The sequence below is a fragment of the Lolium rigidum genome, chromosome 4, assembly GCF_022539505.1.
Source record: "Lolium rigidum isolate FL_2022 chromosome 4, APGP_CSIRO_Lrig_0.1, whole genome shotgun sequence".
In the NCBI taxonomy this organism is placed as follows: Eukaryota; Viridiplantae; Streptophyta; class Magnoliopsida; order Poales; family Poaceae; genus Lolium; species Lolium rigidum.
The window spans coordinates 212018835-212089199 of NC_061511.1; the positions used below are offsets into that span (position 1 = coordinate 212018835).

General features: G+C 45.7%; 2 protein-coding genes across 2 annotated transcripts; both read left to right on the forward strand.

Annotated features, from left to right (window-relative positions):
• Nucleotides 1–14057: 14057 nt before the first annotated feature.
• Nucleotides 14058–21117, forward strand: LOC124648189 (disease resistance protein RGA2-like). Its single transcript, XM_047187991.1, has 4 exons — nucleotides 14058–14357; nucleotides 14821–15957; nucleotides 17929–20448; nucleotides 20884–21117. The coding sequence occupies exons 1-4, from the start codon at nucleotides 14058–14060 to the stop codon at nucleotides 21115–21117; spliced, it is 4191 nt and encodes a 1396-aa protein (XP_047043947.1).
• A 10624-nt stretch (nucleotides 21118–31741) lies between these two features.
• Nucleotides 31742–60641, forward strand: LOC124648190 (putative disease resistance protein RGA4). Its single transcript, XM_047187992.1, has 4 exons — nucleotides 31742–32041; nucleotides 32628–33764; nucleotides 57820–60252; nucleotides 60630–60641. The coding sequence occupies exons 1-4, from the start codon at nucleotides 31742–31744 to the stop codon at nucleotides 60639–60641; spliced, it is 3882 nt and encodes a 1293-aa protein (XP_047043948.1).
• Nucleotides 60642–70365: the final 9724 nt, after the last annotated feature.

A 70365-nucleotide genomic window follows, 5' to 3' on the forward strand; every position in this document is an offset into this window, starting at 1 on the left:
TTGAGGAGTAGCATAATGAATTTTAAACAATTAGATACTAAACATGTTGCACAAGCATGGGAAAGAATGAAATCTTTGGTTAAAAATTGCCCAACCCATGGACTGACTACTTGGATGATCATCCAAACCTTTTATGCAGGACTGAATTTTTCTTCGCGGAATTTATTGGATTCAGACTGCTGGAGGTACCTTTATGTCCATCACTCTTGGCGAAGCAACAAAGCTTCTTGATAATATGATGATCAACTACTCCGAATGGCACACGGAAAGAGCTCCACAAGGTAAGAAGGTAAATTCTGTCGAAGAAACCTCTTCCTTGAGTGATAAGATTGATGCTATTATGTCTATGCTTGTGAATGATAGGACTAATATTGATCCTAATAATGTTCCGTTAGCTTCATTGGTTGCACAAGAAGAACATGTTGATGTAAACTTCATTAAAAATAATAATTTCAACAACAATGCTTACCGGAACAATTCTAGTAATAACTATATGCCATATCCTTATAATAATGGTAACGGTTATGCTAATTCTTATGGGAATTCTTACAATAATAATAGGAGTTCACCCCCTGGACTTGAAGCCATGCTTAAAGAATTTATTAGTACACAAACTGCTTTTAACAAATCTGTTGAAGAAAAGCTTGGGAAAATTGATATACTTGCTTCTAAAGTCGATAGTCTTGCTACTGATGTTGATCTTTTGAAATCGAAAGTTATGCCTAATGAAAATCATCATAATAAAATTGCTACTACAGCAAATGCCATCCAAGTTAGAATTAATGAGAATATAAGATTAATGGCTGAACTGCGTGCTAGGTGGGATAGAGAAGAAAATGAAAAACTAGCTAAAGAGAAGAATGTAGCTAAAGTTTGGACTATTACCACCACTTGTAATGCTAATGCTACACATGTTGCTGCACCTCCTACTATTAATAATAAAAGAATTGGTGTTAGCAATGTTTCCACTTCTAATGCAAAGCGCGAGAAACTGCCTGAAACTGCTAAAACTGCTGAAACTGCCTGTGATAAAGCTGCTGAAATTTTTTCCAACATTGGGGATGATGATCCCATTGCTTTAGATTATAATGGTTTGAATTTTGATGATTGCCACATCTCTGAAGTTATAAAGTTCTTGCAAAAACTTGCTAAAAGTCCTAATGCTAGTGCTATAAATTTGGCTTTCACGCAACATATTACAAATGCTCTCATAAAAGCTAGAGAAGAGAAACTAGAGCGCGAAGCCTCTATTCCTAAAAAGCTAGAGGATGGTTGGGAGCCCATCATTAAGATGAAGGTTAAAGATTTTGATTGTAATGCCTTATGTGATCTTGGTGCAAGTATTTCTGTTATGCCTAAGAAAATTTATAATATGCTTGACTTGCCACCGCTGAAAAATTGTTATTTGGATGTTAATCTTGCTGATCATTCTACAAAGAAACCTTTGGGGAAAGTTGATAATGTTCGCATTACCGTTAACAATAACCTTGTCCCCGTTGATTTTGTTGTCTTGGATATTGAATGCAATGCATCTTGTCCCATTATATTGGGAAGACCTTTTCTTCGAACTCGTTGGTGCTATCATTGATATGAAGGAAGGTAATATAAAATATCAATTTCCTCTCAAGAAAGGTATGGAACACTTCCCTAGAAAGAGAATGAAGTTACCTTTTGATTCTATTATGAGAACAAATTATGATGTTGACACTTCGTCTCTTCATAATACTTGATACACACTTTCTGCGCCTAGCTGAAAGGCGTTAAAGAAAAGCGCTTATGGGAGACAACCCATGGTTTTTACCTACAGTACTTTGTTTTTATTTTGTGTCTTGGAAGTTGTTTACTACTGTAGCAACCTCTCCTTATCTTAGTTTAGTGTTTTGTTGTGCCAAGTAAAGTCGTTGATAGAAAAGTTCATACTAGATTTGGATTACTACGCAGAAACAGATTTCTTTGCTGTCACGAATCTGGGCAAAATTCTCTGTAGGTAACTCAGAAAATTATGCCAATTTACGTGAGTGATCCTCAGATATGTACGCAACTTTCATTCAATTTGAGAATTTTCATTTGAGCAAGTCTGGTGCCTCGATAAAATTCGTCAATACGAACTATTCTGTTTTGACAGATTCTACCTTTTATTTCGCATTGCCTCTTTTGCTATGTTGGATGAATTTCTTTGATCCATTAATGTCCAGTAGCTTTATGCAATGTCCAGAAGTGTTAAGAATGATTGTGTCACCTCTGAACATGTTAATTTTTATTGTCGCTAACCCTCTAATGAGTTGTTCTAAGTTTGGTGTGGAGGAAGTTTTCAAGGATCAAGAGAGGAGTATGATGCAACATGATCAAGGAGAGTGAAAGCTCTAAGCTTGGGGATGCCCCGGTGGTTCACCCCTGCATATTCTAAGAAGACTCAAGCGTCTAAGCTTGGGGATGCCCAAGGCATCCCCTTCTTCATCGACAACATTATCAGGTTCCTCCCCTGAAACTATATTTTTATTCCATCACATCTTATGTGCTTTGCTTGGAGCGTCGGTTTGTTTTTGTTTTTTGAATAAAATGGATCCTAGCATTCACTTTATGGGAGAGAGACACGCTCCGCTGTAGCATATGGACAAGTATGTCCTTAGTTTCTACTCATAGTATTCATGGCGAAGTTTCTTCTTCGTTAAATTGTTATATGGTTGGAATTGGAAAATGATACATGTAGTAATTGCTATAAATGTCTTGGGTAATGTGATACTTGGCAATTGTTGTGCTCATGTTTAAGCTCTTGCATCATATGCTTTGCACCCATTAATGAAGAAATACATAGAGCATGCTAAAATTTGGTTTGCATATTTGGTTTCTCTAAGGTCTAGATAATTTCTAGTATTGAGTTTGAACAACAAGGAAGACGGTGTAGAGTCTTATAATGTTTTCAATATGTCTTTTATGTGAGTTTTGCTGCGCCGTTCATCCTTGTGTTTGTTTGAAATAAGCCTTGCTAGCCTAAACCTTGTATCGAGAGGGAATACTTCTCATGCATCCAAAATACTTGAGCCAACCACTATGCCATTTGTGTCCACCATACCTACCTACTACATGGTATTTTCCGCCATTCCAAAGTAAATTGCTTGAGTGCTACCTTTAAAATTCCATCATTCACTTTGCAATATATAGCTCATGGGACAAATAGCTTAAAAACTATTGTGGTATTGAATATGTAATTATGCACTTTATCTCTTATTAAGTTGCTTGTTGTGCGATAACCATGTTCACTCGGGGACGCCATCAACTACTCTTTGTTGAATTTCATGTGAGTTGCTATGCATGTTCGTCTTGTCCGAAGTAAGAGAGATCTACCACCTTATGGTTAAGCATGCATATTGTTAGAGAAGAACATTGGGCCGCTAACTAAAGCCATGATCCATGGTGGAAGTTTCAGTTTTGGACATATATCCTCAATCTCAAATGAGAAAATTATTAATTGTTGTTACATGCTTATGCATAAAAGAGGAGTCCATTATCTGTTGTCTATGTTCTCCCGGTATGGATGTCTAAGTTGAGAATAATCAATAGCGAGAAATCCAATGCGAGCTTTCTCCTTAGACCTTTGTACAGGCGGCATAGAGGTACCCCTTTGTGACACTTGGTTAAAACATGTGCATTGTGATGATCCGGTAGTCCAAGCTAATTAGGACAAGGTGCGGGCACTATTAGTATACTATGCATGAGGCTTGCAACTTGTAAGATATAATTTACATGATACATATGCTTTATTACTACCGTTGACAAAATTGTTTCATGTTTTCAAAATCAAAGCTCTAGCACAAATATAGCAATCGATGTTTTTCCTCTATGGAGGACCATTCTTTTACTTTCAATGTTGAGTCAGTTCACCTATTTCTCTCCACCTCAAGAAGCAAACACTTGTGTGAACTGTGCATCGATTCCTACATACTTGCTTATTGCACTTATTATATTACTCTATGTTGACAATATCCATGAGATATACATGTTATAAGTTGAAAGCAACCGTTGAAACTTAATCTTCCTTTGTGTTGCTTCAATGCCTTACTTTGAATTATTGCTTTATGAGTTAACTCTTATGCAAGACTTATTGATGCTTGTCTCGAAGTGCTATTCATGAAAAGTCTTTGCTATATGATTCACTTGTTTACTCATGTCATATACACTGTTTTGATCGCTGCATTCACTACATATGCTTTACAAATAGTATGATCAAGGTTATGATGGCATGTCACTCCAGAAATTATCTGTGTTATCGTTTTACCCTGCTCGGGACGAGCGGAACTAAGCTTGGGGATGCTGATACGTCTCCAACGTATCGATAATTTCTTATGTTCCATGCCACATTATTGATGTTATCTACATGTTTTATGCACACTTTATGTCATATTCGTGCATTTTCCGGAACTAACCTATTAACAAGATGCCGAAGTGCCGATTCTGTCGTTTTATGCTGTTTTTGGTTTCAGAAATCCTAGTAACGAAATATTCTCGGAATTGGACGAAATCAACGCCCAGGGTCCTATTTTGCCACGAAGCTTCCAGAAGTCCGAAGAGGAGACGAAGTGGGGCCACGAGGTGGCCACACCCTAGGGCGGCGCGGCCCCCCTGGCCGCGCGACCCTGTGGTGTGGGGCCCTCGTGCCGCCTCCTGACCTGCCCTTCCGCCTACTTAAAGCCTCCGTCGCGAAACCCCCAGTACCGAGAGCCACGATACGGAAAACCTTACAGAGACGCCGCCGCCGCCGATCCCATCTCGGGGGATCCAGGAGATCACCTCCGGCACCCTGCCGGAGAGGGGATTCATCTCCCGGAGGACTCTACGCCGCCATGGTCGCCTCCGGAGTGATGTGTGAGTAGTCTACCCCTGGACTATGGGTCCATAGCAGTAGCTAGATGGTTGTCTTCTCCCCATTGTGCTTCATTGTCGGATCTTGTGAGCTGCCTAACATGATCAAGATCATCTATCCGTAATTCTATATGTTGCATTTGTTGGGATCCGATGAATAGAGAATACTTGTTATGTTGATTATCAAAGTTATATCTATGTGTTGTTTATGATCTTGCATGCTCTCCGTTATTAGTAGATGCTCCGGCCAAGTTGATGCTAGTAACTCCAAGAGGGAGTATTTATGCTCGATAGTGGGTTCATGTCTCCGTGAATCTGGAGGGGTGACAAGAACCTCTAAGGTTATGGATGTGCTGTTGCCACTAGGGATAAAACATTGGTGCTATGTTCAAGGATGTAGTCACTAATTACATTACGCGCAATACTTAATGCAATTGTCTGTTGTTAGAAACTTAATACTGGAGGGGGTTCGGATGATAACCTGAAGGTGGACTTTTTAGGCATAGATGCATGCTGGATGGCGGTCTATGTACTTTGTCGTAATGCCCAATTAAATCTCACTATACTCATCATAATATGTATGTGCATGGTCATGCCCTCTTTATTTGTCAATTGCCCAACTGTAATTTGTTCACCCAACATGCTGTTTATCTTATGGGAGAGACACCTCTAGTGAACTGTGGACCCCGGTCCAATTCTCTATACTCGAAATACAATCTATCGCAATACTCGTTCTACTCGTTTTCTGCAAACAATCATCTTCCACACAATACGGTTAATCCTTTGTTACAGCAAGCCGGTGAGATTGACAACCTCATCTGTTTCGTTGGGGCAAAGTACTTTGGTTGTGTTGTGCAGGTTCCACGTTGGCGCCGGAATCCCCGGTGTTGCGCCGCACTACATCCCGCCGCCATCAACCTTCAACGTGCTTCTTGGCTCCTCCTGGTTCGATAAACCTTGGTTTCTTTCTGAGGGAAAACTTGCTGCTGTGCGCATCATACCTTCCTCTTGGGGTTCCCAACGAACGTGTGAGTTACACGCCATCAGCCAGTACATGGCAGTGGCCAGTACACGGCGGTGGCGGTGGCCAGTACACGGCGTTGGCGGTGGTGGCGGTGGCCAGTACATGGCGGTGGCGGTGGTGGCCAGTACATGGCGGTGGCGGTGGTGGCCAGTACATGGCGGTGGCGGTGGCGGCGGTGGCCAGTACACGGCGGTGGCGGCGGTGGCCAGTACATGGCGGTGGCGGTGGCGGCGGTGGCCAGTACATGGCGGCGACGGCGGTGGACACGTGTGGCACGGCGGTGGCCAGTACGTGGTTTTTTTATTTGAAATAAGGCGGGAACGAAATTTTTTAAAAAAATTGGCCTTTGGTCCTACAAACCGGGACTAAAGGCCTATTTTGCGCGCGCAGCGAAAATCGCAGCAAAAATAGGCCTTTAGTCCCGGTTTGTATTACAAACCGGGACCAAAGGGGGGCCTTTGGTCCCGGTTTGTAATACAAACCGGGACCAAAGGGTCCAGACTATATAAACAACACTTCGTCTCCGCGGAGATCAATCCCGCGGAGACGAAGCGCCGCACGCCGCCAGGCCGCCCAATCGCCGCGCGCGCCGTAGCCGTCGCCGTCGCCGTCCGCCGCGCCACCGCCCGCATCACCGCCCGCCGCCCGCGCGTCACCGCCCGCCGCGCGCGTCACAGCCACCGCGCGCGCGCGTCGCACACGCCGCCGGCGGCCGCGCCTCTTCTCTCCCGCGTGCGGCCGCGCGCCCTCGACCGCCGCCTCCTCCTCGACCGCGCCGCCACTCCGCTCTCCGGCGCCCTCCGGTGAGCGCCCTCCTCTCTCCCTCTCGTCCGGCCAACCGACGGCCCCGGCCGGCCGGCGGCCACCCTTTTTTTTATTTTTTTATTTCTTATCAAATTTGACATATTAGAAAATAGTGAAATTTATAGTTGTTAGTATATTGTTAGTATAGTTAATTCGAAAAAATGTTAGTATATAGTTAGTATAGTTAATAGTGAAATTTGACATATATTGTTAGTATATAGTTGTTAGTATAGTTAATTCGAAAAAAATGTTATATAGAAAATAGTGAAATTTATATATCCGACCGCCACCATCTCCGGTAGTGCGGGCACCGAGTCCGTGGCGGTGCCCCTGCCGGCGCCCTTGCCGGTGCCGAGTCCGTCGCGGTGCCCCTACCGGCGCCCGTGGCTGTGCCGAGTCCGTGGCGGTGCCGCCGCGACTAGTGCCGACGCCCCTGCCGGCGCCCCCAAAATAGAGTATATATGTAGTGCCGGCGCCCCCCAAACGGTAGTGCCGGCGCCCCTGCCGGCGCCCCCAAAATAAAGTATATAAGTAGTGAAGTTATTTTTTAATTTATGTTAACGTTGGTACATATATATATGATTTGTTTTCGTAGCTACGATGCCGCGACAGCTGCCGCGCCGTCGTCTGACTATTCTAGAGGAGATGCAGCAGATGGGGGAGGTCCGGGACTGGGCTCCGCCGGGGTGGCACTGGGAGGTCTTAGCTTCCGGGGCGCGCACCTTGGTGCGGAATCCGGGTCCCGTCGTCGACCCGGATATTCTCTGGTGGAGGTCTTATGGGCCACGGTCGTTTCAGAGGGAGCTGGCCCCGCCGGAGGAGGTAGCTCAGCGCATTGCAGCGGAGGACGAGCACGTTCGCCGTTACATGTATGCGTTAGACACCATGTATAGGACCGGATGGTCAGTTATGCAGGGATCTCATGTTAGCTATGCTCCCGTTGTTGTTCCGTGGCTTTGGGGGTTCACCCGGCGCGGCTCAGGACCCGGTCGGCGCGTTATAGGACCCGGTCGACGCGGTTGAGAGGTTGTAGTAGTAATTGATGTATTAGGGTTAAATAAACATGAACCCGATCTATGTATGCATGTAACTGCACTATCTGCTTTCAGCACTATATTATCGATCCTTACTTAAGAACTACATATGTAACTCCATTTTTAGTTTTCTGCATTATCCTTAATTTGATCATATGATGATTCCTATATATAGCTTGCAAGTCGTCGTAGAAAGCATGGTGGGACAGAGAGATGAAACTCAAGAAAATTTCATGGCTGACCTCATAGCCAACGGTACTCTGGATGATCGCGACGACGACGTTATTCCAGATGATGGCGGTGACGATGTCACCGCAACTTTTTTGAATGACTCCGGTGAGGGAGCGGAGAATATTGAGGAAGAAGATCCTAATGGCGCCGGTGAGGAAGAAGATCATCATAATGGCTCCGGAACCGTAGTTACCCAGGTATATAAATTAATTAAGCCGCTGTTGATCGACTAGATGCATTAACTAATTAAATTGTACTGACTATGAATTATTTCTTTTTTAGCCCTCCGGATCGAGCACTTCTTCTGTAAAGTCGAATAAGCGAGGCCCGGCCAAAAAGTTGGACGACGGTGTTAGGCACGACATCACCCATATCGCTAAGGATGGTAAACCGATTGCTCCAGAGAAAGGTGCAAAGTCATTTATAGCTCAATGCGGAGTGCTTGTTAGGGACCACGTCCCGATCACCGTTCGAGAATGGAACAAGCCGAAGGGACTAGTGTTGTCTGCAGAGGAAGAAGCTCAAGGTCTTTATATCGATGATGCAGCCAAAGACAGCATTCTGACCAAGCTCATGTCACATTTCAACATAGTACCAGAGGGGGATGCCGCTGAAAAGGCAAAGATGGAGCAGACCCTCCGCGACTTTGCCAAGAAGAAGATGGCCGAACTATTCAAGAACCACAAGAAAAGATTGCGCGGCTTTATCAAGAAAGACAAGACTCCGGACAGTGAGAAGGTAAAAAATCACTGGGACGAATTCGTGAAGTACAGCACGGAGTCAGAAGAATTTAAGAAAAGGTCGGAAACAAATAAGGCAAATGCTGCGTTGAAGTCTGTATCACCAAATTATGGGTCCGAGTGGATACGGGGCTAACCGTCCTAAGTGGCAGGCAGCTGAGGCGGAACCGACCAGGAAAGGGATCAGATTAGGGACACACGGTTGGATCGAACGGTGCAAGGAGTGGTTCTACGGGATTGGGGGAACGTTGCATCCAGAAACAGGGAAGTGCATCTATAAGAAAGCTCATCTGAAGGTTCCCATTGAAGCCCTGGAACAAGCACATAGGGACGTGGAGGAGGGGAGGTTTCAGCCCGAAAGAGAGAACGATGAGCTGACACGCGCCATTCGGAACAAAGAACACGGCGGACGAACACGAGGCATAGAAGGCTCCGTTCCGTGGAAGTATGGCTTTCCTGCGGAAAGAAAGAGATTTCCTGATAAAAGCCATGAGAGGAGAAAGGCAAGGGAAACAGACCGCATAGCGTCCTTAGAGGAGGGTTTTAGCACCATGAAAGCCCAATTAACCATGGTAACCCAAGTACTTACATCCCAGATGGCTCAGGGGCAGGCTGTAGATCCTGCATTGCTCAATGCTATCGTCCCGCTGCAATCTCAACAACACCGGAAAAGCAGCGTGGCTTCCACTCAGCAGGTGGATAATGATGATGATGACCAGGTGGTCGAGCCTCCTCGCTACCCCCCCATGGATGATCTCACTGAGAGCCGTCCTTGTGAGCTGCATGTTAAAGTTTTCAACCTATCCTTCAAGGCGGCGGTCGGCATCCTCTTACCTACAAGGTCTACCATTGCCGTCCGGTCCAAGACGACTTTGCTGTTGTGATGGTGGATGAAGTGTTGAGAGATTATGAGGGGTTGGTGCTTGAGCACCCTGCAGGTGAAGATGGGGAAATCAAAGAACTGGGAGAAGCCCGTAGAACCACCGTGCAATGGCGGAAGGAGAACATTGTGTTTCCAGGTGAGAAGCCACCAAGCAGGCCACCTCGTCCGCCTCCTCCGCCACCTGTGCAGACTCCTCCGCGTGATGATTCTCCTCTGCGCGATGATGATTCCCCTGTGCATGAGCAGTCTCCTCCTCGTGAAAATACTCCGCCGCCTCCTCCTCCTCATCAGGAGACTCCGCCGCCTCCACCTAAGCAAAAGAGGAAGCTAACCGCGGCACCTCCTACAGCTCCGAAGAGATCATCAACTCCGATGAGGGCATAGACTCCAGAGTTGTTACCACATGAGCAGATCGAAGAGCAAAGGCGTTTCTTGCGCCGAAGAAGATGTTCATTCCACCGCATACGATGAAGCACTTTGCCGAGACGAGAATGAAGAGACCCGAGCTGAGAGCTGATTATGACCGCTCTCTTGGACAGTCCTCTAGAGCGAGCAAAGCAAAAAAAGTCGCCCAGCTTGGACAGCGGGACATTCGGGCCATACCCCACTTCGTCGTGCAGCCCTATGATGATCCGGAGACGGCATCGATGATCGAACGGGAGGCTAGAGCTCAGGGAGCATCAGTTGAGTACGAAGATTACTATCCAACGGCTCAAGTGGTAAACAAGTATAGATACGGATCTGATCTCGTCAAACCTGGCGAGCTCGCGCGTCTAGGGACTCAGATGCGAAGGTTGCATGAATGGTACCTGAAAGCCTGTCGAAGAGGTGATCGCTACCTCACGGTGTATCTTAGAGATGAGCATTACTTCCGGGGGGACGAGGAGATAAACCTTGAGTTAGAAGAACTGTTTCAGTTATTCAATCAAGACGCCCTCGACAAAGCCGTCATCGGTTGCTACTGCTCGTAAGTGATTTATTTATGTAATTAAGTCTGTAGCTCAGCTCATTCATTTGCACTAACAATTATCCTCACTATATTCTTTGTGTACGATATACATTTAATTATGCAGAATGAAGAAGCTCGAATGCAAAAGAGGCAAGCTCCTCGAGCTGGGGTTCATTGACCCAGACACAGTTCATGAAGTTACGGTTCAACAGTACCCCAAGGACACAGAGGACAACATGGTAATGTTTTTAGTGAAGCAAGCAAACAAAGAGGATATATTCTTTCCCTACAACTTCAAGTGAGTGTTATATATAACATACATTATGCTTGTGCAGCTTCCACTTTATTCTCGTAATCATTGAGCTATGCTTGTGAAGATTCCACTTTATTCTCCTAATCATTGATCTTCACAAAGGAGTCGTAAATGTCATGGACTCGAAACGTAAAGAACATGCGGAATGGGCGGACATGGCTGCCATCCTCCAGAGGTAATTTCAATCAATTTCGTATTGGCATCTTCATCTGTTCTAATTCGACGATATCATCAACTAATCAATAACTCATTTACTCATTATTTTTTGCCGGGCAGGGCTTGGAAACGGTTCATCAATACTGTTCCGGGTAAATGGAAACCGGAGCTTACATTTCAAGATTACCCTGTAAGTAGTACTATATATATAGCTATGTCCGTGAAACTCTATATATGATATTTACTTTCAATACGATTCTTGATTATTAGTTTGATCGAACTATTTTTTCGTAAAGTGTATGAGGCAGGAACCCGGGAATAACTTATGTGGATACTACGTCTGCACCTTCATTCGTGACATGTCCTGTCCCAAGGGTGGGGATGCCCGTATACACCACACTCGTGTACGATAACAAATTTTCACAATTAATCTTAATTAGTACCATCTATTGTATTGAGTTCCATTCATATATATATATACTGATCTCCTTTTTTAAATATAGATGATACGCCTGCGGGACACTCTCATAACGGAGGATCAAATACGAGCAATTCAAGAGGAAATCGCGGGATTCTTTCTTACCGAGGTCATTGCCCGAGGTGGAGAGCACTATCGGGAGTTCGTAGCTATATGTTGAGCAACTTCGTAGAAGCTAATAGATTTAGTAAAGAGATCCGACTTTATATTGTAAATATGCATGCATTACGTGTACTGTTGACGATGTCTATATATATTCACGACGATATTTTGTGGTTTCTTGAATGATATATATGCATTGCTGAAACTCTGCCACGGCAGAGAAACGCCCTGTTTCTCTGCCGCGGCAGAGAAACGCTGCTCCAGCCTAAACCTGTGCCGCGGCAGAGAAATAGCAATTCTCTGCCGCGGCAGAGGACCTCCAGGCCCGGTTCGTACCACGAACCGGGACCAAAGGCCATCCACCGTGAGCGCCCTGGCCGCACCACGTGGCGCCGCCTTTAGGCCCGGTGCAACTTTGAACCGGGACTAAAGGGGGGACCCTTTAGTCCCGCCTAATTGGTCCCGGTTTGGAAACCGGGACTGAAGGCCCATACGAACCGGGCCTATAGCCCCGTTTTCCACTAGTGGGTAACACCCCTACTCATGCCTGATCGGTATGACAACAGTACAGTGGTGCTCGTAGAACTATGTCCGGCTGAAGGGAGGGTTAGAGGTAGACGAAGGGCTCTCCTCCCCTTAGAGGTTTCTGGTGTGGGGATGAAAGAATGAGCCGATCGCCCCCCTCCGGGGTGTTACTGGGCCTTATATATGGTCCCTCCGGTACACAGAGAGCCCTAGAGATGCCCCTAGTAAGGCCCCTAGGTGCTACGCTTCCGCTCCCACCGGGTCCGGCTGCTCCGCATCTTCCCAAGGCGCTGGGGCCCTGGGCGTCGCCTCCATCCCGTCCCCTGGTCGTTGTCGACAGTGACGTGACCGGTGGAGCGACAGGGCGTAGGGCTGTAGAGCGTGTCGTAGTCCTGCGCCGCCCCAGAAGCCCGGGTCATCATCACGCACGGCTGCGGCCCGATCCTGTAGAGCAGCAGTATCCCGCGTTAAGAGGGATGGGATGTGCCCGGAGACTTTTGCACCCGAAAGTGAGTCGAGATGGCTTCTATTGCAAGGCTTTGCCAACTTCTGAAGCCGGCCTGGGGAATGACGAAGCTGGGCGAGAGACAGGCTTAGTCGGCCAGGTGAAGCCGCAGCCGACCAAGGCCAAGGAGCAGTCGACTCTAGCCAAGACGGCCAAGACGAGGATGCAGCCGGCCACATTCAAGCAGGTCGGTCCTCAGCTAGCCCAACCAGCCCGCGCCTAGCTGATTCCCCATCCTTTGGCCTACCCGGGATCATCCCCTCGACATTACCCCCTGAAGCTGTCGAGGTCCTGCGATTGGAAGGGTCTGAGCAGTCCCCCCCCCCCCCTCCCCCCCAAGACTTGTCAATTTTTCATGTGTGTGGGATCTCCGTGATCCGGCTGAACAGCCTTTGCTATAGCCGGATGCGGTTATATAAAGTTGGCTATATCTAGATACTAAAATGTGTCCAATTACATCTAAATTTTAACAAAATTGAGACTTTTTTGTGAATGGAGGGAGTAGTACGTCTCAACAACTTGCATCATGGCACAACCAAGGCCTTGTCGTGCTACACATCCACTTCGAGGGTCAATTCCGTGTCTATGGACTATAGCCGCGGAGATGCACGATGGCACATTTTAACAGTAGAGATTACCCTCGCATCAACACCACCTTGTGCAAGACTCTAAAACAACACTGCAGTTGTGTGTATGGCTGTTTTTTTTGTTGGCTTGCACATGCATAAGTTTAGTTGGCAACCGTTAAGTTCGTCAGCACCACCTTGTGCAAGACTCTAAAACAACCAAAACCACCTTAATTCTTCAGAATTCAGAACGAACTCTGACACCTTAAATTACGTAGTTGTACGATGTAACATAAAAAAAAACCTCTTAATTTATTATTACAGTACGCGTTGTCGTTGAAATAAAGAGAACCAAGGTCCCAGAAAACAACCAAAAACACACTATCCTTTTTGAGAAAAATCAGACTCCCATCATTCTTGTTCGAGCCAATCGTGTCCGACTTGCGTGCCCATGGCCCATGCGAATAGGAAACGAGAAGAGTCCGCGCGGGGGCTTGATGATGCATAGTACTCCAGTTGGCTACTTGGCCTGCTTCTTGTGTAGGAAATTTCCTGGCTCTTTCCTCCTTCTCTCATTTCGCGATCTTGAATTGGCCCTCCCCACTCCAAGCCAATCAGCGTGTCAAATGGTGAGGGAAATTTCCTGGCTCTTTCCTCTTTTCTCTCATTTCGCTAACGTCCGGTTGTGCTGGTTCTCAATCGCGCTGCAGTCTTGTGGATGCCTTTCACACGGGTCCAAGCCAAACTGGACACGCCATGCGAAACTGAGCCTAGCATGCACCACATGGAAAGATAAATATCCACGCATAATTGATCCCACAAAATATCCCGCACCATAAATCCATTGTGGTCCCATCGCTCCCCAGTCTTGAGCGCGAGCAGCGGCCATGGCGGCGCTCGGCGGCTTGCTTGCCGCAGCCATCCTCAAGGTGGTCGGCGACCAGATTGCTTCTGCGATTGGAGGTCAGATCAAGCTGCAGAAGAACTTCGACGAGGACCTGAAAAAGATGAAAATGGCGCTGGAGTCTGTCGACGCCCTGCTCGAGGACGCCGGGAGGCGGTCGGTCACGGATAAATCTACACTTCTGTGGCTGAAGCGGCTCAAGGACGCGACGTACGCCATCTCAGACATGATTGATGAGTTCGAGGCCGACACTGAAGTAATCTCCCAGCCGTCTGCGCGGAAGGTATGTGTGCGGTATAGAAATCCCAGTTCATTGTACTTCCTGGTTACTCTTGAAACTAAAGACATGGTCATCACTTCTTTCTATAGAAAAACTCTCCTGACCATGTAGTTTTTGTGATTTATCTGTGTAATTTTGGTTTCTAAACTTGCTTGAGCTAATTAAATATCAAAGGTTTGTACTAGTACCCATGTATTTTGTGCAGTAAGTTAATTTATGTATCTTCACATGGCCTTATGTGTTTTAGGTTTCAGTTTTTAAGACTTTTCATTTCTGAATCTACTTTTCTTATATTTTTTTGTAACAGTAGCATATGTTATGTATATTTCAAAACTAAACAAAATTTGTTCTGATAGAAACAAGAGGGTGTGGCTCTTAATGTTTTAACCTAATCTCCTATTGGGCTGAATGCAGTTGTACACTGCTTGCCCTTTCACACAGTACTAACGAATAAACTCTCTTGCAGTTATCCTTCAAAAAATATTTGGCAATTATGATCCCTTGTATCACAGTCGTTCCCAAGGTCACAATGGCCAATAAGATGGAGAAGATGAGGGAGGATCTGGAGGTGATAACTGACCAACACAAAAAATTCAGATTAACAGAAGGCACTAGTGCCAATGAGCCGAAGGTCACCGACATACGGGAAACATCGTCAATCATGGAGACACAAATTGTTGGGAGGACTGAGGAGAAAGAGGAAATATTGTCTTCTTTATTTGATAGCATGACAGATGAGATCACAATCCTTCCTATATATGGCATTGGGGGCCTTGGCAAGACAACCTTGGCCAAAATGATTTACAATAATACTCAGTTCAAAGAATACTCTCAGGTGTGGGTCTATGTGTCCCAGACATTTGATCTGAAGAAAATTGGAAACTCTATCATATCACAACTATCAGAGAAAGGGAAGGAGAGTGACTACACTGGAATGGAGATGATACATAAATCACTTCAAAAGCTGCTCGCTGATAAGAAGATTCTGATTGTTTTAGATGACCTATGGGAGGGTGGGGAATTTCATCTGGAAAGTCTGCTGGACATGCTTAGGGTTGGGAAGGGTGGTAATGTGGTTGTTATTGTAACCACACGAGATGAGGACATTGCAAAGAAAATCTCTACCATCAAACCATACAAATTAGCACCATTGACTGATGACATCTGTTGGTCTATAATAAAGCAAAAGAGCGTATTTGAATCTAGAGATGATAAAGAAGAATTAGAGAAGATAGGGAAGGTCATTGCAATGAAGTGTGCTGGTGTGGCTTTAGCAGCTAAATCACTTGGACACACGCTGCAATCTATGAAGTTTAGTGAATGGAAATCAATTAGAGACAGTGATATATGGAATGTATCTTCTTTCAAAGATACATCTTCCTCACAAGTGCTTGCGTCTCTGAAGTTGAGCTATAGTGTCATGCCTTCATATTTGAAGCTCTGCTTTGCCTATTGTGCAATATTTCCAAAAGGTCACAAGATAATTAAAGATGATCTTATTCGCCAATGGGTTTCTCTTGGTTTCTCTACTTGGCAGCTTGGTGAGAGATACATTAGTCAGCTTTTGGGATTCTCTTTCCTTGAACATTCGAAGTCACCATCGGTGAGTTTATGCATACCCTATGTGATAGAACAATTTTGTTATTTTCTTTGAATCATTGTGATGCAACGAAAGCATATAGTACCAAAAGTAGTGATGGCTAGTAGCAAAAGGTAATGTTGTGGGGAATGTCCACCCTAAATTCTGAAATTAAACTGCACCCACATTTAACATATAAATTTCCATAGATAGTCTCCTCTCTCATAGAGCTGGGTCCATCAATCGTGAATCCATCAGTGGTTTGCCATGTGGAAATGTTACTACTAGAGGTACCACAAAAAATACTACTCCCTCCGATTCATATTAATTGTCACTAATATGGATCTATCTAGAACTAAAGTATGTTTAGATACATCCATAGTTAATATAGATCGGAGGGAGTATATTTATTATATATTACAAACATATAAATAATGTAGTAGTGGACAATATTTTCTCGGATGACCCTATTGATTTCCAAAAGTAAAAAGGAACAGATGTAGTGCTAACTTGGGCAATTTACGAGAAATCCTCACATTCCTTAGCAGTCAAAGCCTATTCCTGGTCGTGAAAAATACATACATTCCTTTGCAATGAAACAACTCTATTATTTTCACTTTTGTATGAATGATGCTTTTACTATCAAGCTGAAACATGACATTATACTGAAAACTGCATAACAAAAAGTTCAAAATTATAGTGCATGCCCTTCTGCAAATAAGAATCAATTTAGAATGTTGCAATTTTGTGGGATTAGTAATCCAATTCTATTGGTATATATGAATTCCAAATCCACATATTATATGCCACTAGGATTATTTATAATTTGAGACTACAATTGTACATGAAACCGACACCCACATACTGCCACTTACACACTAGTCCCACTTAGGCCTTGTTTGGATACAGTGTTTCAACACAACTGGTTTACCTTAATACCAGACAACCGTATAACTAACAAGTTCTCTTTTGTAAGCGGCATTTAAAACACGGAGAAGGAAAAATTGGTTTCCACAATCCAAGCAATTAAAGTTTTGGGAAATGAATATTCATTGTTCTTCTGAAAACGCGGTTATAGGAAACTAATTACAGCTACCCCAATTGTTTCTCAACAACATTTCCAAACAGGATTTTCCATCTGCTTATTCTTAATAACCGAGTAATTAGTAATACTGGTTTTCAGGAAATTATTACCGAAACGAGTTTTCCTAAAATCTAGCGCAAAAACTTTCTATCGAAACAAGCACTTGGTTTGCCCTGGAACAATATGTAGAGCTTAAGAAACCAATAGGGTCACCAGATCTGGTTTATTCCGCTCGGACCAGCGATCTGGTCTGGATTTAAACTATAGTCAAAACACAGTGGCTTGATCTAGTATAATATTACAAGGAAAAGTACAGTTCTGATTCATTAACTATTCCTGAATAATAAATCATATAATTTGATTCTTAACTGTCCAGACTATGTAGATTTTTCTTTCACGATGACGTAGCGAAGGTTTCTGCATACAAGCCTAACTAGCACTAGGAATCTGACATAGAAATCTTTGTGTTGCTTTTTTATGCCTTCACATTTTAAAAGAAATTCTGATTTATCATAGATGATTTTTCTCTAGTCTACATAAATTATTTATGAGTTTTCTAGACTTGTTTCAACGTATGATTACTTTCGTTCTATGGTTTCTTAGGATTTCTCAGAATTTTGGAACTATCTATTTTTTCAATGTGATGTTAATTGACTGCCATGCATTGAGAAACACCATCGCGTCATCCAAAACTGCTTTGCACTTGTCCGAGAAATGAATTATGTTTGCTGGCGACACTTAAGCACATACTTATCTAATTTTACAGTTTTGCAGTTTAGGGAAAAAATCTACACTTGCGAAACAGCAGAGAAGCACAAGTAGAAATTACTATTCAATAACGAATTTAATTCAAAAATTGTCTTAAAAATAAGAAACCCCAAAATCTGACTCTGTAAATGATTTTCTTGCAGACTATCAAACTGTATGATGAAGATATTACATTGTTGACCATGCATGATCTGGTACATGACTTAGCAAGATTAGTCATGGACGATGAGATTCTTGTCGTTGGCAAAGGCGGAAACACTGAGGGAAGCTGGTACCATTATGCATTGCTTGATGATTGTAGTAAGCCATTGGGCTTTGAGTCATCCAAAATAAGGGCACTCCGTTTTATGGACTGTGACAAAATTGAACTTCACCATGCTGCATTTTCATCTGCCAAGTCCTTGCGCGTCCTTGACTTAAGCGAGTGCATCATACATAAGTTGCCAGATTCTATTGGTGTATTGAAGCAGCTGAGGTATCTTAATGCTCCAAGAGTCCAAGATGCACTCATTCCGAATGATATCAGCGCGCTCTCAAAGTTAATGTACCTCAACCTTCATGGGTCTTCTAAAATCTTGGCTTTACCAGAATCCATTGGAAAAATTGAAGGTCTGGCATATCTTGATTTGTCCGGTTGTTCAGAAATTGCAAAGTTGCCAGAATCATTCGGGAGGCTAAAAGAATTAGTACATCTTGATTTGTCAAATTGCTCTTGTATTGGAGGTATATCGGAGTTCTTGGGCAGCCTCACAAAACTGAAATATTTGAACTTATCTCACTGCAAAAAAATTGGAGAGATGCCAGAAGCTCTGGGCGCCCTATCCGAACTAGAGTATTTGAACTTATCATTCAGCTCATATCTTGAAACTTGCCAAGAAGCAGAAGTTTTGGGCACCCGGAACAAACTTGAGTATCTGAACTTATCTTCAGGGAAGTGTGATCTTCGAAAGCTCCCCGAAGCTTTGGGAAGATTCATTCAACTCAAGTACTTAAGCTTGTCAGGTTGTGAGAGAATGTCAGAATTGCCGAGGTCATTTCCGAGTCTAAAAAATTTGGTGCATCTTGATCTATCATACTGTCGTAGTATTGATTGTCTAGATGAAGCTTTGGATGGTCTTTCCAATCTGCAACATTTGAATTTACAGGGTACATGTACCAAGTTGCTGCCACAAAATGTGACTAAACTCCGGTATTTGAATGTGTCTAGGCTGGTTACTAGGGATGGAGATACCTTGGACAGTCTCATCAACTATATATGCAGTAATCTTTCCAATCTGGAGCATTTGGACTTGTCTAGTAATGGTATGAGCAGTATACCTGAAAGTATTTGTAACCTGAGAAAACTGCATACATTGAACCTCGCATTTTGCTGGTATCTTGAAAAGATACCAGGTAGTTTAGGTACAATGGATAGTTTGAAGTTTGTTGATATAAATGGTTGTTTGGGAATCTCCAAAGCCCCTCAGCTTGGTAGCAGTGCAATATCGTTACCACACTTTGGGGTGCAGCATGGTGATGGCCACTCTAGTAGCAACCTCGTCCTGCTACAACACATAGATCCTGTGGAGCTCAACTTGACTGAACTTGAAAATGTGAAGTCCGTAGAAGAGGCACAACGTATAAATTTGACAAGGAAGAAAAATCTTGAGTACTTGAAACTAGAGTGGACTCCAGATGCTGAGAGGTTTGTGGATCACAAAATTTTGATGGAAAATCTGGTTCCACCGAGCACATTGAAGAAGTTGGAGATATGTGGTTACAACGGTGGCAGCTTTCCAGCCTGCTTTCCAGCCTGGCTAGTACTGGACCAACTGCCAAACCTAGAGCATCTGGTTCTCAGAGGCATGGCAAACCTGGAAGAGTGGACCACGTCACACTCCAGTGGTGAGCAGCACGTGCTTGCACAGTTGGAAATTCATGATTGCCCCATGTTAAGGATTAAACCGCTTCCACCTAAAGCTATAACGTGGGTGATATCAAAGAGTGATAACGTGTTGTCATCATGGGAAGAGTACTGTACTGGACCACACACCAAAGCCACCTCCTCTTTTTCTCCTGTAACTACTGAGCAGCTGACAGTTGAAAACAGCAAGGTACCTCTGCATCAGTGGAGGTTGCTTCAGCACTTCCCTGGCCTCAATGATTTGCATATTAAAAGCTCAGTTGATCTGACTGGCTCACCAGAGGTTATCCAACATCTCTCCTCTCTGGAAACTCTAAAGCTAGAAGACAAATACTTGGAAGAGCTGCCAAAATGGCTGAACGAGAACAACTGGCAACTCACAAAACTACAACTGCGGGGTTGCAGCAACATGGCATCACTGCCGCACTGGCTAGGAGAATTAACCTCCCTCGAACAACTTTTCTTGGTTGACTGTGATGTCTTGTGTTCTTTGCCAGAAAGCATACAGCAACTCACCCATCTCCAGATACTACTGATTGATGGCTGCTCTGAATTAAATCACTTGGGTGAAAGGGTATGTCTCCTGCCCAGCTCTCTGGTGACTCTTGAAATCTGGCATTGTACGGGTATCAAGTGTTTGCCTGAGGGCATGGAACAACTCACCAACCTCCAAACACTACGTATTTATGATTGCCCTGACCTAAAGCAGTGGTGCGAATTAGAGGAGAACATGATGAAGCTGGCTCACATAAAAACCAAGGTACGTGTCCTACCAAAGCTGGCTCTATGTAGTACTAATCTTATTTTATTTTTGCATACTCTTTCTCCTTTTCTTATATTCGAATTTACTCTGTCTTGCATTTATAACAGAGGGTTCTTTCATGCAGAAATGACTACATATTCATCTACTTTGCCTTGCAATTTTCCTTTTGTTAAACACCACTTTGCTTTGAAAAATAGAGCAGTAGAAAAAGGACGAATTATCTGGTTTCTAGAGTACATCTCTACTGATAATAGCCACTAACATTGTAAAGATTGACATAGTAACCTGGGAATTCCTTTGCAGCAAAGTACCGGCTAATCAAAGAACTGTCATTATTTACTTTGCAGGAAATTCTCTAGAGCCTGGTTGAGCTAGCCAGTGTATATCGCACATCAACGCTGTCACTGACGGCGCCCTCGCTGTCGCCGTCAGCCAGCTGCGACAGCTGCTGCACTAGGTCTGGAGATGCACGGCGTGCAGGCCAAGGCCACGCCAACGCGCAGGTTTAGTGCTTCGTCTGCTGCAGCCGGACCTCCCCAAAGTGTGGTAACGATATTGCAGCCGGACCTCTCTCGCCCCGCCGGCCGCAAGGAGAAGAGAGGCCGCCGGATCCACTCCTCCTCCGACGCCTCCGACGCCTGGTGCGTTACGGCCTCCTTTTACTGAAGTCCGATTTGGTGTGCGTAAATTTCAATGCTGCAGCGTGCACCAGGGAACTTGCTTGTAATGAATCTGTAGCTACTTGATATCAGATTAAACTCGAGAGACCACGTGTGGCGACGAGGTTTACATTATTTCAGTTATGCTCTGCAGCATGGAATCCTCAAACACCAAATTTGCCGGGAACCTCGAGGCTGCACATCATCAAGCATTATATATTCCTTTTCTACAGAACTATACATTGTCTCAATGCGCGCCCTGTAGCTCACATCCCCTGCTTTATGTACTGCCAATGTCGGCCTCGTAACGATGCTAATAGCTGGACCCGGCTTTGTTTTGGGCGACACCCGGGTCGATGATCCATCTCTTCTTCCCTGCACCGAAGCCCGGGTCCATGTGGTAAGCCGGTGGTGTCCCATCGATGCACACTGCATCCATCAATTTACAAATACGTTGCCGTTACATATATGTGGATACTAGCTGCAGCCGTACACGTGCAATATAGGCATATTTTGCTATGGTAATTCTACTCCCTTTGGCACACAGTAGAGGTACTTACTTATACGTGTGGTGTGTCCCAAATCTGATACGTACCTACTCCTCCCTCTAATAAATATTAGCAAATCTGATACGTGTCGTCGCTTTAATTCAAATTTAAACTAAAACCACGTTAAAAACTACAAAGAGGAGGAGTACATTTTAGCAACTCCATGGTAAAGCTGTACGTACGTGCGTGCAGGGAGGCGGCTGGTGCGACAGCGTGGCCGGATGCCTGTATCGCAAGGCGAGCCGCCTCGGGTCGTCAAATCTTATGGACAAGCATGTTTCAAAAGTAGCCGACCGGTTTTGATGCACAGTAGAAGCGTCGGAAGCCCTACGCCAACCCTTTGTACGTGGAGTGAATCGGGTGCGCCAGCGCCTCGTGACATGTCTGATTTCATCCATTTTTCTAGGTATGTCTTTATGGCTCGGTAGTTCAGACTGCTCGGTAGTACGATATAATAAGGTAGTGTGATAGCTCGGTAGTTCAGACTACTCGGATTATTTTTCGAGGTATGACTTTATGGCTTCTAACTGATTGGAGAAAGATGGTGGCTGGAACAGGACGAATCGAGCTGAGGAGTTGCCTGAGCAAGCGCCTAACTGAGATACCCGAGAAGTAGCTGGCCAACGTCACACGCCGGGACCTGCAGTGCTTCTATACTCTATGTTGCTACAGAGGAGGTGAACCTGAAAGGAGTTCCTCTGCTCCATGATGAGAACGTGCAGGGCTTGAAACTGACGAAGTAGATAGTGTTTGTTTTCCTTGTTCTCGTCGGTTTGTGTACACACACCGCGGCAAATGCAGGTCAACCCAAGTCCAGGCTAAAACTGCGAGATGCAGGTTAATCCAGGTTCTGCGGCATTTGCAGTTTAGTTCAGCGGCATGCAGGCTGTCACGGTGTTCTTGTGACTAAGTGTTCAGGGCATATATATGGAGCTCTTGTGTATCAATCTCAAAAGAATGTGTACTCAGAGATCCATTTTTATATAGATCGAAGCTGGGCAACGGAATAGGGCATCACGCGCAATTGCCCTGTTTCTCCTCACCGTCGCCGGGAAACAGGCGACGGCGGGGACACCCCGTTTTCGGCAGGGCGAGAGGCGAGGATGCACTCTCGGGGGTTGAAGGAGAAGAGAAGCCACCGAATCCTGGATCCAGGATCGTGCCGCTGAGGGCATGGCAGCGGCGGGAGAATCCTGCGACCAGCCCACCCAACGACGCGCCCACGCCATTGGAGAAGGAGAGCGGCCCTCGGCGCATGGCATGCGAGATGCCCTCGTACGCGCCCAGGTGGTCGCCGTCGTAGTCCGGCGGCGACGGCGTAAACCTCGATACGCCGGCGACGTAGCTGTCGTGGAACATGGCCGGTGACGCCGGCAAGAAGGTCGAAGGCGAGCCGAGTGTACCTTGGATTGGCCATGGACCGGGGAATAGGCCGACGCGCGGCTGGCTCATGCTCATGGCCATGGAGACCTGCCTCGCTTGTTCATACGCCGCCGCCGCCGCTGCCCTCTTCGCCGCCGCCGCCGTAGCCCTCTCCGCCCTACCGCGGGTTTCGGTCTGGTGCCGCTCCACGTCCGCCGCCCACTTTGCGTTTGACCAACCCGGCGGCCTCCCTTTTGGCGCCCGCGGCTTCCTCGCCTTCGGCGCGCCATCGTCGGCGATCATCTTCGGCGGCATGGTGGTGGAAGGGAAGAGGAGGAGCTGCAACTGTGGGGAATGGCGGTAGCTTTTCCCAAATTCGGCGGGGAAAATGGTGATATGCGGTGCATTTTGGAGGGAAAACGAAAAAAATGGAGGGAACGAGCCTTTCTGTGGCCGACACCTCGGGCCCGCTCGACGTTTCGCGCGTATTTGTTTCGTTCGAACTCCCCGAGCGCGCCCCGGGAGACCGGGGATGGTCTGGGCTCTCCGGATGGATTTAGACCCTTTTCCGGGGGAAAACGAGGAACCGGGATGTGGCTGGGCCGAATAACACCGTCCGGAGAGTGGAGGTGCTCTTATCGCTAAGCTTCCGAGCGGTGCTTGTTCTCAATCGCGTTGTCAGTCTTGCCGGTGACTTTCACACGGGACCAAAGCAAACTGACCCTAGCATGCACCACGAGGTGGGAAAGATAATACTGGAAGATTACTAGCTCAAGCAGAATTGAGCGCACAATTAAGATGAACTGCTTACTTGTGTGAAGGATATAACAAAACTAAACTAGGGCCTGCATATTGGTGTTTACGGTTTACCTAACACTTGCCGTGTGCTCCTAACTATTTGTGTGCACATACGCCATAATCGATCGGGACGTATTAGCTGAGCGGCGATAGAGGCCAACACTAGCCGCGCTAGTTGGCATTATCATGTGCAACTAGTAAAACTACCCCATTTTAATATTTTGTAGATACGTCGGCTGAATAAAGAAGTTGTAAGCGTTGTTTGCAAGCAAGCGTACGATTAATAAGATACCGCAGTTCGAGTTGAACTTATAATTTGTGAAAGGGTAGCTAGACTCCACCCTCTGTATCTAAAACAAATCTGTATCGCGCCTCTTCAAATGTATAACGAGCCACCAAATTGGCTTAGCTCTGTCAATATTTTGCGGACACGTCAGTTGAATGACTCTAGGTGGTTGTGTCATCTTGATGTGATGTTTGAGAAAATAAGACTCCATTTATCGAAAATCAGACGTGTTATGGTGGTTGGGGAGTACTACCTGGTACTACCGAGTACTACCACTGTGATTATTTCTGTCCGTCCGATGTGGCCAGTTGATTATGCAATTTTAATTAACGAACTAGGGGTATTACAGTAAGAGGCAACCGCCCACCTCGCACGACCGCATCGCGAGCTCCCCGATCTGAACCCCGGCCGCTCCCCATTCCCAACCTGTGCATCCTTCCTCACGACGGCGAAATTCCTGGCCGCTGCTGTCGAACCCCTGCCACCGAGCCCCTGCCGCCGAACCCCTGCGGCGATGGCACCGGAGCTTGCCGATCCCCTCTCTCCCTTCCCTTCTGCAGCAATCCTCTCCAGCGCGTGGCCCCGTGGACTGCGACAGCGGCGGGTTCGTCAGCAGCTCTGCGGGGACAGCTCCGGCGTCGTCGGAGGCGCGCATCGGTGTCGGAAATCCGAGCGCAGCCGCCACCGCTGCTCGCCGGACGCACATTTCTGCACCGCGCCCGCCTCGGACGCTCAACTTCTGGTATGATTAATGCCGTTGATTCTTGTTTTCGTGAAAATTTGTTCGCCTGTAGTACTCGTCTGTAGTACCCGTGCTTCAATTTGTTTAAGGCTCGTATACACTAGTCTGTAGTACCCGTGTTCGTATACACTAGCTTTAAACAAATTACGTATTACTAATATATGCATGTATCACAGATCTTCTGAGTAGTCTACTAAAAGCTCCATTGCTAAATCCCGGCTAATTGCACCTGAGATAACTACTGAATCCAAATTTTTGGCATGCGATATGGCTTCACACCGGAAGTACTCTAGTTTTTCTTGCCACATCTTGACAAACCTACAAAGAGCGGTGGCATCAGTATTTTGATGCAAGATAGTTTTCAGAGGATATGCAATGTAAGATCACTAAGAATGTAACTGAGAATATTCAGGAATATTCATTCATCTATGATTAAAGCATATAAGGATCTTGATCATTCGACAAGCCTTTTTTTTTAAGTATGACTTGTTCACCTTCTTAATCTTGTTATTGCATGAATTGCAATTGTACAACCCTTATGTAGATGTTTTCTGAACTTCAAAGATAGGAAAAAAAAAATATTTGGCCTGATTTGCGTTTACTTCTTATTTCTGTTTTCAGTTAACACAAATTGTTTTCTGAATGTTTATTTGACATGATCAAACTAGTAATTGTGCGAGGCCGAGGTGCATTGAAGGAAAGACTGAAACCAAACAAGCGGAAAAGATCTAATTCATAATGCGGCTATTACAGGGTGACTTTATTTTACAACTTTCACAGGGACTGGTGGTTCAAGGGCAATTTCAGACGCGGTGCTCTTGTAGCATGTGACAATTTGGAATTAGTCATGTTCTTCAATCTATAGCTATACTTATGTTATGTCGTTTCTCATATTGGTGGTATACGTGTAATTTTTAAGTTCGAATCGATCTGGAGCGCTGTTACATTTTATTTGCAGTCAACAGTTTCAGATATCTTCATTTAGATCAGAGATGTAATCTTTCTGCATTTGAAGAGCAGGCTGATCATACTGAAGAAGGTTTAACATTCAGAAATATCTGTTTCAGACAACTTTATCTACTAGCGATTTATCTTGATGATCATCTGACATAGCCCTTCCAATTCATAGATTGGGCCGAGATAAGAGAATGCAGCAGGCCAGCAGCGAGTTACACAACTGCTCTTTGGGAATAATATACCAGACTAACATCCTGCATTTTCAGAGTGATTTGTTAAAAGTAGTAGGGCGAGAGATTGGGATGAACAAGAACCGCAGGGCGCTCTTAATGTACAACGGCAGCAGGCGAAGCGGCAGCGGGTCGTTGGACGCAATAAACGCCGGTGCGGACGGCCACGCGGCCATGCACGACGAGACGCGTCCCTGCGTCGCTTGGGAAAACTGAGACGCCATTAACGTCGCTAATTGGCCAAAGGTAGGCGACGGGGTTTTAAGCTTCCGAGCCGCTGATGCGTCGGGCCCGTGTCTCTTCGCCTCGTTTTTCGTTGTGTTCGGTGTGCCCGGAGCGTCCCCTGTGGACGAGCTCGGGACGCCGGACACCGTATCGGGCCGAGCCGGACAAAAAGAGGCTTTGAGGGACGCGGCTGGACACGTTTTTTTGTTCGGTTTGGGGGACGTGTGACTGGAGATGCTCTAAGCATCTACCAAATGGCCTGCTGAATGGATCAGCTTCAGATCACACTGGCATGCTACCTGGCGATGTAAAACTGCTAGACACAAGCACTTGTGTGGTTTACGACTGGGTCTTATCGTATCAAGCAGATCAGGTATGAGAACACCACAAACCGATAGCAAGTCATACACCACAAGTTTTGTGTAGTAGAATCAATGTTTTGGCACAGCACAGGGAAGCCGCGAGCCCGCGATGCATGCTGGTACGAGATGCAGTCAGCCTCTTACAGAATGATCGTAGAGCTCGACTTGTCCTCCGCCATCTCATTTTAACAAAAAGCAAACATAGAAGAACTGAACACCCAATCTGAACTCACGCCTGTGGCGATGTGAGGGAGGGAAAGGAGAGGGGGGCGCGCAAGGCCCCGCCGGCCGCCGCCACTCTCAGGCGCCTTCCAGCTAGCTGCGCTGCACGAGGCCGCGCAGTCTGTTGGCCCCGCCGTCACTCCGTCCTGGGGCGCTTGGCCGCGGCGTCCTCGCTCGCTCAATCGGAGATCACGCCGGCGGCGCTCGTCCACGCCACCCTCGCTCACGCGAGCTCACACCGTGCACCCCTTGCGCAGTGTCAGCGCCGACAGCGTGGAGAAGAGGCGGAACGCGGAGGTGGACTCGTCGAGGACCACCAGGCTCGGGTTCACCAACAGCTCGTGCCCGATGCACACGAGCTTCCGCTCGCCGCCGGACACGCCGCACACGAACACGTTGCTAACGAAAAGGCCGAGCTCGGCGATTGAAGCCTTGGCGGTCACGAGCTTGGCCGAGTTGGGGGCAAAGGTGGGGAGCCGCAGCATGCCGTCCTAGGCGACGAATTCCGTGCGGATCTGCACGGCGTGGAATGAGGGGCGGACGCCGGCCAGCACGGTGCCGGAGTTGCGGCCGGACAGGGCTGCCGGAGAAGGGGAATTTTTGCACGGGCTGGGGATTTCCGTGGTGAGCGAGCACGAACGGGTGGCGTTGGGAGGCGAGATGGCGCGGGCGTCGGGGCGGTGACGCGGGGAGGCGGCAGGGCGGCCTCCTCCTCCATGGCGCGCGATGCGATGAAGGTCAAGTCAGATGAGGAATGCCATCCGAACTTTACTAAACTACCCTTCTATTAAATTAAAACAAACGAGAATTCCCAGTACTTTCCAGTACTTTCCGGTACTTAATTTCTAGTACTTTTCAGTACCACTGTTTTTTCCAACGTTGGATCAACTAGCTTGAACGGCTCCTAAATTCCCCAACCATAGTAAAGGTTGTAATAATTTAATTGTAGAGTTTTCTGCAAGCAATCCTTAACTAAATCAGTTTTCCTAGTCCTCGGTTGACCGAGAATTAGATTAGAGATTAGAGATTGTTCTGCCTACACTGTAGTTATATTGGCATTGTGATTTGTGTGTTATGTGAGTTGCCAATGAGTTGCAACTAAGTGTTTTTCGAATTGCAAATAGGTTGCAACTCTGGAAAATCGCCCATAACCGTCTGATTTGCCTCGTGATTCATTTTTCCTGGTAGTTGCAAGTAGATTGTAACTGAGCAAGAACTTTTTTTTTTCGAAAAAGGGAATACCCATAGATGCATATGGCCTCTTTATTACTTTAGAGAAAAATTATTCAGAGTATTACAAAAACATATCATGGATCACATAACGTCGCAACAAAGATGAGCCAAAAGAAAAAAAGCCAGGGACATGAAGAGCCTTTGCAACATCATGTCAGCCGCCTATCAGCACTCCAGCCGCACCGGCTATAGAAATCTTGTGCTACCGTCACCAACCGGTTGCACCCAGTATCCAAAGCCAGACGCTCTTCCGCCGGCTGTAGAAATCTTGTGCTACCGTCACCAACCGGTTGCACCCAGTATCCAAAGCCAGACGCTCTTCCGCCGGCTGTAGGAAGGACCACATATGGATCCAATGAGTGGGCAAAGTCATTCCGAACCTTCCATATTGCCCAAAGCATAGCACAAACTCCAACTCAAATATGGCCCTTTTCTTTCTTTTCTTTCTTTGGTACCCCGTTAAGCCAATTCCCAAACAAATTTGTAATATTTGTTGGAGGGGGCATATTAAAAGACACGAAAATGATTCTCCAGATCATCTTGGCAAAAGGACACGAAAAAAATAGATGTTGAATTGTTTCTTTTTAATCACAGAAAACACATTTGTCGCAACCATTCCAGTTTCTTTTAGCTAAGTTATCTTTTGTAAGAATTACTCCCTTATGAAGGAACCACATAATTTTTTTAATTTTCAGGGGTATTTTTATTTTCCAAATATACTTCTTTAGAAAAACAGTATGTCCATTAAGCAGATCCAAATACATTGTCTTCGCCGAAAAGATACCAGTTGCCGTTAAACCCCATTTGAAAACATCGTCGTGCTCAGTTAGCTGTACTGCTATTAAACGTGATACAAGCTGTACCCATCTGTCCCAATTAAGTGGGTTCAAAGTCCTCCTAAAACCTATGTTCATTGGAGTACTATTCATAACACTATTGACAGTAACATTTTTGTGATACACTATGTTGTGCAGAGTTGGATATTCCTCAGCTAGTGTCTTATCCCCTAACCATTTGTCCTCCCAAAAACGTGTACCCAAGCCATTGCCAACCACAAAAGATCCTCTCGAAATAACCTAATTTTTGATGGACCGAGAACTAGTCCCTACCTAAGGGCATCTCTAACCGATGTACAAAAACCGGTTAGAGGAGTAAAAGTAAAAGATGGCATTTAGCGGAGTAAATATTTTACTCATCGCGGTCGCCGCCTCCTACTTTTAGTCCTCCACCGCTCGGAGGAGTAAAAGATTCCTCTCCCCCTCGCGCATTCACACTATCTCCTCGGTCTCTCCTCCTTGTCCTCTCCTCCACCTCCGGCGACCACCGACGCCAACAGCCGCCACCATAGCCACCCCCACACACCCAGATGGCAGGATCATCTCGCCGGCCATCTCCGCCGCCCATACCCAGTGCTCGCCGCAGCCCCCCCCCCCCGAGGCAGCCCCGCATCACTCCCGTTCCACGCCACCAGTCCCCTCTCTGATTGGCGCCACCGAGGCGCCGGTGGCAGCCCCGTCGTTCCGCCGGCACCCTCGGCCTGCTGGTGCCGGCCACGTCGATCTACCGAGGCGTGCGTCGCTTGGGTCGCGGAGATAACCGACCTCAACACCCGTCGGAAGGTGTGGATCGGCTCCTTCCAGTCGCCGGAGCAGGCCGCATACGCCTACGACTTGGAGAACCTCCGGCTCCACGGCGATGACTGCAGCGAGCTAAACTTCCCGCTCGAGGCGGGAAGATCGGTGCCGGACATGGCGCTGGACGGTCTCCAATTTGTCTCTGACCGCGAGCGGCGGGAGGACCAGGAGGCCCACGAGCGCCTCGACGCGGCGATGGCGACAACGCTCGCCGGCCTCAACCCGGAGCTCGTCGAGGAGGAGTAGCAGTTGCTGGAGGCATTCGCCGAGGCGAAGCGGAAGGCCGACACGGTGAAGGAGGAGAACGTCAGCGATGCGGGGCCATCAGCGATGGTGATCCACATCTACAACGACTCCTCCTCCTTCAAGTGGGATGACGATTAGGTTAGGTTTAGGTCAAATTCGATCGAATTTAGTGAAATTTGACCGACTTTTGGGTGTAATATGTACACATTAATCTAAATGAAATAGCAAGTTTCAAATTCGGTTTGAATCGATCATAATTCGATAAAATTTGATCAATTTTTGCGGTGATCACTAAATTTTCTCCTTTAAGTTTTCTACTTGGGTTAGAAACCGCTTTTAGAGAAGTTGAATAGAGCCAGAGTTGAACTTAGAGGAGTTGAATAGAGCAAGAGTAAATAGAGCCAGAGTACTTTTACTCCTCTATGTTTTCTTGGGAGGTTTACTCCTCTAAACTTTTGTACATCAGTTAGAGATGCCCTAAGTAAATAGAGCCAGAGTTGAACTTATAAATTGTAAGAGGGTAGACTCCACATCTTTCGACTTTAAAACAAATCCAATCTCGACTTACATTTTTGGGTAGGAAACGGATGGCCTACTAGTGTACGTCCGATTTTTGTACCCGATTGCATCATAACTAAATAGACAAAACATTAATGAACCAACTTAAAGGATATAGATGTCTTTCAGACGTGTTCACGTTCATGCACTGAAATTGAGTCTAGCAGGCAGCAGCCCAGTGCTATGTATTGTGTACATATGATGGGAATGACATAATCAAACTGTAATTCTAGTTTTCAATTTCTTTGTCTATATGTATTATTCTATTTATGAATTTATTGAAACGGACGACGACAACAATGAGACTTCTACCTGGTACTGGTAGTACTACTTTTTCATCGTCGGTTTAGCTGAATGATGAATCTAATCTGGAATTGCAAGTCGGACATGTTTTATGATAAAGTGTCATTTATCGTGGTATTCTGCAGTTAGTTTCCCTGCAAGTTCACAAGGTTGCAGCGGTAACTAGACTTTCTGAAGTAATGAAGCACAAATGTACAGGGCGTATGAATCTCAAAAGTGTGCGTAGCCATCATCCATTTTCTGAAACACTCTTAAGTACATGCATCATTGCACATGCCTACAAAATTTCATCCACTTTGAGAAGCCGCCTAGTACTAAATTTCATTCTACCCATTATCATTGGGTACCCATCCAGCTAAATTTCATTCTACACATTATCATTGGGTACCCATCCAGCTAAATTTCATTCTACACATAATCGTTGCACATGTCTGACATTTGAACTTTGCCACCCAAGGATAAACTCTTCTCAACTTGTTTTCTCGACTTATAATTATTTCCTTGCTCGGAGTTGACTCCCTGCCCATTGTGCGGTGTATTCAGTATTGAATCATTGGACCCCTTCCCAAAACATATACTACTACTCTAAATTCGCTGAAATCACACGCTATTATTGCAGATGCCTTTAGACCGGTTCAAGTCAACAAGATGAAATCCTACCATCGCTGGGTACGAAATAGCAAATCAGGTAAAGACAAATCATTCACTAGCTAGCACGATGCGTACAGCTGTTCCATCTGTACCGATCCGCACAAAAAGAACTTGATAGAGACAAGGACTCGGCACGAAGTTGACTTGATACAATTGGTGGCATCAGAACTCCAATATAGGGTCCCATCGTGCACCTTACAAACGTGTACCCCATTCTTGCTCTCCTACGACCTTCCTTCAGCCACCCAGATCTTGAGCACGAGCAGCGCAGGCAATGGCGGCGCTCGGTGGCATGCTTGCCGCAGCCATCCTCAAGGTGGTGGCCGACCAGATTGGTTCGGCAATAGGAGGTCAGATCAAGCTGCAGAACAACTTTGAGAAGGAGCTGAGGAAGATGAAAATGGCTCTGGAGTCTGTCGAGGCGGTGCTCAAGGTCGCCGAGAGGCGGTCCATCACCGACGAACCGACACTTCTGTGGTTGAAGCGGCTTAAGGACGCCATGTATGCCATCTCCGACATGATTGATGAGTTCGAGGCCGACACTGAAGCAATCTCCAAACCGTCTGCTCGGAAGGTACGCGTGCGGTACTGGAAAAGCCCGTTCTCTGCAATCTGTAATCAATATCTGCGATGAGTTAATTACACATGACATACCATTTTCTTAAATTTTGGTAAACCTTTCGCATTCTGAATCTAGATTTCTTACAATTTTGTACTCCCTCTGTTTTTTGTTTAGTTTGATTTCTAGCTTTCTTTTAAGTCAAACACTACCAAGTTTAACAATAATTATTGGAAAAAAATATCAACAACTATAATATCAAATACATATATCATGAAAAATATAATTTATGACAATTTGAAAACTGTAACTTTAATATTGGAATGTTGATATTTTTCTAAATATTTAGTTAAAATTTACAAAGTTTGACTTTGACTAAACCTAAAATGCGGACTAATTATAAACGAAGGGGGTACTAATAGGAGTTATAGGATATGACATGTCTCTTTAGAAGGTGTGTCTATTCATGTTTTAGCCAAACTTCCTACTGGCCACAATGAGCAACATCTGTATGACACTTGTTATACATGTATTTGTTCTACCGTATTGTACTATTTGTGATTTCACACTGTACTGATTAAGGAAATCAATTATCTTGCAGCTCTCCTTCAAAAAATATTTGGCAATTATGATCCCTTGTATCACAATTTTTCCCAAGATTACAATGGCCAATAAGATGGAGAAGATGAGAGATGATCTGGAGGTGATAACAGATCAACACAAGAAATTCAAATTAAAAGAAGGGACTAATGCCAATGAGCCACAGGCTACGGACATACGAGAAACATCGTCAACCTTGGAGACACAAATTATTGGGAGGACCGAGGAGAAAGATGAAATATTGGCCCTTTTATCTGGGAGCATGACAGAAGAGATCACAATCCTTCCTATATATGGCATTGGAGGCATTGGCAAGACAACCATGGCCAAAATGATTTACAATAGTACTCAGTTCAGAGAATACTCTCAGGTGTGGGTCTATGTGTCCCAGACATTTGATTTGAAGAAAATTGGAAACTCTATCATATCACAACTATCAGAAAAAGAGAAGGAGAGTGAGTACACTCAAATGGAGATGATACGTAAATCACTTCAAAAGCTCCTCGCCAATAAGAAGATTCTAATTGTTTTAGATGACCTATGGGAGGGTGAGGAATTTCATCTGGAAAGGCTCATGGATATGCTAAGGGATGGGAAGGGTGGTATTGTGGTTGGTATTGTAACCACACGTGATGATGACATTGCAAACAAAATCTCTACCATCAAACCATACAAATTAGCACCATTGACTGATGACATCTGTTGGTCTATAATAAAGCAAAAGAGTGCATTTGAATCTAGATGCGATAAAGAACAATTAGAGGAGATAGGGAAGATCATTGCAATGAAGTGTGCTGGTGTGGCTTTAGCAGCTAAAGCACTTGGATACATGTTGCGATCTATGAAGTTTGGCGAATGGGAATCAATGAGAGACAGTGATATATGGAATGTATCTACTTTGAAAGATACATCTTCTACACAAGTTCTTGTGTCTTTGAAGTTGAGCTATAGTGTTATGCCTTCATATTTGAAGCTCTGCTTTGCCTATTGTGCAATATTTCCAAAAGGTCACCAGATACTTAAAGATGATCTTATTCACCAATGGATTTCTCTTGGTTTCTCTACTTGGCAGCTCGGTGAGAGATACATTAATCAACTTTTGGGACTCTCTTTTCTTGAACATTCGAAGTCACCATCGGTGAGTTTATGCATACCTTATGCGAATAGAACAATTTTTTTTTTTTTTGAATCGTTGTGATGCAACACAAGCATATAGTAACAAATGTAGTGATGGCTAGTAGAAAAAGCTAATGACCTGTTGTAGGAAATGTCCACCCTGAGGGGTCTGGGGAAGGGTATTTTTAGGAAGCTTTTCCCTTGAACAACTCTATTATTTTCACTTTTGTAGGAATTATATTTTTACTATCAAGCCGAAACATGACATTATACCGAAAACTTCATAGCAAAAAGTTCAAGATTATAGTGCATGCCCTTCTGCAAAGAAGGATCGGTTTAGAATGTTGCAATTTTGTGGGATTAGTAATCCAATTATATTGGTTTATATATGAAATTCCAAAATCCACATATTATATGCCAGTAGGATTGTTTAGAATTTGAGACTACAATCGTACATCAAACCGACACCAGCATACTGCATTTAGAGGTTAGGAATTCAAGAAAAAATCCAGATTAGGGACGTTCCACAAAGAAACAAAGCGGTTCCTCTCTCACCAGGCGATAAGGGAGGCGGCGCTACTCCTCCCCCACCCCGCCGGCGAGGCCGTGGGTTCCCTCTCCCTCCATCCGTCGGCGACAAGAGGGGGCCCGGCTCTCTGCTTTGGCTGCTGTGTTAGGGTTAGGCTTTGTGTATCCCATGGCGGCGGCGTTTTGATGGTGGTGGCACCGGGGTTGTTGGAATAAGTTTTATCCGGTCCCAGCTCCATCTCGGCAGCGTCACCGACGACGAGGTTGATGGACTCGTGGGATTTGTGTGCTGTCACTCCGGTGGTGTCGCGGATCTATTGTTTCTAGGTATGGTGGTTGTCGTATCTGGCGGCGCCGCCGACGTGCAACGGAGGATGACAGTCCAGGAGCATGGAAGAAGGCTAGAGGCCAGGTGGCAGATCTGGCGGTCTGCCTCGACGTGGCCGACGGCAAGCCACGTATCTGGGTCTCGAGCAGCATGGGGATGGTCCCTGGTTGACGTGCCACAACGACATAGGCTCTGCCGATGGCGGGCCTCTTCTTCGACTCACAATGCCCGTGAGGGCGACGGTGCTTACTTGTCTCCAACAACGGCGAGCGGTGATGATGGCAGTTGTAGAATTCTCTAGGATCTTGGTTTTTCTATGTTTCTTTCTGCAAATGTTCCTCGACAGGCGTCCCATGTTGATGTATGTGGTAGTTTCCACGTTTCTGACATGTGATTAATCCATACTGCCGCACTTACACACTGGCCCTATTACAAGTTAGGATTGTAAATCGTCACATGCCACTTAGGCCTTGTTTGGATACAGTGTTTTAACAAAACCGGTGATGTGAGCATTACCCTTCGGGTACCCGACATTAGCCTACCTCCCTTGGCCCAATTAGGGGCCCACGAAGATTGTCCAGTAACCAAGGTGGACCCGTACGTCGGTTCCAAAGAAGGAGACCTACCAGAAAACGGATTCTTGATGGAACAAGAGAAGAACAACAATAGCGCGTAGAACCATCGCAACTTAGAGCACAAAACCATAGAATCCTTGCCTCTCGGCGAGTCAACCATAGCGGCCTATCGGCTACCCCATTGTAACCCGACATATTCGATAAATCAAGATCAGACAAGCAGGAAGTAAGGGTTTTACCTCACCGTGGGCCCCGAACCTGGGTAAATCTCTCTTCCCGTTTGTTTGGTATCCGATGTCTCGTGCTAGCCTGCAGGATTCCGTTAACCCTAAGCCCCTCATGGTGGGCATTGCCGAGGAGCACCCTCGTCAATTGGCGCCGTCTGTGGGAAACTTGCTGGTACAAGGTACTGCATCGGCTGCTCCGATCATGTCGGTTGCGTCTTCGCCGGCATCACCATCATCATCGGCTCCATCATCGCCAAGCTCGGGGAATTCGATTCGATTCGGTTCCTTCGAAGTTCACTCTGCACACCGACGCGTCGCGTTCGGCCTTCTCGGGGCTGCGCGGCGGGATGGACATGACGTTCGGAAGCGTCCACTTCCGCGTCGACTCTGGGGTGTTCTTCGGCTCCCTGGACCGATCGCTCCTGGCGCAGCAAGGATCGCGACTTCATCGACTGCTACGTCAACTGCTTCATCTCCAATCGCGGTCAATCTATCAGCTGCGTCATTGGTGTCGACTCCGGCATCGTCGTCATCACCATCGTCTCATCATACCCTGTCCTCCATGTCCGTCGGATCTGATGATTCCGGATCATCGGATCTGACGTCGTACTACTGCCTCAACTGCGACACCAGGCACGAACTTGGTTCGGATGCCTCACCGTTCGTCTGCAGCGCAAAGTACTCCTCCGATGAAGAAAGTATCGGCAACATCGCCCCCATAGCCGCAGCAGGAGTGGCTCACCATCAACTCTGTGTCATCATCAACCCTCAGACAGGAGTCGAGATCTCCGAGGGTGAGCGCACCCCGCCCACCAATCGCGAGAGGAGACGAGATGCCGAAGCTAGCGGCAGCAATGCCGACAGCACACATACCGTCACCAGGGAAGAGTGGGAAGCTGCTTGTAATGCCGTAGTCGACAATACTCGGATCCCCATCGGAGTATCGGCAGGCACTCTCAATGCATACCACGACATCCTGGAGAAGAACCGAGTTCGGTTAGCTAATGAACAAGCTGACCTCAATCGACGCCCGCAGGCAGCCGATCTATCGAGTGAGTGATGACCCACAAGTATAGGGGGTGTATCGTAGTACTTTCGATAAATAAGAGTGTCGAACCCAACGAGGAGCAGAAGGTGTTGATGAGCAGTTTCAATGAAGGGTTCTCTGTAAACACTAGCAAACGGGTTTTCAGGGGTATTTGATATTGCAAATAAATAAAATGCGAGTAAATAAAAGGCGGCAATAATAATTGCAGCAAGTGGCTCAATCCTTTTTAGCACAAAGGACAAGCCGGTTGTTCTACTTATATCGACCAAACGTTCCTGAGGACACACGGGAGGTTTTATGTCAAGTGCTTTCGCGTCGCATCCGTGAATAATCTCTATTGGTATGGTAAGTGTTGTGTGGGTGATCCTATGCTAATGCACCACCCTTACTAGGATAATACATACTTGTGATTAAACCCCTTGCAAGCATCCGCAACTACAAGAAGGTAATTAAGATAAAATCTAACCACAGCCTTAAACTCTGAGATCCTACGCTCCCTCATGCAATGGTTTTCTAACGGGGGTTCAGGTTTCTGTCGCTCCGGCAACCCCGCAATTAGTAGCCAAATACACGATGCATTCCCCTAGGTCCATAAAGGCGAAGTATCATGTAGTCGATGTTCACATGATACCACTGGAAGAATAACACCACAACTTAAATATCATATCAATACATATTACTCACATAGCTCCACTACTAACACAAGACTTCTCCCATGTCCTCAAGAACTAAACGAACTACTCACGGGACAACATATGGAACATGATCAGTGGGTATATAATGATGAATAACAATCTGGACATAAACCTTAATCCGATGGTTTCACTCAATAGCATCAAATACAACAAGTAATCAATACCGGGAGAGTTTCCCCTTCGAAATATGCGAGGTACAACCCAAATAGTTACAGCGGGACGAGGTGGAGACGACGGTGATGATGGTGCTGATGGTGGAGATGGTGAGGATGATTATCACGATGAAGTCCAGCTCGATGGCGGTGGCGATGGCGACGATTTCCCCCTCCGGGAGGGAATTTCCCCTGGCAGATTCCTATCTGCCGGAGAGCTTTTCTCTCTCTGGTGTTTTCCGCCTCGTAGCGGCGGCAGAATATTTCTGCGAGCTGCCCCCCGATCTTAGGTGTTCGTGGGGATGATATACGCGAAAGGGCGGCGTCGGATGTGGGCCGGGCGGCCATACATGCCCCGAGCGCGCCGGGGTAGGGCCCGCGCCTGGGCATTGTATTGCCCAATGGTGCCCCCTCAGGTCCTCCTTCTGGCTATCTCCGTCATCCGGGGAAATAAGATCTTCGTGAAAGTTTCTGGAATTTTCTGATCTTCCGAAGTATGGTACCCTGATGACCACTTTTCCAGCAGAATTCCAGCTCCAGCAGCAAATCCGGTGAAAATCATCAAACATGCAAAAATAGATAAAATAACATAAGTATCATGTCTAAATATGAAATATATCAATAAATAACAGTAGATTATAATACAAAATAGTGATGCAAATTGGACGTATCAACTCCCCCAAGCTTAGACCTCGCTTGTGCCCAAGCGAAAGTCGAGCTCGATAAACCGGACCACAGGTTTATGGAGTGAAGTGTCGATAACAAAATACGAACAAGAAGCATCACACTCACCAACACACAAGCTATCATAGACAGCAACATCCTCAAATATGATCCACTTGCAATGAATAGGGAATCAACACATAGGAGTATGTAAAGGAAATCATAATTGGCATGGCAAACCTTTTGTTCATGGTTAGAGAACAATTAACAACTAATAAATTTTCACATACCGTAATGCTCAATTATTGCATCCTCTTTTCATTCATAGATGGCTTTCAACATTGTATTCATTTGGGTAGAAACATTGTGCTGCACAAGTAAGAGTTAAAAAAGACAATTGCATACATCAACATTCATAGATGATTGAATCACAATGGTTCACATGCTTGCTTTGAGATAGAAGGAATAGGTGCACTGACTCAACAAGAAAGTAAAAGAATGGCCCTTCGCAGAGGGAAGCAGAGATTAAACATGTGCTAGAGCTTTTTGTTTGCAAAACTGAATAAAAGATTGCTTTGAGAGGTGGCTGCTTTTGTCAACGAATAGGTACAAGTGTTTTTGCCATCTTCCATACTAAACAAGTTTGAGAGCGGTTCCGAAATATTTGGGTGAAGCCTCTTTTTATTCATGCTATTTATAAAACCGTGACACTCCTCCCATCCATTGCTTACACATACCATGGCTAGCCGAATCCTCGGGTGCTCGACCAACAATCACAAACCATGGAGGAGTGCCACTTTCTTATACTTTCCTATTTTCTTCCCCTTTTGGAAGTTGTGGTCAAACCAGCTCTTCTTCTTTTTTATATCTATCATTTTTTTATTGACAAGCGAGATGAAGCTCACGAGTCTTGCTGTACTTAATAAAGTATGGAAGACGACAATAATAACTTTCACATCCTCATGAGCTAAAAACATAAACACAAAATGAGATGTAGTTGAAGGTTTTAAAGGTAGCACACGAAAATTTACTTGGAGTGGCGGTGAAATACCACATATAGGTAGATATGGTGGACACAAATGGCATGAGTATTTTGGTTGGGATTTGGATGCATGAGAAGTATTTCCTCTCAATACAGGCTTTTGGCTAGCAAGGCTGGGTAGCAAGCATATGAATATAAGTGAAACAAGCAAATATACATGTATCAAAAAGCAATTCGAATAACTCATCTTGAAAGTACAAACGATCTTGATTTTAGAATACCAAGCTTTTGAGCCAATCAAGAAATAAAGAATATGAATAATATATCTGCATGTACCTTTTTCTTTTTTTCTTCGATCTTCAAAATAATGTTGCTACTGACCAATAATAGATTTGCCAAAGCCTATAAGATGTATTCAATACTCCCGAAATGATACCAACACCAATTAGCAAGAATGATCACACCGCTGAAATTGCAAACTAAAATAAAGTGTGCATAAAGTAAATAAGAAGACTTCTCATTAATAATTCATATAGGCGACTCACACCAAGGGATACAATGAGACAAAATAAAAGAGCGATACCTCCAATCCGCAAACTATCCTATATGACAACCACTTTATTCATGATATGACTCGACTAAAAATAAAGATAAAGGTGATAGTGATACCGCGGCACTCCCCCAAGCTTGGACCAAGCCAAGGGGATGCCTATACCGAAGACAATCACTCCTCAGGTGCCGGTGGTGGTGGCCTTGTGATGGGAATTGAGTAATATTCCAGCATTCTGCGAAGTCTGGTGTTCTCCTCAAGGAGTCTATCCACCTCCTTCCTCAGAGCTCGATAATTATCACAAAACTCATCAACAACACGGACGGCTTCTTCAGCTGAAGGGACAGAGCTTAGGTTCAGAATCGGCGGCGTTGGTCCACTGCAAGTTATGAGAAAAGACACGTCCAATTTTAGTTGCCCTTGCAGCAATATGTCCCTCCTTCTTGATCTCGGCAACAAGCTCGGCATGGATCTTGTGAATAATGTGCACTTCACGCTCCGCCATCTTCCTGTACTCAAAGACTTCCGGCTCCATCTTTTCCACCCTGGCTTCAAGATCACCCACTCCTTTAGGTCCGCAGACATCTTCTATTTGCACCTTCCCATCCTTGAACATCAACTCCTTGGGATGCGTCATCAACTTGTTCAGGTACGGGTTGATGCCACCCATGAAGGGGCTGTCTCCAGTTGATCCGGACGAAGACATGGCGGCACTAAACAGCGAATATTCCTGGCAGAAACAGGTCGAAACAAAACGCGATGAGAACTCGAGATACAGACCTCGGAACTTCCTAGGGATTAAATAGCAAAAAGTTTCGCAATATAAGGGAAACACAGGATGAAAACGGGGCCGAGACGGACTCCGGGGTGGCAATACAAACCCCAGGCGCGGCCAAGGGTGGGCCCGCGCCTGGGCCATGTATGGCCACTCCGTGCGTCACCTCTACTCCGTTTTCGTCTCGTAAATTCTTAAATATTCCGAAAACAACAGAAACTTACTTGGAAAAACAAAACGCGAACTTTCTCTTACCAGAACGGTTACCTATTCAAAACCGAACTCTGCAGACTGCTGCATTTGATCTTTAATGAATTTCTCCGGAGTCTTTACTTCAATAACATCAACGTCTTCATTAAAAGAATCTCCAGAAATGTAATGTTTGAGTCTTTGTCCATTCACCACTTGTGTTTGGCATCCTTCAACGAAGCAATTTTTATTGCGCCGGAATGATATACCTCCACAATGACATATGGACCTTCCCATTTCGAGAGTAATTTCCCTGCAAAAAATCTTAGACGAGATTTGTATAATAAAACCTTTTCACCTACATGGAATTCTCTCTTGAGAATCCTCCTATCATGCCACTGCTTCACTTTCTCTTTGAAAAGCCTAGCATTTTCATAAGCCTCGGTTCTCCATTCATCAAGAGAACTCAAATCAAGCAACCTTTTCTCACCGGCTAATTTAAAATCTCTATTCAACTCTTTCACTCGCCCAATAAGCTTTGTGTTCTAATTCTAAGGGCAAATGACAAGCTTTCCCATAAACCATCTTGTAAGGAGACATACCCATAGGATATTTATAAGCGGTCCTATAGGCCCATAAAGCATCATTCAGCTTATCAGCCCAATTCTTCCTAGATCTGTTGACAGTCTTTTGCAAAATAGACTTGATCTCTTTATTAGATAATTCTACATGTCCACTAGTTTGGGGTTGATAAGCTAAAGCGATTCTATGGTTAACATCGTACTTAGCAAGAGTTTTTCTAAAACCACCGTGAATAAAATGAGAACCGCCATCGGTCATAAGATATCTAGGCACTCCGAATCTAGGAAAAATAATATCTTTAAGCATTTTTAACGAAGTCTCACCGTCGGCGCTACTTGTCGGTATGGCTTCTACCCATTTAGTAACATAATCAACATCAACTAGAATATGAGTGTAACCTTTTGACGAGGGAAAATGACCCATAAAGTCAAACCCCCAACAATCAAATGGTTCAATAACAAGCGAATAATTCATAGGCATTTCATTGCGTCGAGAAATATTACCAACTCTTTGACATTCATCACAAGATAAAATAAATTTCCTTGCATCTTTAAAAAGAGTAGGCCAATAAAAACCTGATTGTAGAACCTTTTGCGCGGTCCTATCTCGAGCGTGATGCCCTCCATAAGCACTACTATGGCATTTCTTCAATATCTCTTGTTGTTCAAATTCCAGAACACACCTTCTCATAATGCCATCAACTCCTTCTTTATATAAATGTGGGTCATCCCAAAAATAATGCCTCAAGTCATAAAAGAATTTCCTTCTCTGTTGAGCTGAAAATGTAGGAGGCAAATACTTCGAAACAATAAAGTTAGCATAATCAGCATACCAAGGGCTTTGTGAAACTACCTTTATTGCAGCCAACTATTCATTTGAAAAACTATCATTAACAGGAATAGGATCATCAGAAATATTTTCCAACCTAGACAAATTATCTGCAACAGGATTTTCAGCACCTTTTCTATCAACAATATGCAAATCAAACTCTTGTAAAAGCAACACCCATCTAATAAGTCTCGGCTTCGCATCTTTCTTTCCCATAAGGTACTTGATAGCCGCGTGATCCGTATGAATAGTAACTTTAGAATCAACAATATAAGGCCTAAATTTATCACAAGCAAAAACAACAGCTAAAAACTCTTTCTCAGTAGTAGCATAATTCTTTTGCGCGGCATCAAGAGTTTTACTAGCATAATGAATAACATTCAACTTCTTATCTACACGCTGTCCAAGAACATCACCTACTGCAAAATCACTAGCATCACACATAATTTCAAAAGGTAAATTCCAATCAGGTGGTTCAACAATAGGAGCAGTTGTTAAAGCTTTCTTTAAAGTTTCAAAGGCTTCCTTACAATCATCATCGAAAACAAAAGGGACATCCTTTTGCAGAAGATTAGTAAGAGGCTTTGAAATTTTAGAGAAATCTTTAATAAATCTTCTATAAAAACCAGCATGACCAAGAATACTACGAATACCTTTAACATCCCTGGGATAGGGCATCTTCTCAATTGCCTCCACTTTGGCTCGATCAACTTCAATACCTCTTTCGGAAATTTTATGCCCAAGAACAATTCCTTCATTAACCATAAAGTGGCACTTCTCCCAATTAAGAACAAGATTAGTTTCTTCACATCTCTGCAAAACTTTATCAAGATTGTGCAAACAATTATCATAGGAGGTTCCATAGACGGAGAAATCATCCATGAATACCTCCACAATTTCTTCACAAAAACCATGAAAAATAGCAGACATGCATCTTTGAAATGTAGCAGGAGCATTGCAGAAACCAAAAGGCATATGTCTATAAGCATAAGTTCCATAAGGACAAGTAAAAGTGGTTTTCTCCTGATCTTGCGCTGTAACCGCAATTTGAGAAAACCCAGAATAACCATCAAGAAAACAAAAGTGAGTCTTTTTAGACAACCTTTCTAGCATTTGATCAATAAAAGGCAAAGGATAATGATCCTTCTTAGTAACTTTGTTGATTTTTCTAAAATCAATGCACATTCTATAACCAACAATAATTCGGCTGAGGAATAAGCTCATCATTATCATTCGGAACAACGATAACGCCTCCTTTCTTAGGAACACAATGCACGGGACTAACCCATCTACTATCAGCAATAGGATAAATGATGCCAGCTTCAAGGAGTTTTAATACCTCATTTCTTACCACTTCCTTCATCTTAGGAATTAAACGGCGTTGATGTTCCACTACTGGCTTTGCATCGGGCTCCAAATTAATAGCATGCTGACATATAGTTGGAGAAATTCCCTTCAAGTCATCAAGAGTATATCCCATAGCTGCACGATGCTTCCTTAATACTTTCAATAATCTTTCTTCTTCATATCCTAAAAGTTTAGAGCTAATAATAACATGATATATTTTCTTATCATCTATATAAGCATATTTAAGATCCTCAGGTAAAGGCTTTGAATCAAAAACTGGATCCTCTTTAGGAGGCATAGTGGTACCCAAATCCTCCACATGTAGATCGTGTTTAAGTATCTCCGGTTGACGAAGAAATATATCATCGATCTCATTTCTTTCCTGCATAAAAACATCACTCACGTGCTCCTCCATATATTGTTGCAAGGCATTGTTAGGAGCAAGAGCAATAGAAGCAAGCTGTTCAACTTTAAAATCTTCATTAGGTAAATCGACTTCCAAAGGAACTTTAGTAAACTTGGAAAAATTAAACTCATAAGACTCTCCATTAAATTTAGTATGAATTTTCTCTTTCCTACAGTCTATAATAGCACCGCAAGTGTTCAAGAAAGGTCTACCAAATATAATAGGGCAATACTTACTAGAAGCCTTCCCAAGCACAAGAAAATCAGCGGGATATTTAACCTTACCACATAAGACTTCCACATCTCTCACAATACCAATTGGATAAACAATTTCCCTGTTGGCGAGCTGAATAGCCACATCAATATCTTCCAGTTCACATGGTCCAATTTCATGCCTAATCTCCTTGTAAAGATCATAAGGGATAGCATTGGAGCTCGCTCCAATATCACATAATCCATAATAGCAATGATCACCTATTTTGACAGAAAGCATAGGAACACTAGCCTTTCGAGGCTTATTAGGATGCGAAACAATATTAGATGCATCTTCACAAAAAACAATATGTTCATCTTCTACATTTTTAGTAACAAGTTATTTTACTATTGCTACTGCAGGTTCAACATTAATTTGCTCATCGGGTTCTGAAACTTTCTTTTTATTTTTACTAACCACAGTAGACAAAATAGAATGCTGCTTTACCTTAGTAGGGAAAGGCATCTTTTCAATATAAGGTTCAGGTAGAACGCCATCAGTGGTACTGACCTCGACAACATTAGAAGGAACACTGCTAACAATGTCTTTATAAGGCGCATGATAATTACTCCATTCCCCTTTTGGAATATCATAATAAGAAGCAAACACCTTATATAGATTTGCAAACAGTTTGGGAATCAACTCCATAAACAGCAGTAGCATCATGGAAGTAATCAGTTTTCATAAGAGTTTTAATGCATTCATAATCATAATTAATACCTGACTTTCTTCCTTTATCATTTTCCCATCCTTCAGTATTTTCTTGAATACGGTCGAGAAGATCCCATTTAGCTTCTTCCTTCATCTTGGTAAATGATCCAGAACAAGAAGCATCCAATAAATCTTTATCATGTAGAGAATGCCTCACATAGAAGTTATTAGTAATAATTTTACTTGGGAGCTCATGAATGGGGCATTTGAGCATTAGTGACTTCAATCTCCCCCACGCTTGGGCAATACTTTCTCCATCTTGAGACCAGAAATTATATATTTGATTCCGATCTTTATGTATCTAACTTGGAGGATAAAACTTGGAATAAAAGAGAGGGACAATTTCCTCCCATCCAATAGATCGGCCATTCCGCAGCAGCTTATACCACTCCGCAGCTCTTCCACAAAGCGATAATGAGAATAATTTCCTCTTCACTTTGTCCATAGTAATACCTGCACACTTGAACAACTCGCATAATTCATGTATAAAAAGCAAATGATCGCCCGGATGGACAGTTCCATCTCTCGAATAGCGATTATTCATAACACGTTCCACAATTTTTATAGGTATTTTAAAAGGATCAACTTGAGCTTGCGGCGATTTGTCCACTACCATAGCAGCAGTAGGAACAAACCCAAATAAGGAGTCCAAAGAAGAAGACTCCATCGCTGAAATAAATCAGCAAGCAGAAAAACAGCACTTACAGTAAAATTACCTTTACCGATTCCGCTCTTCAATAGCGCTTCACTCCCCGGCAACGGCGCCAGAAAATAGTCTTGATGACCCACAAGTATAGGGGGTGTATCGTAGTACTTTCGATAAATAAGAGTGTCGAACCCAACGAGGAGCAGAAGGTGTTGATGAGCAGTTTCAATGAAGGATTCCCTGTAAACACTAGCAAACGGGTTTTCAGGGGTATTTGATATTCCAAATAAATAAAATGCGAGTAAATAAAAGGCGGCAATAATAATTGCAACAAGTGGCCCAATCCTTTTTAGCACAAAGGACAAGCCGGTTGTTCTACTTATATCGACCAAACGTTCCTGAGGACACACGGGAGGTTTTATGTCAAGTGCTTTCGCGTCGCATCCGTGAATAATCTCTATTGGTATGGTAAGTGTTGTGTGGGTGAACCTATGCTAATGCACTACCCTTACTAGGATAATACATACTTGTGATTAAACCCCTTGCAAGCATCCACAACTATAAGAAAGTAATTAAGATAAAATCTAACCACAACCTTAAACTCTGAGATCCTACGCTCCCTCAAGCAATGGTTTCCTAACGGGGGTTCAGGTTTCTGTCGCTCCGGGAACCCCGCAATTAGTAGCTAAATACACGATGCATTCCCCTAGGTCCATAAAGGCGAAGTATCATGTAGTCGACGTTCACATGATACCACTAGAAGAATAACACCACAACTTAAATATCATATCAATACATATTACTCACATAGCTCCACTACTAACACAAGACTTCTCCCATGTCCTCAACAACTAAACGAACTACTCACGGGACAACATATGGAACATGATCAGTGGGTATATAATGATGAATAACAATCTGGACATAAACCTTAATCCGATGGTTTCACTCAATAGCATCAAATACAACAAGTAATCAATACCGGAGAGTTTCCCCTTCGAAATATGCGAGGTACAACCCAAATAGTTACAGCGGGACGAGGTGGAGACGGCGGTGATGATGGTGCTGATGGTGGAGATGATGAGGATGATGATCACGATGAAGTCCAGCTCGATGGCGGTGGCGATGGCGACGATTTCCCCCTCCGGGAGGGAATTTCCCCCGGCAGATTCCTATCTGCTGGAGAGCTTTTCTCTCTGTGGTGTTTTCCGCCTCGTAGCGGCGGCGGAATATTTCTGCGAGCTGCCCCCCGATCTTAGGTTTTCGTGGGGATGATATACGCGAAAGGGCGGCGTCAGATGTGGGCCAGGGCGGCCATACATGCCCCAGGCGCGGCCAGGGTAGGGCTTGCGCCTGGGCATTGTATTGCCCAATGGTGGCCCCCCTCAGGTCCTCCTTCTGGCTATCTCCGTCATCCGGGAAAATAAGATCTTCGTGAAAGTTTCTGGAATTTTCTGATCTTCCGAAGTATGGTACCCCGATGACCACTTTTCCAGGTAGAATTCCAGCTCCGTGAGAATCCCGTGAAAATCATCAAACATGCAAAAATAGATAAAATAACATAAGTATCATGTCTAAATATGAAATATATCAATAAATAACAGTAGATTATAATACAAAATAGTGATGCAAATTGGACGTATCAGCGAGCGTCGAAGGGGGCTATCCTCTCTCGGGAGTGCCTCGAGAAGCAATCAAGGAACAGGGAGGTTTCGGCCACGCATCCCTCGCCTTTCAGAAGCAGACGCAAGGGAGATTACGTCAAATCTCTCCAATTCTTTCATGACCATGGATACAACGGGTATGATCAGGCCCAAAACTGTCGAAGGGGCAACAGCCAACCTTGCGGCTTATCTAATCAATAATCAGCCAACAGCCGACAATCTGATGGCACCAGCTCATCGGGGCGCCCTGGAAAGTCTCGCAATCCTCGGAGACAAGCTCACCCCTAGGAAAGAGAAAACTACACACCATGGTAGTGGCACTAAGCATCGCTCATCATCAAAGGATGCCCGTGACGATATCACGCAGAGTAAAATTGATAAAGCTCGCCGCCGACGTGCTGCGCGTGTCGGCTTCGACAGTGACGACTCCGCAGAAACTCAAGAGCATGATGGAGAGCTCCGTGGTGCCGATTGTTTGAGCCACAGGATTCGGGAGGCAATGCTGCCGAAGAGATTCAAGCCAACGCCTACCGATGCTGCCAAGTACGACGGTCAGTAGGAGCCGAGGTCATGGATAGAGGATTACTTACAAACTGTGATCTTGCACAAAGGAAATCAAGTGGCGGCAATGCAATGTATGCAGCTATACCTGAAAGATTCGGCACGAGCATGGTTAAGAGGCCTACTGAATGGGATCCATGAGATCCCGGGAAGACTTGGTCGATGCCTTCGTCAAGAACTTCCAAGCCACATACAAGAGACCCGTCTTAATTGAAGAACTACGTCAATGCCACCAAAAGCCAAGGGAGTCGATGCGAGCATACATCGGGCGCTTCACCAAGCTACTGAACGCTGCCGAGGACATCTCCGTCGACAGGGCGATCGACGCATTCAGCGATGGCATCCGATGGGAAGCCTACATCAAAGAACTCGGTCGCAAGAAGCCGAAGACCATCACTAAACTCATGGAAATCGCCAACAGCTGGGCTGCTGGAGAAGACCACGTACGAAAGCCACGCCCAAGGAGCGACGACGAAGAGGATGATCAGAAGCACGGAAATGATTCGGGTCATCGATGTGATCGTCGCAAGAAGAGGAGAGACCGTGGATACGAAACCTTCGGTGGTATCAACATAGTCGCAGCCGGATACACTGATCGACGCGACGACCGATAAGATGATTGGCGCGGCGACAGATGCGATGATCGTCGGGATAGCAACCGTAGCGGGTCTGGAAGGGGCCGAGGCAACTATAGAGATCGGCCTCCACGCGTACCAGAACTACCGTTCGCTGAGCAGCTGAACGCTCCCTGCTACATACATGCATACATCGACCCGAAGGACAACACCAAGAAGTCGAGTCATTTGCTTAGAGAATGTCGACAGTTCCTCGATCTCCAGAAGTTCTATGAGTCAAATAAAGCGCACTCGACGGCGCCTGGAATGCAGCTTCCCAACCCGCCGCCCCCACCACAGCATCAAGTCCAGCCTCGCGCACCCAATGAAGCTTTTCTTCCACCTCGAGGGCAGATGAGCATGATCCATAGAACCGGCGTCTCTAGGAGGGAGATGAAGAAGCTCACGCAAGAAATCAATCTTGCAGAAGTCACTATGGCAAACGTTCCCGAATACATCGATTGGTCCGTGCAAAGTATCCTGTTCGGCAGGGCCGACCACCCGATGTCAATTCCAAGGCCAGGCAACGCTGCTTTGGTACTCGAAGCACAAATTGGTGGATTCAACATGAGCAAAGTATTCATGGATGGAGGAAGCGGATTAAATCTCTTATTCACAAGTACGGTGAAGGCAATGAGCATTACATCTGATATGTTGAAGGAATCTGATACGTGCTTTCATGGCATTCTTCAGACCTTGCCAGCATACCCTCTCGGCAAGATCTCCTTGAATGTAGTCTTCGGGAAACCCGACAATTTCAGGAGGGAAAGGCTCGAGTTCGAAGTAGTACATTGGGAATCAAAGTACCATGCTATTCTTGGGAGACCAGCTTATGCCAAATTCATGGTTGTGCCTCATTACGCATATCTAAAGCTCAAGATGCTAGGCAACAATGGAACCAATATTACGGTTCACGGGAGCTTCTCTCGGTCAGACAATTGTGACCGAGAATTTCAGAAGATTGCCGCTAAATTTGGGATAAAACAGGAAGTCAAGACCTCGGATGTTATCCCCAAACAATTGGCTCTTGAAGACAAGGAATCTAGATTCAAGGAGGTAGACAGCAGCAAGAAGTCGAAGAAACAGCCTGATGATCCTATTACATCACTACCAATTATCAAGACTTCGGCAGAAGTTGTTAGTGCCTCGACAGAAGTCACTAATACTTCGGCAGCAATTGCCAATGCCTCAACAGAAGCTATCGACACCTCAGCAGACGTCAGTCAAGCCAAAGAAGACCCTCCTCTTACTTAAGAAGACAAGCGGTGGCATATATCTTTACTTTTCATAGCAAGTATTTATTTTCAATAAGGCTTTTTAAGCCATAGCAGCTTAGCTTATATCATCGTTGCAAACCTATTAATAAAGTTCAAGTTTCGTCTATGCAAGCATTCAATTGATTCGGGACCCCCGACAAATTCTCAAGATCTTGGCACCACGACTCCATAAAATATTACTAATACAGCAAGCAAACCCGATAAAAAAGATCGGGAGCTGCCTATGTTGTCTTCTATCCAATGATTTCATCTAAGCCTCAGGAAACATGCGAGTGCTGCAATCGATGATAATCAAAGGATCCTTGAAAAAATACGATAAAATACACATCGTTCTCATCAAAGCCTCAGGGAACATGCGAGTGCTGCAGATGGTGAAAACGATACAAACTCAGGAAGGCCCACGCCGGTACATCAAACATAGAGTACTAAGAGCTATGGAGTCGATAGTGTGCATAGTTCCCTCGATTCACTCGGGGGCTACTGCCGACAAAATTCAAAAATACACTTTCGGTTCTAGCAAAGTTGCGATTACTACGGGTCCCTTGGGCCTGCAACATGAGCTGATCACTCAAAAATTTGCTGCCGATACTATACAAATTAAAAAAGCATCATAATACCGATGCCGAGGAGACTAGCACGCCAAAACTCGCAGCTCAGTCAACAAATATTCCAAAAAATTGCCACCGGCATTTGAAGACAATCCTGCAAAGCAACGATACTTTATCCAAAGCGACAAAGTCATCGCCTCCGAAGATTTGTTCGTCTCTATGAAGCATTGATATTGATGCAAAGAAAAAATTCATCGACTCCAAAGATCCGCTCATCTCATGAGCATTGATACGAATATGAAGAAAATTCAAGATCGGGCAAATAAGTTACATCGTACACACGAATAAACTTACACCCAATGTACCCGAATACTCGGGTATGTTGAAGAATCATCAACAAAGTAATTTATATCCATTTTCTTACTTACAGCAGAAGATCAAAAGTATCAAACTACTCGTGAGGCGCTTCAACTGCATAGTTCGCCTCAGAACTAACCTCTAATCGAGCAACTATAATAGAAGCGTGGTCTCTGACAATGGGAAAGTATTGGCTCACGTCGCCTTCAGCTTTGGCAATTGCTTCCAAATCCAATGAAGGATGTTGAGATAGCACGAAAGCGAAAGTTGTTTCTGCTCCAGCAAGAAGTTGGCTGCGAACCAAAGTGCGGATCCTTTCGGCATTCCTAAAGTTCGACATCAGAGCCAGCATCATCGGAGGAACTGGATTAAGAGGGAACATGATTTTCCATATCATCCTCAGGCCTGCATGACACTTGTCAAATAATTGGTGCACTTCTTGCACCCGATCCTGGAATTTTGCAATTCTAGCAGCTTTTGATTTGTTTATCCAGAAGACTTCATTGAATTGCAACAAATTCATCAAAGCCTCAACCCTTGCATGGACTCGCTTGTTTTCTTCGGACAAGTTTAGAGCAATGACTGATAAACATGATAAAGCAAAGTTCAGGCATCAAGGAGATATACTCTCAAAAAGTGGGGGAGACGAAGGGTTATCGAGTACTCACAGTTTAAGCTCTCTGTGGCCTTCTGCAGTTCACTCAGCGCGTATCGCTCTGCTTCCATAGCCAATTCGCCTTTCTTCTTTATTACAGCTACCATGGCATGAATACTCACCAGATCTTTCTCCATCCGAGATATTCGGGTCCTCATTTGCTGCAGAAGGCTGGTTTCAGAGCCAGCAGCCGAAGCATCTTCGACAAAAGGAGTCACGGGAGCGCGCAATCAAAGCTAAAAACATCACAGTTACAAAGGAAGAACTAGCAACATTGCCAACCCAAATTCATTACAAAATTAGGCTTTAGAAAAGCCATTGTTTGAAGCAAAGTATCAATTACAATCAGACAGAAAATCTTTAAGGAGCCTGGGTATGAGTTGATAAGCTTGGGGCGGCTCCACCGGCAGCTGGTTTGTTAGCTTCGACTAAATCAAGGAGTTGTCGCGCGCATTTGCGTGCTGGCACACTAAAAGGGCTAAGGTCAATAGCCAGCCCATCTTGATCTTTCGGCAGCTCCGTTGTCAGCGATTCCATATCGGCTTTGAAGCCGTACCCCATCAGAAGTTGGAAGGCAAGAAGAGCGCCGTAGGTACGCGAGGTACGTTTGAATATCTCGATGATGCCTTCGGTGTCGACGGAGAAGGTATCCACCAACTGCCCCAGAGTTTTATTTTGGTCTGCCTTCGGAAAAATCATAGCGTGGAACCTCGACAATACTGCCTTGTTCTTCTGACGAAGAACTCGGACAAGTTCGCCGGAGTCGACTGCTAGAGAAATAGCATCGGCAGCAGAGTCAGCTGGGGGCTTGCCTACAGAATCTGCAGGGATATCGGCAGCTCCTACAAAAAGTGAAAGCAGAAGCAAGAAATCAATAAAGCTAAACAAAAAAGAAGTTTTGAAGATATTACAATAGAGTTACCCAGCAGGGCCGTGATGGAGCTGCGAAGTTTATCCTCCTTCTCCTTCGTCTAGACCTAGGTCTCCGCCTTTTTCTTCTCCTCCTCCTTCAGCTTCTTCTTCAGCTGGCCAAGCTCCTTTTTCAGCGAATCGATCTCTTGCCGAGCAGTGTCCGCTATTTTAACTGCCTCGTCAAGCTGGGCAGACTTCGATTGGGCGTCCTGTTGGGGCCGAGCATTTTCAGCTTGAAGGAGGGTGAATTGGGAGGCAAAGTCCTTTATTATTGTTACGGCAGCTTGGATGGACTATATACAAGACAAATGTGTTATGTTTATATTAAAACTCCTTTGAATCTACATTCGATTGCAAGCAGTCGAATGTAGACTCGGGGGGCTGGAAGAGGGAGAATTATCATCAACAATAAAAGAAAAATGGGTTGCGATACTCACATGTTCTCCAGGAGCCGAAGGATTTTCTTTTCCCTTCGGAAAAGAAGAAGCAGCAGGTACTGATAAAGCTGGAGCTTCGGATACGGCAGGAGTTGGCCTACTGGAGCTGGTCTTCGCCTTCTTCAAAGGAGGCTCTGCAAAACCCTCATCACTACAAACAAGCGAATAACTACGTCAACATTATGAGAAAGAGAATACGAATCAACTTCGAAGGAAACAGGAAAATACTTACGAGTCGAAGAGCAAATCATCCTCATCGGCAAAGCCGCCGGATGGCCTCTTCGGCGGCTGGGCGGTAGATGTCCCCGGGGCTGCATTAACAAAAGGAACGCGATCAACATCATTGTCGTGTTGACTCGACTCCGCTGTATCGGTTAATTCATCATCAAGGATTTTATGTTCGGCAGAAGGAGCTTCGGGATTGAAAGGATTATTTTCTTCCTCCTTAGAAGCCTCGTTATCTTCGGCTATTTCTACATGAGATTCTACATTGGCGGTGGAATCACCATCTTCGGGATCCTCTTCAACCTCGGATACGGCTGGGAAATACTTAACAGTCGCGGGGATCTATCGAAGCAAATGAGAGTTTAATAAGCTGAAGCAAAAGGTATCAAATGCAAGTATCGGCATAAGCATAAGGAAGTTAGAAGATTACCTCAGTTGGTTGGTGAGTAAGGTCGTATGGTTCATGAATAGCCAACAGAGGAATAGAGTCTTCTTGGCTAAAGTGAGTCAAGCGCTTGATTTCATCCAACAACTCTTTTTCTGACAATTCTGCAACATTGATTCGAGTCTCATCTTTGGGACCCGAATATAACCACATCTGATGAGCTCTAGACATAACTGGCTGAATGCAACGCCTCAGAAATACATCAGCAACCACAGTGCCGATCATTGTTTGACCATCGGCGTTCTTAATCTCCAATATTCTTTCATACAATTTGTCGGCTACTACCTTTTCTTCGGCAGTCAGTATGTTCCTCCAGGATTTCTTCGGCATTGCTTCGAGTACGTCAACAAACTTTGGCAGGCATGTGCTGCATCCAGCAATCGATGGATCCCTGAGATAGAACCACTTCAACCTCCATCCTTGGACAGATTCTCTCATTGGGTAGTTGAAGTAATTGACCTCTTTTCGGACGACGAAACCAACCCCACCGGTGATGAAGGGTCCATTGTTGCTGCTGTAACGTTTGATAAAGAAAATCTTCTTCCATAAGCCCCAATGGGGATCAATTCCAAGGAAAGCCTCACAAGTGGTGATAAAGATTGCAAGATGAAGGATAGAATTCGGGGTCAACTGCCAAAGTTGAATCCCGTAGGAAAGCAAAAGACACCGGAGGAATTCATGTGCTGGCAGGGATAATCCACGATACAAAAATGCAGCGAACATGATAGTAAATCCGGCAGGAGGGTTGGGATGAGAATCTAAACTTGGTAAGATTACGTCACCCTTGTTGTCAGAGATCAACCCAAGGCTCCGCACTTTCTTCTCGTCGTGCTTCATCATAGTGGATGCGGTCCAGTCACCTGGGGCATCCCTGACAATGGCGGCGGCGGTGTCCACGGCAGTTTTCTTTGGTGTGGCTGTGGCGGCCTTGGGGCCAGTGGCGCTCGTGGCGGCGCTGCCTGCGGCGGTGGCGCCCTTCTTCTTAACCATCTTGGCGAAATTTCTTAAGAACTTTGGAGATTTTGGCGCGGCGGCATTAAGAGCGCAGCAGTAGCAAGATGTAGGGGCGAAGGAAGAAGAAGAAGATGGCAGGGAGAAAGAGGAGTAAAATCTTTGGTTCCCCTTTTATAAAGGAAAAGTTGCTCAGGATCTGGGCCGGTGGATTCGTGCCGTAAAAATTGGGCGCGGATGTGGCTGACCACATGTCAGAATAACAAGCAAGCCAAAGGACTATTACCTCCACTATGCGCGGAAATCGAGGAGACGCCTCGAATAGAGCGCAATGTTCGGTCATTTCCAAAACGGACTGCTCAGACAGGAATGGGCCCGTCAAGTCACATCCCGTCAGACTCGCTGCTGTAGTTACAACGTCACTGATGATGTCATCAAAGTTATCAACTCCTTATGACAAAACCACTCGAAATAAAAATTGGCATCCGACAGAATCTGCTCAACTTGAGTCTACGCACGGTTGCGAACATCCGTCCCTAGACTCGGGGGCTACTCCCATCGGGAGCGCTGTACGCGCACCCGATAAAAACATCAAAGGCATCGTTAATCAAAGGATTCAAAGAAGAATGGACCCGAAGGTTCCAGCAAAACCAGGATCATGCCCAGGGATTTGATTCTGTGTAGGGTAACGTTGTTTTGCCATCGGCAGTTAACCAGCATCGGTTTATCGAGTAAGGCTGGGCACGTTACTTCTATCCCTTACGTACAACCAAACTGCATGGCTTCACCCGAAGTCTTTTGAAGACCCGATATACTAAAAGTACCGGATGACGAAGGAAGCTCAGAAAGCATCGACATCAAAATCTTCGAGTAGTACAACTTGAGTCTACGCACGGTTACAAACATCCGTCCCTAGACTCGGGGCCTACTCCCATCGGGAACGCTGGACGCGCACCCGATATCAAGTAATTTCGACCTCATAGCAAACGAGGAGATTCAATTTTCTTCGGCAGCTAAGGATATTCGGATGAAGGCAACTATAGTCCCTGCCCGAAGCTTCACTTCGGCCAGTTACTCGGGGGCTACTGATGTGGGCATTACCCTTCGGGTACCCGACATTAGCCTACCTCCCTTGGCCCAACTAGGGGCCCACGAAGATTGTCCAGTAACCAAGGTGGGCCCATACGTCGGTTCCAAAGAAGGAGACCTACCAGAAGACGGATTCTTGATGGACAAGGCAAGAAGGCGTCGTTAAAGGAAAGACTATAGTAGATTTCATTGTAACCTAGTCGAGTTCGGATAGGACTCTCGGGACCTGGCCTGATATATAAAGGCCAGGAGAGGGCCTGCCGAACATGAGAAGAACAACAATAGCGCGTAGAACCATCGCAACTTAGAGCACAAAACCCTAGAATCCTTGCCTCTCGGCGAGTCAACCATAGCGGCGTATCGGCTACCCCATTGTAACCTGACATATTCGATAAATCAAGATCAGACAAGCAGGAAGTAAGGGTTTTACCTCACCGAGGACCCCGAACCTGGGTAAATCTCTCTCCCCGTTTGTTTGGTATCCGATGTCTCGTGCTAGCCTGCAGGATTCCGTTAACCCTAAGCCCCTCATGGTGGGCATTACCGAGGAGCACCCTCGTCAACCGGTTTACCTTAATCCAAGGCAACCGTATAACTAACAAAATCTATTTTTGGATGCGGCATTCAAAACACAGATAAGGAAAATTTGGTTTCCACAACCCAAGAAATTATAGTTTTGGGAAGACCCGGATATTCATTGTTTTTCGGAACATGCGGTTCCATGAAACTAGTTGCACCTACCCCAATTGTTACTCAACAAAGTTACCAAACATGATTTCCATTTCCACAAATTATTCCTAAAATGAGTTTTCCTAAAACCTTTTGCCAAAACCCTCTATCCAAACGAGCTTAAGAAACCACTAGTCGGGGATATGACCCCAGGTATCCCAGAGTTGGTGATCCAATGAATCAATAAAAGGAAAAGATAGGCAGGCTATAAATAAGAGAATAAATAAAAAGGAAAGACGGCCTCCATGGGCCGAGTCAGCCCAAAGTCGGTCTGATCGACCTCCTCCCAGGCCGGTATCAGGCCCAAAACCGACTTTGGGAGCCTCCAGCCGACATTGGCCAAAAACCGGCATGGTCCTATGTTGGTTTTCCCATCCCGGTGGGCTGTATTGCCCAGTCCGGCTTTCCCACCTTCAGATCCCGGGTGGGCCGACTTCGTGGGCTCAGAACCGAGTTTCCCCTACAACATCGATATTGGCCTCCCTTGGCCGGTATGGCCCAATCCCGGCTGGGCCGTTTCCAGTCGCACCCCGCCTGGGCCGACATCAACCCCGGTCACACCCCGCCTGGGCTGGCATGGCCTCACCCCGGCAGCTCCCCTCCTGGGTTGGCATTTCCCTCAACCCGGCCGTCCCACCTTGCCACTTCTTTCCCTGGGCCGGCATCCAGGCACCCAGGCCGACATCACGCTCCCCCGCCACAAGCTACGCCGACATCTAAGTATGCTCCATGCCGCCACGTTCCTCCATCGCCAAGACCAAGCACCAGCCGAGTCTTGGGACACCCCATGCTCGGACTCGACATACGTCTCCCATACGTGAAGATAAGAATGACGACCAAGGCCAGACACAAAGAGGATAAGAACGATAACAAGGAGATGTAGTGGACACAAAGAAGAAGACAAGGCAACGTACCAGCCCATGCTCCTATCGCCTCCAAAAGTGATGACAAGACCCCAGTAGTCATTTCATGTATAGTGTATATTGTACAATGTACGTGGGGCAACCCTTGTCCCCTGGGCAGCACCTATGATCAGCCCCTTGGGAGCTCATTTCCCCCCCAGGTCACATACAAGCTCCTTCTTCATCTAACTCTTCAGCTCCCAGTGAAGGCCTCATACGGGCATAGATGATATAACTCAAGGAGAACCATTGTACCTCGCATATACAGCTCCATATAGATCAGACATGTAGGAGTAGGGGTGTTACCTCACCACGAGGGCCCCGAACCTGGGTACACTGTGTGTTCTTCCGTGTGAGTCTTTACTGCATCATCCCTCCCTGGATCATCCGGTGTCTATTGGCCCCAAACTTAAACCTACTCATGGCATCTGCCATGACACCACCACAACAACTAGGGTAGCCAGCTCTGGTTTATTCCGGTCTGACCAACAGTCTGGTATGGGATTTTAAACTACAGTCAAAAGATAATGGCTTGATCTGATATAATATTACAAGGGAAAGTACATTTTTTGATCCATTAACTATTGCCCGCGCTAATAAAGTAATAAATCTTATAATTTGAATCTTAATTTTCCAAACATTGTAAATTTCTTTCACGGTGACGCGGCAAAGGTTTCTGCACACAAGCCTAACCCGCACGAAAAAACTGAAGAAAATTGGGAAACTCAAAAATAAAATAAAGGCAAAGTAAGGAAAAGAATCTAACATATGAACATTTGTGTTGCTTTTTTATGCCTTCACACTTTTCTACAAATTCCGACTTATCATAGATGATTTTCCTCTAGTCTAGATAATTTTTTTTTGAGTTTTGTAGACCTGTTTTATCGTATGATTACTTTCCATTCTTTGGTTTTGTTGGAGTTCTCATATTTTTGGAACTATCTTATTTTTTCAATATGATGTTAATTGACTACCATGCATTGAAAAACACCATCACGTCATCCAAGGCTGCTTTGCACTTGTCCCAGAAATGAATTGTGTATGGTCGTGACACTTAAGAACGTACTTGTCTAGTTTTATAGTTTACAGTTTAGGGACAAAATCTAGACTTGGGAAACATCAGAGAAGCTCAAGTAGAGCTTAATATTCAAAAACAAGTTTAATTCACAAATTGGCTTAATTATAAGAAGCTCCAAAATCTGACACTGCAAAATGATTTTCTTGCAGACTATCAAACTGTATGATGAAGATGCTACATTGTTGGCCATGCATGATCCGGTACACGATTTAGCAAGATTAGTCATGGAAGATGAAATTCTTGTTGTTGGCAAAGACGGCAACACTGAAGGAAGCTGGTACCATTATGCTTTGCTTGATGATTGTAGTAAGCCATTGGGCTTGGAGTCATCAAAGATAAGGGCACTCCGTTTTATGGGTTGTGACAAAATTGAACTTCACTGTGCTGCATTTTCATCTGCCAAGTCCTTGCGCGTCCTTGACTTAAGCGAGTGCATCATACATAAGTTGCCAGACTCTATTGGTGTATTGAAGCAGCTGAGGTATCTTAATGCTCCTAGAGTCCAAGATGCAGTCATTCTGAATGGTATCATCAAGCTCTCAAAGTTATTGTACCTTAACCTTCATGGGTCTTCTAAAATCTTGGCTTTACCAGAATCATTTGGGAGGCTAAAAGAATTAGTACATCTTGATTTGTCAAATTGCTCTTGTATTGGAGGTGTATCGGAGTTCTTGGGCAGCCTCATAGAACTGAAATATTTGAACTTATCTTACTGCAAAAAAATTGGAGAGATGCGAGGAGCTCTGGGCGCCCTATCCAAACTAGAGTATTTGAAGTTATCATTCAGCTCATATCTTGAAACTTGCAAAGAAGCAGAAGTTTTGGGCACCCTGAACAAACTTGAGTATCTAAACTTATCTTCACATTATTGTCGTCTTGAAAAGCTCCCAGAAGCTTTGGGCAGATTCATTCAACTCAAGTACTTAAACTTGTCAGGTTGTGAGAAAATGCTACAACTGCCGAGGTCATTTCGAAGTCTAAAAAAATTGGCGCATCTTGATCTATCAGGCTGTGGTAGTATTTCTTATCTAGATGAAGCTTTGGCTGGTCTTTCCAATCTGCAACATTTGAATTTACAGGGTACACGTATCAAGTTGTTGCCAGAAAATGTGACCAAACTACGGTATTTGAATGTGTCTGGGCTGACTTGTATGTATGATACCATGGACAGTCTCATCAACGATATATGCAGTAATCTTTCCAATCTGGAGCATTTGGACTTGTCTAATAATACTAATCGTATACGCAGTATACCTGAAAGTATTTGTAACCTGAGAAAACTGCATACATTGAACCTCGCAAACTGCTGGTATCTTGTAAAGATACCAGGTAGTATAGGTACAATGGATAGTTTGAAGTTTCTTGATATAAATGGTTGTTGGGCAATCTCCAAAGCCCCTCAGGTTGGCAGCAGTGCAATATCGTTACCACACTTTGGGGTGCAGCCTGGTGATGGCCACTCTAGCAGCAACCTCGTCCTGCTACAACACATAGATTCTGTGGTGCTCAAGTTGACTGGACTTGAAAATGTGAAGTCCGTAGAAGAGGCCCAGCGTATAAATTTGATGGGGAAGAAAAAACTTGAGGACTTGAAACTAGAGTGGACTCCAGATGCTGAGAGGTTTGTGGATCACAAAATTTTGATGGAAAATATGGTGCCACCGAGCACATTGGTGTGGTTGGAGATATGTGGTTACAGCGGTGTCAGCTTTCCAGCCTGGCTAGTACTGTACCAACTGCCAAACCTAGAGTGTCTGGTTCTCAGAGACATGGTAAACCTGGAAGAGTGGACCACGTCACACTCCAGTGGTGAGGATCACGTGCTTGAAAAGTTAGAAATTCATGATTGCCCCCTGTTAAGGTTGAAACCGCTTCCACCTAAAGCTAAAATGTGGAGGATAGCAAACAGCGATAAAGTGTTATCATCATGGGGAGAGTGTACTGGACCACACACCAATGCCACCTCCTCCTTTTCTCCGGTAACTACTGAGCTGTCAGTTGAAAACTGCAAGGTACCTCTGCATCAGTGGAGGTTGCTTCAGCACTTAATTGGCCTCACTGATTTGCATATTAAAAGCTTAGTCGGTCTGACCGGCTCACCAGAGGTCATCCAACATCTCTCCTCTCTGAAGATTCTAACACTAGAAGACAGATACTTGAAAGAGCTGCCAAAATGGCTGAACGAGAACAACTGGCAACTCACAAAGCTAACACTGCGGGGTTGCAACAGCATGGCATCACTGCCGCATTGGTTAGGAGAATTAACCTCCCTCAAAGAACTTGTCTTGTTTGGCTGTGCTGTCCTGAGTTCTTTGCCAGAAAGCTTACATCAACTCGGCGGTCTCCAGGCACTAGACATTAGTGACTGCCCTAAATTAAATCACTTGGGTGAAAGGGTATGTCTCCTGCCCAGCTCTCTCGACACTCTTAAAATCAGGAACTGTAACGGTATCAAGTGTTTGCCTGAGGGCAGGGAACAACTCACCAACCTCCAAATACTACATATTCATGATTGCCCTGACCTAAAGCAATGGTGTGAATTAGAGGAGAACATGTTGAAGCTGGCTCACATAGAAAACAAGGTACGTGTCCTACCAAAGCTGGCTCTCTGTAGTACTAATGTTATTTTATTTTTACGTACTCTTCCCCTTTTCTTATATATTAGAATTTATTCTTTCATACATTTCTTACAGAGGGTTCTTTCATGCAGAAATGTCCACATATTCATATACTTTGCCTTGCTATTTTCCATTTGTTAAACACCACCTCATTTTGCAAAATATAGTGGTAGAAAAAGATGATTTCTCTGGTTTCTAGAGTACATCTACTGGCCAGTGTGTCACACTTGGAACCATCTTTTTATTTGTCTGAATGTAACATTTTCCTTATGTATACAGCTTATCATTCATATGAACTTTAACCAAAGTTAATAAGATTATTGTTATTATTCATTTTGCAGTATTTGCGCTAGGACTGTGACCTAGACAGGTTATACACACAGCAGGCTGCAAAATTTAGGGCATGAATTACATTGCAAGATTTCGTTCAGGACGATTTGGATTCATTGAGTTGAAGGAGGACCATCACGAGAAGTGGAATTGTAATTCTTGCTTGCAATCTGGAGGGATATAATTTCTACCATAGTTTGTTCGATTGAAAGAAAGCATGAATGTCAACGTGATGATTGTAATCAAACAATTTGTAATGTCTGGGGGCTCTGTTAGTTTGCTCCTTTTTGTAACCAAACAATTTGTAATCTCTGTGTCATCCATCTTTCCTGTCCTGATGATTAAGATGCATGCAACACTCGCTCAGCACTTATAGAGCATGGTACTTTCTTGTGATGATCTGGTGGTACAATATCTATTTGAATGTGTGCTGGTGGCGCCACGAAACAGGGCAGGCAGCCGAAAAATCCACAACTCAGCGCGCTAACCCCTCACAGATCTCCAGCCGCTGCGTACGCCTCCAACCCACGAGTTCCTTCGCCACTTCCTCCATCGGGTCGGCACACCTGTTAGGAGTGCAGGACGCGAGGTGAGGATGCACCTCCTCTCGCGCCGCCGGCCGGTTTGTTGTCTTCCTTGGCCGGCCGGAAGGAGAAGAGATGCCGGCGGATCCAGCAGCGGCGGTGGTCTCCGTTTAGGCTGCCTCCGACGCGTGGTACTTTTTGTCTCGCCTCAGTTCGTCCTACATTTTTTAAAGTTTGTACACTCCGATTTTGTGTGAGATAATTTCTAGGCTGTTTACGTGTAGGATCCAAATACCATGGTTTAAGAGCAGCTGTAGCTGTGTTCCGTAAAATCTAAAACCCTCCTAAAGAGATTTAGGATAAGCTGGACGTTTGACCGATTCAGCCGCTCCAAAGTTCTTTTCCATCCGACAAGGACTAATATGGTGTTCGGCGTCTTAATCTATCCCCGCTACACACGGGACACTACGGGGGCGCTGGACGTAGCCAAAAGCCGTGTCGCCAGTGGCGGGACGGCCTCGACAGCCACACAGAGGCATCCACGTGAGGTTTTACGCTGTCACCTACCTCCAGTCAAGCGGCGTAATGGCCGCGTAGCTTTCTCGTCGAGCCGCGCAGCGAAGCGTCGCTTAACGCATGGCCGTGTGGCCATCCACGCTGGAGTTATTTGCGACCAACCGTCCCAAACCGCTTCGCCTGCCGCCACTGTATAAAAGACGAACCGTCCTTCTCGGCGACTCCACACCATTCGCGCTCTCCCCCCACATCGCTTGCCGCCACTGTATAAAAGACGAACCGGCCTTCTCGATGACTCCAAACCATTCACGCCCTCCCCCACACCTCAGCCATGTTGAGCAGACGCCACAACATCGCCACAAACTTATTCGGGCGCGGCAGCCTCACCATCAGCAAGGCATGGGCGTTCTACGGGGCGCGTTACCCTGTGCTGCTGGACATGCGCCTACCGAGCAGCGGCGGCTGGAACATAGCTGTCAACAGGATCAGCATTCCGCTTGCGCACGCGCTGGAGACCGATTGTTGGCATGACGAGATCAAGGCCCAGCGGAGGGAGTACAACTAATTGTTTTTTAGCACATATACGTCCAAAATACAAATCTCGCTCATCACAAATTTGATTGATCTTCTTTAACTTATCCTTGTTTGCATCACTAGCTTTCAGAAGATCATAGAAGGTGTATTCCAACTTCTTCTTCTCCTCCTTTAGTTTTTTTTCTTTTTTTATATCCTTCCATATCTTCTTCTCCTCTAGCAGCAAATTAATTCCTCTCCTTTTCCATCTTGTGCAACTCACTTTCAAAATCGTTCTTACAATTTTTTTCTAATTTTGCCATATTTTGCTCCAACGCAGGCAGCATCCATCTAGTGATTCATGTCGGGCACTATACATACTGGTGTATTTTTCTTCCACCTTGCTCTTTTCTTCAATCAAATTCTTCGTGAGCTCAGCATTTTGAATTTTCTCGTGATTTTGAGAACTTTTGCCTCATAGATGCCCCACAAAGAGGTTAATGCATGTTGGCATGGCAAAGACCATTGAGGATCAGCCCAATACACAAACCAGCAGTTGATACCATGCTACAAATGTGAATTATGTATAAATCTGAGAAATTCATCTCTTACTAAATCAAGACAATGTAGCACACTTCTTCTTGTTTTCTTCGAACATACATAGAAATGACGTCATGTGCTCGTCCCTTTGAAAGCAACGGCTTCCTCCAGCAAAAGGTCATGCATACGGCACCGCGGAGCTGATTCGGGATCGGCAATGCCGGTTCACGCTGGGTCGGTGATCGTCTACGGCGTGTAGTCCAGCTCGGGGTACTACACATCGGCAAAGATAGGCATAATTCTAAGCTATGAAGACAATCCTTAAATAATTTCTAAATTGACAAGCCTTGCCCAAACCCTAAACCTAAAGCACATCGCCAGTGTAGGGGAGAGGTTGGAGGTGATGGAGGACTCACACGCCGCGCCAAGACTCCTTGGCTCGACATCCTTCGGGCGGCGTTAGTGGCAACAGTCCGGCCACAGAGGGTTGTTGCGGCGGTCTGCATAAGCGATGTAGCGGTTCCAACAGCCGACGACATGACGTGCACTCGGTCCAGTAGCTCTCACACAACCCGCGGAGTTTCTGGCGCGTCAAATCATGGATGGCGGGGATGGTGATTTGGAGGCGGCGAAGGGAGTAGAGTACCGCCGCAAGGTCGGGAGAGAAAGAGGGCGAATGGGGAGGGTTGTGTTGTTGCCAGGACGGCCGTACATGGTGTTTACCGCATGTCGAACGTTGCTGGCCCCCCCCCCCGCGTTTGACCTCCTTGCTACGGGGCTGGCACGGGAGTGCCGGTAGAATTATTGGGCCCCTACGCGCGCAGCACAGCTTGGGGGTGCCGGTGGGAGACGATTTTGTACAGAATGCCCGGATCTCCTTTGGGCCTTGTTCGGCACGCAGGGATTGGAGTGTATTATGCCTAGTGTTTTAGGTGAAAACACATTGTTCAGTCAGGGATCGGGCCTTGCTAAGCTAGGCTATTGGTTCAACTAGCTTTGCACGGGTACAACCATGGGCATGCGCTTCGGGCTCCGTCGCCAATTAGGCTGGGCGTTTTCCGTCGCCAATTAGGCTGGGCATTTTTGCCCTGGGTTGGGAATCGATTGTAGTGAGCAAAACGTATCGCAAGTTGGCGAGAGAAAACGCGAGGACTGCCTAGGGTTTTGATTCACACGTGTAACGGCAGGTTTTGCAGAAATAATTGAAGCCGGACTCTTCCAAACCTATAGAAACCTGGCTTGCTGAAGGGTTAAGCCGCCATTTGGAGGGATCTCGTAATGTCCTAAGGAAACAAAACACTCTAATCCCATAAATTCATGTGTGCCGAACGAGGCCTTGGGGGTCTTTGGGGGCTCCCGGTGGGGATGCTCTTAGTGGCAACCCGTGCATAGTTTCTGCTTCTTTGATTTAGATCGCTACCAATGTGCATGGCTTCATTGTTACATTCGGTATGTTTTCTTATCTCTGCTTAGATATGAAAGACATACAACCCAGCCGTGTCTTCTAGAACTAAATGAGTTATAACTCCAGTGAAATGTTTGGAGGTCCTGTTATTTTCACCTTTTTTTAGCCAAACAGATTGTACTTGTAAATTGTAATCGTGGTTTCTTTCATTGATGCCCTCCTGTTCATTCGTATACTTGCATGTCTTTAGCATGATATAAAAGTCAAGGCAACTATTTGGGGAGCGCCGATGGAGATGCTCTTAGAGTGTATTATGCCTAGTGTTTTAGGTGAAAACACGTTGTTCAGTCACGGATCGGGCCTTGCTAAGCTAGGCTATTGGTTCAACTAGCTTTGCACGGGTACGACCATGCTTCGCGCTCCGGGCTCCGTCGCCAATTAGGCTGGGCGTTTTTGCCCTGGGTTGGGAATCGATTGTAGTGAGCAAACCTATCGCAAGTTGGCGAGAGAAAACGCGAGGACCGCTTAGGGTTTCATTCACACGTGTAACAACATGTTTTGCAGAAATAATTGAAGCCAGACTCTTCCAAACCTATAGAAACCTGGCTTGCCGAAGGGTTAAGCGGCCATTTGGAGGGATCTCGTAATGTCCTAGGGAAACAAAACACTCTAATCCCATAAATTCATGTGTGCTGAACGAGGCCTTGGGGGTCTTTGGGTGCTCCCGGTGGGGATGCTCTTAGTGGCAACCCGTGCATAGTTTCTGCTTCTTGATTTAGATCGCTACCAAAGTGCATGGCTTCATTGTTACATTCTGTATGTTTTGTTATCTCTGCTTAGATACAACCCAGCCATGTTTTCTACAACTAAATGAGTTATAACTCCAGTGAAATGTTTGGAGGTCCTGTTATTTTCACCTTTTTTTAGCCAAACAGGTTGTACTTGTAAATTGTAATCATGGTTTCTTTCATTGATGCCCTCCTGTTCATTCGGATACTTGCATGATATAAAAGTCAAGGCAACATTTGCCTGAACACTTGTAGAGGCATGTATACCTGCTTGCAATATATCTGTTGCTAGTTTGTCATATTAAATTGAAGAAATCATGAATGACAACGAGATGAAAGGTTGAAATCTTCATCAGTTGTATTAATTTGATTGTGCATTTACGAATCAAGACTGCTCCAGGTTGTTGTTGTGTCCTGGATGGACATCAGATTCGGCTCACCAAGTGTCCCAGCCTGACAAGGGTTGCTCATACCGTGCATGATTTTTCACTGGCATCTCAAATCATCTCCATCTTGGAGACAGCACCCCAATCATCTCACGACAATGCAGGTAATGGTAATATACTCAAACCGTGAGGGTAAAAATCATTGCAGGGAAAAAAGTCCGAGTGCAGGAGCTCCCCGCGTCGCTCGAGCGGAGCGGCTCGGGGGAACCCTAACCGCGCCGCCGGCCGGATCTCCCTCGTGGCGCACCCTCCGCCGCTGCCGCTGACGTCGTCGCGGTGGCGGCGGCCCCGGCCTCCAAAGGCGGCGCGGGGGGAGCTCGCGGTGAACGCGGCAGGCGCCTGGGCGTCGGCGGCCAGGCCCGGTGGTGTCGGGCGGCGCGGGATGCCGGGGCGGCGGCCCCGGGTTTCGACGGTGGTGGTGGCTGCCTGGGCGTGGTGCGGCGCGGGCCGCGCGCCCGGCGTGCACGGAGTGGCGTGGCGCGGTGCTTCGGAGGATCTTCCGCGGCGGCTCGCTGCGGGCCTCCGGCGGCGCTCGGGCGTCGGCGGGCTGGTGCGACCAGGGCCGATCTAGGCCCGGTGGGGGCTGATCTGGTCCTGCTCGGACTTCGGGGCTCGTCGGCGCAGGCATGCCGGGGCGGCGGCCCCGGGGACGCGGTGGTGGAGGGCTGGGGACGGCCGGCTTCGCCTCGGCGCGGAGGTTGCGCGGAGGACGGCAGATCTCGGGGTGCCTCGGCGTGGTGGTCGCGTGGAGGCTGTCCCAGCTTCGTCGGTGTCCCGGTGGTCGTGGTGGACCACTGCGTGTGGCAGGCTGCCATTGCTGGCACCTGCAGGCCCATGGCAGAGGTGTGCCATGGCGCTTGGGCGGCGGCGCGGCGGCGCGGCTTTTGGTGGTCCGGGCGTTTGCTTCGCAACGTCTCGGCGACGGCGGCAGGTTGGCATGAGGAGTTGGCCTACCGTGCGTGGAGGCCGGAGCGGCGGCTCCGGGATCTTGGTGTGTTGATGGTATGCCTCTGGCTGTGTGGGCGGCAGGGTATGTCTCCGTGGCGTGGGCGGCGCCCCTGTTGTGGTAGTTTGTGCTCGTCCGGGGTTTGGGCTGTCTTTGGCAGCGGCGGTGTTGTAGGTCTCCGGACGAAAGTCTTGCCCGACTCGGTCGGTGCAGGCAACGGCGACGCTCGAGGGCGCCGTTTTCCTCCTTGGAGGCGTTGCCGTGGAGTCCTCACACACCTCCGCCCATCATTCCAGGGTGAAAACCCAAATCCTGCTCTGGATTGAATGACGGCGGCGTCTTTGGACGTCGTCACCTCCTTGGAGGCGTCATTTTTTGGAATGTTTGGGAGCCATCTCCGGCGATGCCTTGGCTACTGCTTGGGTCGACGTTTTCGTGTTCCGTCGGTGCGCGAGTGCCGCTGGCTTGCCTTGCGGCCTGCCTCACCCCTCGAAGCTTGAAAGGCCTAGCCGTCTCTTTCGGCTCTGACTTCCTTTCCAGGGACGTGGACCGGGCAGTCGTGGCGCTCGCTGTTGCCGTCGTGCTGGTGCCTTTCGGCGGCGCTCCAGACCTGGTTTATCCAGGTCGTGTGGCCAGGTGTGCGGGTTTTCGCCGGTTTTCCCAGAAAAACTGTGCCGTGTTTGGTTTTCTTTTGTCTGGTTTTCCTTATAAACCGGACACGGTGTTGTGTTTGTATCGGTTTTCGGCCAGTTTCCGTTATAAACTGGCCAAATTTCCCTCTTCTTAATGAAAAGGCAGAGCTCCTGCCGGTTGCTCCAAAAAAATGGTAATATACTCTGCAATTCTGGTCTTGATCTAGTTCAGGCGAGCTCCCAAGGATTTAGTAACTAGGTGTTCTGATGATTCATTAAGATGATCAGGGTACATGGAGCTCTGTGTTTACGAATGAAACAAACTATGTACTGCATAAGAGACTGAAAAGCACACCACAAAAGTATTGCTCATAGTGCACTCAGAAATTATTATACTCTATAAAACCTATTCTCATAGTATGGAGGCAAGTTACTCGGTGATCTTGCATTAGCAGCGTGGTGTCCTTGCGGACGCTACGGGCAACGGAAGAGCGCAACACCGCGCAGGTGCCCTGTATCCTCGCGGCTCAGCATGCTCCCTCTGGGCACATCTCTTTTGCTCCTCCGCACAGAGCTCCCGCTAGCTCGAGCACGTCCTCCTCCACCGGTCGGCATGGCTAGCTGGCCGGACGCGAGGCGAGGATGCAGTCTTGCACCGCCGGCTTGCTGTCTTTTTTGGTCGGCCACAAGGAGAACAGAGGCCGGGATCCCGCCATTCTCAGGCTTTAGTTCAGGCACCAAATTTACTGCTCGAGTTTGTAATCCGATTTTGTTTGTGTCAATTTCTAGGCTGCAGCAAGGAACCTTGAGTGAGGCATTAGGGTTGCAACGAAGCCGTGAAATTCTGTATGGATAATTGCTTGACTAAATGAATTTGTTTGGGATACTTTCTTTGGAATGAATCTCGGAGCGCTCTATATATTGTCCCACCAAATAAAATTGTGGACAACAAAACTGACACGGTTATAGTTGTCACGCTCTATATGGTCCTACCAAAACAAAGGTAAAGTCGTGTCTCCTTATAACTCTAGCTAGCTGCAACTTTTTTCTTTTGAGGGAAGCTAGATCCAATCTTTTTTTCCTGACGTAGCCAATCTGTCATGTTTATTATACGTGAGGTCAATGCAGCGTATGCCTAACACTTGTATTTACTTGACCGTGTACGGAGTTGTTTTCTGCATTAGTAAGGGGAAGAAAAGATGAGCATCAGGCTCCAGGATGTTGCTCTTGTGTCCCAGCATGACAGAGATTGCTCATACCATACATACCCTTAGACTAGTGTCACCGGCTGACAGATTTCTTACGCAAAACATCCCAAAGCATACTCCACCTTGCAAACATCACAACGGTCATCTCCCTGCACTGCAGGTATTGATATTGATGCATATGCAACCTGCATTTCTTGATGCAGCTCGTAGTTGGTTTGATCTTTGCAGAAGAGGTCGTGCAGTGCAGGTTCCCAGGTTCGCTGCTCCCATGAGACCATGACTCGAACCGCAGTTAAGACTGATTTATGGGTTGAAAACTTCAGAGTTTGTACTCAAGTCTTAATTTCATTTATTGGACCGATGAGACCATGACTCGAACCGGACGATCGACAACGAGGTCGATCTGCCTGAACAAGCTCTGCATCGACAACATAGTCCTCCTCCTCTGCCTCATGTACATGCTCTGCTATTCGGCCCAGACGTCACACCCCGGAATTTTGGGGAAAATACGGTTGTATGCAGCCACTAAAAAAATATGAAAATGGAACTTCTACAGTACCGGGCATGGAACATGTACTATTCCTCGAGCATCTTGTTGTTTTAGCCCAAGTAAACTCTTCTCTTATTATTTGAACTTCCGGTTATACAGAAAGAACTACGAAATGCTATTCGTGCCTTGGTAGCCCTTTGTGATGCTTTAGATGACTTTGGCATCGGTTCACTGTTCTACTTTAGTTGCCTTCAATTGTGGTAGTACGTACGTAGCCCTTTTGCTTTGGAGTTGATTCTTGCTCTCTTCCTACTCCTAGCAAAGATTCCTACAGCTATTCAGTGACAATCACAAAAGGTAAGGAAAGACACAGACTTGCAAGGAATGCAATTGCAGTCACCCAAACTCCACTCTGCTTCCCACGACCTTCAGCACCCACCCCCACCCAATTCCGCACGACCAGCGGCAGCCATGGCGGAGCTCGGCGGCGTGCTTGCCGCTGCCATCCGCAAGGTGGTGGGTGACCAGATCGGTTCAGCGATCGGAGGCCAGATAACGCTGCAGAAGAACTTCGATGAGGACCTGCAGAAGATGAAGATGGCGCTCGAGTCCGTGGATGCCGTCCTTGAGGATGCCGAGAGGCGATCCAACATGGATAAATCGACGCGTCTTTGGCTAAAGAGGCTTAAAGACTTCATGTATGTCATCTCTGACATGATCGACGAGTTTGAGGCCGACACCGAGCCGTCTGCACGGAAGGTATGGTTACTCTTGAAACAATCCTGTCGTCAGTGATCAGTTCTTTAGTAATAGGAGTAATAGAAAACCCAGCTCTTTCATGTGATTTTGGTTCCTTAACTTGCTAGAGCTAATTTACATGTCAAAGGTTTGTAGTACAGTAAGTTAATTTATATATCTTCAGATGAAACACTTTTTAGATAGCAACATATGGATTGTATCTTCTTTAAAAGATACATCTTCTATACAAGTGATTGCATCTTTGAAATTAAGCTATAGTATTATGCCATCGTATTTGAAGCTATGCTTTGCCTATTGTGCAATATTTTCTAAAGGTCACAAGATAGTTAAGGATGAGCTTATTCACCAGTGGGTTTCTCTTGGTTTCTCTACTTGGCAACTTGGTGAGAGATGCATTAGTCAGCTTTTGGGACTCTCTTTCCTTGAACATTCAAATTCACCATCGGTGAGTTTATGCACACCTTACACAATTGAAAAGTTTTGTTATTTTGTATGAATTGGTGTAGGGAAACTCAAGTATATAGTGCATAGCCCTGCAAAAAAAAGTATATAGTGCATAGGATTTTGGTGCACATTTGTGAAATACACAGAATGTAAGGTATTGAAATAAAATATATGATAGCATAACACATCATAGTTTTGTTGCATAATTTTAAAAAAAAACTACTTAAAAAGATCGCATGGGCCGATATGCATTAACAAAGACCATTTCATATTAGTGCACGGGCCCTAGCACAACCATATACCATTAGATATTTGATTCTACTGCGGCATGCTAGTTAAATAAAACATGCAAGTATATTATTGTGGATATCATGAAAAGGTAATATCAAGTTGTAGGAAATGTCCACCATAATTTCTTCATTTGAGAAGTTAACCCTTATTTTTTAAATGCACGACGTAAAAACTTCAGTTGTGAATATGCTCCAACGTACATTGATTCACTACTACATATATAGCTATCAGTGATTTTCGGGGAC

Coding starts and splice junctions, on each gene's coding strand:
- LOC124648189 (XM_047187991.1), top strand. CDS start 14,058: ATGGCGGCGCTCGGCGGCTTGCTTGCCGCAGCCATCCTCAAGGTGGTC. Junction 15,958..17,928: donor AACATTCGAAGTCACCATCG/GTGAGTTTATGC, acceptor ATTTTCTTGCAG/ACTATCAAACTGTATGATGA. Junction 20,449..20,883: donor TGGCTCACATAAAAACCAAG/GTACGTGTCCTA, acceptor TGTCGCCGTCAG/CCAGCTGCGACAGCTGCTGC.
- LOC124648190 (XM_047187992.1), top strand. CDS start 31,742: ATGGCGGCGCTCGGTGGCATGCTTGCCGCAGCCATCCTCAAGGTGGTG. Junction 32,042..32,627: donor CCAAACCGTCTGCTCGGAAG/GTACGCGTGCGG, acceptor ATTATCTTGCAG/CTCTCCTTCAAAAAATATTT. Junction 33,765..57,819: donor AACATTCGAAGTCACCATCG/GTGAGTTTATGC, acceptor ATTTTCTTGCAG/ACTATCAAACTGTATGATGA.